Source organism: Scyliorhinus torazame, chromosome 17 (assembly GCF_047496885.1).
Source record: "Scyliorhinus torazame isolate Kashiwa2021f chromosome 17, sScyTor2.1, whole genome shotgun sequence".
In the NCBI taxonomy this organism is placed as follows: domain Eukaryota; kingdom Metazoa; phylum Chordata; class Chondrichthyes; order Carcharhiniformes; family Scyliorhinidae; genus Scyliorhinus; species Scyliorhinus torazame.
In genome coordinates, this window is record NC_092723.1 from 64,202,244 (window position 1) to 64,273,829 (window position 71,586).

The following is a 71,586-nucleotide window of genomic DNA, read 5'->3' on the forward strand; positions in this document are numbered from 1 at the left end:
GTGTTCTCCATGGTGCAGGATGTGTTCCACATGGTGCAGGATGTGTTCTCCATGGTGCAGGATGTGTTCTCCATGGTGCAGGATGTGTTCTCCATGGCGCAGGATACGTACTCCATGGTGCAGGATGTGTTCTCCATGGTGCAGGATGTGTTCTCCATGGTGCAGGATCTGTTCTCCATGGTGCAGGATGTGTTCTCTATGGTGCAGGATGTGTTCTACATGGAGCAGGATGTGTTCTACATGGTGTAGGATGTGTTCTCCATGGTGCAGGATGTGTTCTCCATGGTGCAGGATGTGTTCTCCATGGTGCAGGATGTGTTCTCCATTGTTCAGGATGTGTTCGCCATGGAGAAGGATGTGTTCTCCATGGTGCAGGATGTGTTCTACATGGAGCAGGATGTGTTCTACATGGTGCAGGATGTGTTCTCCATGGTGCAGGATACGTACTCCATGGTGCAGGATGTGTTCTCCATGGTGCAGGATGTGTTCTACATGGTGCAGGATGTGTTCTCCATGGTGCAGGATGTGTTCTCCATGGTGCAGGATACGTACTCCATGGTGCAGGATGTGTTCTCCATGGTGCAGGATGTGTTCTCCATGGTGCAGGATGTGTTCTCCATGGTGCAGGATGTGTTCTCCATGGTGCAGGATGTGTTCTCCATGGTGCAGGATGTGTTCTACATGGTGCAGGATGTGTTCTACATGGTGCAGGATGTGCTCTCCATGGTGCAGGATGTGTTCTCCATGGTGCAGGATGTGTTCTCCATGTGTTAAGTTCTAGTGCGTTGCAATGATTGAGTCAGTGCACTAAAGAACATCTAGTTCGTGACTAATTTAGATTTATTAAATTACAATAACGTGGGTCAAAAACAATATTAATACTGCTAATGAACTGTAAACTGTTAACAGCTAGAATACGAGAGCGAACACAAAACACGACTATCCAAAACGACTCCTCACTCAGACTCCCCGAGGTTGCAGTGCTATGTGGTGTAGTTCTACTGCCACCTGCTGGTTGGAGGTTTAACATATTAACATACAGAATTGCTTATGTATATCGTTACATCCCCTTTTTTAGATTTTAACAAAAATACAATAGACACATTTCAACTAATTATCCTACATATGATATGCGTAGCATAACAATTCAGATTTACAATTGCAGTGTCCACTACAGATTCAGTCCGTCAGGCTTCCTTCGTTGTCTGGTTGACCTTCTAAGCTTTTTTGATCTACCAAATCTTCTTGATATTCTTGTGACTCTGAAGATGCCTCTGGTGGAACTGCATTACTCTGTGCATCTTCAGGTTGTACACTTGATTCTTGGTCAGGTTGTGTTGGTTTGGATAGACAGGGGTTTTCACACACACCTTCTGCTGACAGTGAAGTAACAGGTTGCTGAATTTTTAACAAAGCTCTTCTGCTGTTCTGTGATGACTGTGTAGGATCTCGGACGTATCTTCTGTATCATTTTTGCACACCTTGACCAGCTATCAGGATCCTCCGCCCCTACGATATCATTGTGTTCTAAAGGTCGTAGAGGCCTGGTTGACCTGTCATGGTATCTCTTCTGCTTCCTCTTTTGAGACTGCAGTTGATGTTTTATTTTTGACTTGCTGACAAAATGGCACGATGGTGGGAAGACAAACCCGCCCACGGTCTCTCAGTCAGTACCCAGAGCTCACACGGCTAGATAGCTGGTTCATGATGCAGACCAAGGCCAGCAGCGTGGGTTCAATTCCCCTACGGGTTTAGGTTATTCATGAAGGCCCAACCCTCTCAACCTTGTCCCTCGCCTGGGTTGTGGTGATCCCCAGGTTAAATCAGCACCCAGTCACCTCTCCCCCTCAAAGGGGAAAGCAGCCGATGGTCATCTGGAACTATGACGGCACGGTAGCACACTGTTGCTTCACAGCGCCAGGGTCCCAGGTTTGATTCCGGCTTGCGTCACTGCCTGTGTGGAGTCTGTACGTTCCCCCTGTGTCTTTGTGGGTTTCCTCCGGGTGCTATAGTTTCCTCCCATAAGTCCCGAGAGACGTGCTATTAGGTGAATTGGACATTTTGAATTCTCCCTCCATGGAACCGAATAGGTGCCGGAATGTGGCAACTAGGAGCTTTTCACAATAACCTCATTGCAATGTTAATGTAAACCTACTTATGACAAAGCCGCCTTTGGTTTTCCTTCTTTGCAGTGTCTGTTTGGGAATTCCCAGGTTCTTACCCCCTCACACAAACGCAATGATTAGACTGTCTATGTTTTGGAAAAAGGCCTTGGGGTTGAAGATCGGAATTGATCTAAACAGGAAGAAGAACCTTGGCAGTACGTTCATCTTGATCGTCTGCACTCACCCCGCCAGGGAGAGTGGGAGTGAGCCCCTCTTTGGAAGGTCTCTTCTTACTTCCTCCACCAGGCTGGTCAGGTTCCACTTGTGGGTCTGTATCCAGTCTCTGGCTATCTGGATCCCCAGGAAGTGGAATCTGTTCTGGGCTGTTTTGAATGGGAGCCCCTCCTGCTCTCTCCCTCCCCCGTTTGGGTTCACTGGGAATGCCTCGCTTTTGCCCAGGTTAAGTTTGTAGCCTGAGAAGGTTCCAAACTCTTTCAGTATTTGCAGTATTGCCTTCAGTCCCTCCGATGACTTTGAGACATAGAAGAGCAGGTCATCTGCATAGAGTGAGACTCTGTGCTCTCTGTCTTCTCTCCAGATTCCCTTCCAGCTTTTCGCGTCCCGCAGGGCTATTGCCAGGGGTTCGATCGCTGGCGCGAACAAGACTGGAGACAGGGGGCAGCCCTGTCTTGTTCCTCTCTGCAGCTGGAAGTATTCAGAGCTGGTGGTGTTAGTTAAGACGCTCACTTTGGGTGCGTTGTACAGGAGCCTCACCCAGGCAGTGAATCCCGCTCCTCGCCCAAACCGCTCCAGTACCTCGAGGAGGTATTTTCATTCGACTCTGTCGAAGGCCTTTTCTGCGTCCAGGGAGACGACCACCTCTGGTAATCTCTCCCTGGAGGGGGTCATTATTATGTTCAGCAGCCGGCTGATGTTCGCTGTGAGCTGCCTACCCTTGACAAAGCCCGTTTGGTCCTCTGCGACCACCTCTGGTACACAGCCCTCCAGCCTTTTGGCCAGGACCGTTGCGAGTATTTTCGCATCCACGTTCAGCAGTGAAATGGGTCTGTATGATCCACATTCCATCAGGTCTTTATCTTTTTTGGGTATCAGTGAAATTGTGGCCTGCGCTAGCGCGGGGGGCAGGGTGCGGGGCAGGGTGTACCATGCCAGTGAGTCCGCAAACATGTCCCTTAAGTGTGGGGCCAGGACTGGTGAAAGTTTTTTGTAGACGTCCGCCGGGCAGTGTCTTCCCCACCTGCATGGCGCTGATGCTCTCCATGATTTCACCCAGCTCTATTGGTGCTTCCAGCTCCCCCAGTCTGTCTTCTCCCACAACTGGTAGTTCCAGTCCGTCTAGGAACTGTTTCATCCCCGCGCCCCCGTTGGGGGGCTCGGAGGCGTACAGTCCCTGGTAGGTCTCAAATGCCCGATTGACCTACTTTGGTTCTGCTACCAGTCTGCCTCTTGTGGTATTATGGGTATTACGGTACCTGATAGGCTAAAGCACCATTGGTGGAAACTGTATTCTTTCCATTGGTTGGAATGTATGATCCTCCCCGTGTGTGCGTGGGTTTCCTCCGGGTGCTCCGGTTTCCTCCCACAGTCCAAAGATGTGCAGGTTAGGTGGGTTGGCCATGATAAATTGCCCTTAGTGTCCAAAATTGCCCTTAGTGTTGGGTGGGGTTACTGGGTTATGGGGATAAGGTGGCGTTGTTGACCTTGGGTAGGGTGCTCTTTCCAAGAGCCGGTGCAGACTCGATGGGCTGGATAGCCTCCTTCTGCACTGTAAATTCTATGATAGCACCACCCTGCTAGGTGGGGTATAAGAGCTCGTGCCGCCCAGCAGCCTTCATTCTGTACCTGAGCTGCTGGGGGAAACATCTAGCTTATTAAAGCCTTCAGTTGGACTACAACCTCGCTTTAGTGGTCATTGGTCATGCATCAATTTAATAAGCTAGTTTTTTAAGAAGAAAGGATGGAGCTCCGAATCAAGCCGGAGTGTCTGCAACTCAGCCCCCACGCGGCGAACTCAGCGGCAATCTTTTTTTTTTTTTTAATATTTTATTGAAAATTTTTCGTCAACCAACACAGTATTCATTGTGCATCCTTTACACAATATTATAACAACACAAATAACAATGACCTATTTTATAAACAAAAAATGAATAAATAATAAATAATAAAAATGAAAACTAACCCTAATTGGCAACTGCCTTATCACAAGTAACACTCTCCAAAAATATAATTTAACAGTCCAATATATAATTATCTGTAGCAACGACCTATACATATTATACAGTATATATTAACAACCCTGAGAGTCCTTCTGGTTCCTCCTCCCCCCCCCCGACCCCCCCCCCACCCCCCCCCACCCCTCCCCTCCACCCCCCCCCCCCCCCCCCCGCCCCCCCGATCCTGGGCTGCTGCTGCTGCCTTCTTTTTTCCCATTCCATCTATCTTTCTGCGAGGTATTCGACGAACGGTTGCCACCGCCTGGTGAACCCTTGAGCCGACCCCCTTAGGACGAACTTAATCCGCTCTAGCTTTATAAACCCTGCCATGTCATTTATCCAGGTCTCCACCCCCGGGGGCTTGGCTTCTTTCCACATTAGCAATATCCTACGCCGGGCTACTAGGGACGCAAAGGCCAAAACATTGGCCTCTCTCGCCTCCTGCACTCCCGGCTCTTGTGCAACCCCAAATATAGCCAACCCCCAGCTTGGTTCGACCCGGACCCCGACTACTTTTGAAAGCACTTTGTCACCCCCATCCAAAACCCCTGTAGTGCCGGGCATGACCAAAACATATGGGTATGATTCGCTGGGCTTCTCGAGCACCTCGCACACCTATCCTCCACCCCAAAAAATTTACTAAGCCGTGCTCCAGTCATATGCGCCCTGTGTAATACCTTAAACTGAATCAGGCTTAGCCTGGCACACGAGGACGACGAGTTTACCCTGCTTAGGGCATCTGCCCACAGCCCCTCCTCGATCTCCTCCCCCAGCTCTTCTTCCCATTTCCCTTTTAGTTCATCTACCATAGTCTCCCCTTCGTCCCTCATTTCCCTATATATATCTGACACCTTACCATCCCCCACCCATGTCTTTGAGATCACTCTGTCCTGCACCTCTTGTGTCGGGAGCTGTGGGAATTCCCTCACCTGTTGCCTCGCAAAAGCCCTCAGTTGCATATACCTGAATGCATTCCCTTGGGGCAACCCATATTTCTCGGTCAGCGCTCCCAGACTCGCGAACTTCCCATCCACAAACAGATCTTTCAGTTGCGTTATTCCTGCTCTTTGCCACATTCCATATCCCCCATCCATTCCCCCCGGGGCAAACCTATGGTTGTTTCTTATCGGGGACCCCCCCAAGGCTCCAGTCTTTCCCCTATGCCGTCTCCACTGTCCCCAAATCTTCAGTGTAGCCACCACCACCGGGCTTGTGGTGTAGTTCCTCGGTGAGAACGGCAATGGGGCTGTCACCATAGCCTGTAGGCTAGTCCCCCTACAGGACGCCCTCTCTAATCTCTTCCACGCTGCTCCCTCCTCCTCTCCCATCCACTTTCTCACCATTGAAATATTAGCGGCCCAATAATACTCACTTAGGCTCGGTAGTGCCAGCCCCCCCCTATCCCTGCTACGCTGTAAGAATCCCTTCCTCACTCTCGGGGTCTTCCCGGCCCACACAAAACCCATGATGCTCTTTTCGATCCTTTTAAAAAAAGCCTTCGTGATCACCACCGGGAGGCACTGAAACACAAAGAGGAATCTCGGGAGGACCACCATCTTAACCGCCTGCACCTTCCCTGCCAGTGACAGGGATACCATATCCCATCTCTTGAAATCCTCCTCCATTTGTTCCACCAACCGCGTTAAATTTAGCCTGTGCAATGTGCCCCAATTCTTGGCTATCTGGATCCCCAGGTAACGAAAGTCCCTTGTTACCTTCCTCAACGGTAGGTCCTCTATTTCTCTACTCTGCTCCCCTGGATGCACCACAAACAACTCACTTTTCCCCATGTTCAATTTATACCCTGAAAAATCCCCAAACTCCCCAAGTATCCGCATTATTTCTGGCATCCCCTCCGCCGGGTCTGCCACATATAGTAACAAATCGTCCGCATACAAAGATACCCGGTGTTCTTCTCCTCCTCTAAGTACTCCCCTCCACTTCTTGGAACCCCTCAACGCTATCGCCAGGGGCTCAATCGCCAGTGCAAACAATAATGGGGACAGAGGGCATCCCTGCCTTGTCCCTCGAAGGAGCCGGAATTATGCAGATCCCCGTCCATTCGTGACCATGCTCGCCATTGGGGCCCTATACAACAGCTGCACCCATCTAACATACCCCTCTCCAAAACCAAATCTCCTCAACACCTCCCACAAATAATCCCACTCCACTCTATCAAATGCTTTCTCGGCATCCATCGCCAATACTATCTCCGTTTCCCCCTCTGGTGGGGGCATCATCATTACCCCTAACAGCCTCCGTATATTCGTGTTCAGCTGTCTCCCCTTCACAAACCCAGTTTGGTCCTCGTGGACCACCCACGGGACACATTCCTCTATTCTCATTGCCATTACCTTGGCCAGGATCTTGGCATCTACATTTAGGAGGGAAATAGGTCTATACGACCCGCATTGTAGCGGGTCCTTTTCCTTCTTTAAGAGAAGCGATATCGTTGCTTCAGACATAGTTGGGGGCAGTTGTCCCCTTTCCTTTGCCTCATTAAAGGTCCTCGTCAATACCGGGGCGAGCAAGTCCACATATTTTCTATAGAATTCGACTGGGAATCCATCCGGTCCCGGGGCCTTTCCCGCCTGCATGCTCCTAATTCCTTTCACCACTTCTTCCACCTCGATCTGTGCTCCCAGTCCCACCCTTTCCTGCTCTTCCACCTTGGGAAATTCCAGCCGATCCAAAAAGCCCATCATTCTCTCCCTCCCATCCGGGGGTTGAGCTTCATATAATTTTTTATAAAATGTCTTGAACACTCCATTCACTCTCTCCGCTCCCCGCTCCATCTCTCCTTCCTCATCCCTCACTCCCCCTATTTCCCTCGCTGCTCCCCTTTTCCTCAATTGGTGTGCCAGCAACCTGCTCGCCTTCTCCCCATATTCGTACTGTACACCCTGTGCCTTCCTCCATTGTGCCTCTGCAGTGCCGTAGACAGCAAGTCAAATTCTACATGTAGCCTTTGCCTTTCCCTGTACAGTCCCTCCTCCGGTGCTTCCGCATATTGTCTGTCCACCCTCAAAAGTTCTTGCAGCAACCGCTCCCGTTCCTTACTCTCCTGCTTCCCTTTATGTACCCTTATTGATATCAGCTCCCCTCTAACCACCGCCTTCAGCGCCTCCCAGACCACTCCCACCTGGACCTCCCCATTATCATTGAGTTCCAAGTACTTTTCAATGCACCCCCTCACCCTTAGACACACACCCTCATCTGCCATTAGTCCCATGTCCATTCTCCAGGGTGGGCGCCCTCCTGTTTGCTCCCCTATCTCCAAGTCTACCCAGTGTGGAGCGTGATCCGAAATGGCTATAGCCGTATACTCCGTTCCCCTCACCTTCGGGATCAACGCCCTTCCCAGCACAAAAAAGTCTATTCGCGAGTAGACTTTATGGACATAGGAGAAAAACGAAAACTCCTTACTCCTAGGTCTGCTAAATCTCCACGGGTCTACACCTCCCATCTGCTCCATAAAATCTTTAAGTACCTTGGCTGCTGCAGGCCTCCTTCCAGTCCTGGACTTCGACCTATCCAGCCCTGGTTCCAACACCGTATTAAAATCTCCCCCCATTATCAGCTTTCCCATCTCTAGGTCCGGAATGCGTCCTAGCATCCGCCTCATAAAATTGGCATCATCCCAGTTCGGGGCATATACGTTTACCAAAACCACCGTCTCCCCCTGTAGTTTGCCACTCACCATCACGTATCTGCCCCCGTTATCCGCCACTATAGTCTTTGCCTCGAACATTACCCGCTTCCCCACTAATATAGCCACCCCCCTGTTTTTCGCATCTAGCCCCGAATGGAACACCTGCCCCACCCATCCTTTGCGTAGCCTAACCTGGTCTATCAGTTTCAGGTGCGTTTCCTGTAACATAACCACATCTGCCTTAAGTTTCTTAAGGTGTGCGAGTACCCGTGCCCTCTTTATCGGCCCGTTCAGCCCTCTCACGTTCCACGTGATCAGCCGGGTTGGGGGGCTTCCTACCTTGTCGATTAGCCATCCCCTTTTTCCAGCTCCTCACCCGGTTCCCACGCAGCTGTATCTCCCCCAGGCGGTGCCCCCCCGCCCATCCCCTCCCATACCAGCTCCCCCCTCTCCCCAGCAGCAGCAACCCAGTAATTCCCCCCTCCCACCCCCCCCCCCCCCGCTAGATCCCCCGCTAGCGTAATTACTCCCCCCATGTTGCTCCCAGAAGTCAGCAAACTCTGGCCGACCTCGGCTTCCCCCCGTGACCTCGGCTCGCACCGTGCGACGCCCCCTCCTTCCTGCTTCTCTATTCCCGCCATGATTATCATAGCGCAGGAACCAAGCCCGCGCTTCTCCCTTGGCCCCACCCCCAATGGCCAACGCCCCATCTCCTCCACCTCCCCTCCTCTCCCCAACACCACCTGTGGAAGAGAGAAAAGTTACCACATCGCAGGATTAGTACATAAAGCTCCTCTTTCCCCCCTTTTTAACCCCCCTCTTCGCCCCCCACATTCGCCCCACCACTTTGTTCAAACTTTCTTTTTAATAACCCGCTCATTCCAGTTTTTCTTCCACAATAAAAGTCCACGCTTCATCCGCCGTCTCAAAGTAGTGGTGCCTTCCTCGATATGTGACCCACAGTCTTGCCGGTTGCAGCATTCCAAATTTTATCTTCTTTTTATGAAGCACCGCCTTGGCCCGATTAAAGCTCGCCCTCCTTCTCGCCACCTCCGCACTCCAGTCTTGATAAACGCGGATCACCGCGTTCTCCCATTTACTGCTCCGAGTTTTCTTTGCCCATCTAAGGACCATTTCTTTATCCTTAAAACGGAGGAATCTCACCACTATGGCTCTGGGAATTTCTCCTGCTCTCGGTCCTCGCGCCATCACTCGGTATGCTCCCTCCACCTCCAACGGACCCGCCGGGGCCTCCGCTCCCATTAACGAGTGCAGCATCGGGCTCACATATGCCCCGACGTCCGTTCCCTCCACACCTTCAGGAAGACCAAGAATCCTCAGGTTGTTCCTCCTTGCATTGTTCTCCAGTGCCTCCAACCTTTCCACACATCGTTTCTGATGTGCCTCATGCATCTCCGTCTTCACCACCAGGCCCTGTATGTCGTCCTCATTCTCGGCTGCCTTTGCCTTCACGACCCGAAGCTCCCGCTCCTGGGTCTTTTGTTCCTCCTTTAGCCCTTCGATCGCCTGTAGTATCGGGGCCAACAGCTCTTTCTTCATTTCCTTTTTGAGCTCTTCCACACAGCATTTCAAGAACTCTTGTTGTTCAGGGCCCCATGTTAAACTGCCACCTTCCGATGCCATCTTGGTTTTTGCTTGCCTTCCTTGCCGCTGTTCTAAAGGATCCACTGCAATCCGGCCACTTTCTCCTCCTTTTTTCATCCGTATCCAGGGGGGATTCCCTTCTGGTTTACCGCACAGTGTTTTTAGCCGTCAAAATTGCCGTTGGGGCTCCTATCAAGAGCCCAAAAGTCCGTTTCACCGGGAGATGCCGAAACGTGCGACTCAGCTGGTCATCGCCGCACCCGGAAGTCCTCAGCGGCAATCTTTAAGCACTGGCTGGCGTGCTTTAAAGGATATCTCAGGTCGGCCGAAAACGCACCCACGGGAGAGCAGAAACTGCACGTCCTGCACTCAAGGGTGAGCCCGGAGACGTACACCCTCATCGAGGAAGCGGAAGACTTCGATGCAGCAATAGAGCTGCTAAAAGGACACTATATTCGCCCAGTAAACCAGACCTACGCCCGGCACCTGCTTGCAACAAGCCGACAAACCCCTGGGGAATCGCTGGAGGAATTCTACCGTGCACTCCTGGTGTTGGGAAGAAGCTGCAGCTGCCCGCAGGTTTCGGCGAGCGAACACACGGAACTCTCAGTCCGGGAAGCTTTCGTGGCAGGTATGCTATCTTCACAAATCCGCCAGTGTCTGTTAGAAATGGACACCCTGGGTCTCAGGGAGGCACGGACCCTTGCAGGCTCCCTGGACGTGGCCTCCAGGAACGCCCACGCTTACGTTCCCGCGGCAGCCCCCTGGGCAGCGTGGAAACCCTCCCCGGCCGACCCCGAGACTTCCCTCATTCGCCCACAGGCCTGCACTGCAAGGTGGCCTGGCAACCATGAGGGGCCCCGCTGCTACTTTTGCGGGCAGGCCAAACACCCCCGTCAGCGCTGCCCGGCCCGTGCATCACCTGCAAGGGATGCGGCAAAAAGGGCCATTTTGTGGGGGTATGCCAGGCCATTGCGGTCTCCGGCGGCAAATGCGGACCGCAACCACAAACTTCTCCACGGGCCCCGTGCGGCTAGCGGTCGCCGCCATCTTCATATTCCAGGGCCACGTGCGGACCACGGGCGCCGCCATCTTGTTCCGCGGACGCCACTTTGGAGGGATGGGTGCCGCCATTTTGTGCACCCTCAGCCATGTGTGACCAATGGGAGCCACCATCTTGGATGAACCACCAGGACCCCAGCTTGGCTGACCACGCACTGCCCGAAGAGAACTCTCAACTGCTGCGATTAGCCTCGGTGACTCTGGATCAGTCTCGGCCTCGAACACTCTCAACTGCTACGACGACCGTATTCATCAACGGGCACGAGACATCCTGCCTAATCGACTCTGGGAGCACGGAGAGCTTCATACACCCTGACACAGTAAGGCGCTGTTCTGTCCTCATCCACCCCATGAATCAAAAAATCTCCCTGGCTTCCGGTTCCCACTCAGTAGAGACAAAGGGGTTTTGTGTCGCAAACCTCACAGTCCAGGGAAGGGAGTTCAAAAATTTCCGTCTCTACGTCCTTCCCCACCTCTGCGCGGCTACACTCCTGGGTTTAGACTTCCAGTGTAACCTTCAAAGTCTGACCTTCAAATCTGGCGGCCCTATACCCCCCCTTCCTGTCTGCGGCCTCGCGACCCTTAAAGTCGACCCGCCTTCCCTGTTTGCAAACCTCACCCCGGATTGCAAACCCGTCGCCACCAGGAGCAGACGCTACAGTGCCCAGAACCGGATCTCTATTAGGTCAGAGGTACATAGTCTACTGAGGCAAGGGGTAATTGAAGCCAGTAACAGCCCCTGGAGAGCTCAAGTAGTGGTGGTAAAGACCGGGGAGAAGCATAGGATGGTCATCAACTACAGTCAAACCATCAACAGGTTTACGCAGCTGGACGCATACCCTCTCCCCCGCATATCCGATCTGGTAAACAGAATTGCGCATTATAAGGTCTTCTCCGCGGTGGATCTCAAGTCCGCCTACCACCAGCTCCCCATCCGTACTAGTGACTGCAAATACACTGCCTTCGAGGCAGATGGGCGGCTCTATCACTTCTTAAAGGTTCCCTTCGGTGTCACCAACACTGAAGACTTCGGTGTCACCTTTGGTCTTCCAGCTCGAGATGGACCGAATGGTTGACCGGTACGGTTTACGGGAAACATTCCCGTATCTCGATAATGTCACCATCTGCGGCCATGACCAGCAGGACCACGACACCAACCTCCGAAAATGTCTCCAGACCGCTAACATTCTTAATCTTACATACAACAAGGATAAATGCGTGTTTAGCACCGACCGCCTAGCCATCCTCGGCTACGTAGTGCGAAATGGAGTTCTAGGCCCCGACCCTGAACGCATGCGCCCCCTTATGGAGTTCCCCCTCCCTCACTGCTCCAAGGCCCTGAAACGTTGCCTCGGGTTTTTTAGCTACGACGCCAAGTGGTCCCCAACTACGCGGACAAGGCCATTCCCCTGATCCAATCCACAGCTTTTCCCCAGTCGCTAGAGGCCTGCCTGGCCTACAGCCGCATCAAAGCAGACATTGCAAAGGCCACGATGCATGCCATCGACGAGTCCCTCCCCTTCCAGGTTGAGAGCGATGCGTCCGATGTAGCTCTGGCCGCCACCCTCACCCTCAACCAAGCGGGCAGACCCGTGGCCTTCTTCTCCCGTACCCTCCATGCTTCCGAAATCCGCCACTCCTCAGTCGAAAAGGAGGCCCAGGCCATAGTAGAAGCTCAGTGGAGGCATTACCTGGCCGGCAGGAGATTCACTCTCCTCATGGACCAACGGTCGGTGGCTTTCATGTCTGATACAGCGGGGCAAGATAAAAAACGACAAGTTTTTGCGGTGGGTGATCGATCTCTCCACCTCCAACTACGAGATCTTGTATCGTCCCGGGAAGTTAAACAAGCCTCCTGACGCCTTGTCCCACCGCACATGTGCCACCGCACAAATGGACTGCCTCCGAGCCCTCCACGAGGACCTCTGCCACCCGGGAGTCACTCGCTTTTTCCATTTTATCAAGACCCGCAACCTGCCCTACTCCATCGAGGAGGTCAGGACAGCCACCAGGGACTGCCAAATCTGCGCGGAGTGCAAACCGCACTACTACCGACCAGAGAAAGCGCACCTGATAAAGGCTTCCTGTCCCTTTGAACGCCTCAGCATGGACTTCAAAGGCCCCCCTCCCTTCCACCGACCGCAACACGTACTTCTTAAACGTGATTGACGAGTACTCCTGGTTCCCATTCGCCATCCCCTGCCCCAACATGACCGCAACCACCGTCATCAAGGCCCTCCATAGCATCTTTGCACTGTTCGGGTTCCCCGTATACATACACAGTGATAGGGGGTCCTCCTTTATGAACGACGAACTGCGTCAATTTCTGCTCAGCAAGGGCATCGCCTCGAGCAGGACGACCAGTTACAACCCCCGAGGTAACGGACAGGTAGAGAGGGAAAACGGAACGGTCTGGAAGACCGTCCTACTGGCCCTACGGTCCAGGATCCTCCCAGTCTCCCGCTGGCAAGAAGTCCTCCCGGATGCCCTCCACTCCATCCGGTCACTGCTTTGTATGACCACCAGACATCCCACGAACGTCTCCTTGTCTTCCCTAGGAAGTCCTCCTCTGGGACCTCGCTCCCGACCTGGCTGGCAGCACCCGGACCCATCCTGCTCCGAAAACACGTGCAGGCGCATAAGTTGGACCCATTGGTCAAGAGGTTTCATCTGCTCCATGCTAACCCCCAGTACGCCTATGTGGCGTACCCCAACGGCCGGCAAGATACTGTCTCCCTACGGGACCTGGCGCCCGCTGGAACCCGACGCACATCCCAGCCACAGTTCCAACCTCCCCTCCACTGCAGCACCTTACAGGAGGATCGGTCCTTCCGCCGGCCCTGTCTCAGCCCCACCACACACCAACACCCCCCACAGGTGCTCCCTTCCCAGGTCAACCGTTTTCCCCACCAGCGCCGTCTAGGGGTGCTGAAGCTGCCATGGAGATCGAAGCTACGCTCCCGGAGTCACAGACGCCCGAGCCTCCACCGGAGTCACCACCGAAGCTCCGATGATCACAGAGGACGACCAGGGCCCCCGATCGACTGACTGCCTCATTTTAATTGTAAACTATAAATATAAACCATCAAATGTACATAGCTATCAGAATTGTAAATAGTTACTAAACACTGTACGGAGGAATTACGGTACCTCCAGAACTAATTATACCACATTGTCATGTTTTGTAGTTTCAGGCCACCACCCCCGCCGGACTCTTTTTTAACAGGGGTGAATGTGGTATTTTAGGTATTACGGTACCTGATAGGCTAAAGCACCATTGGTGGAAACTGTATGCTTTCTTTGGTTAGAATGTATGATAGCTCCGCCCTGCTAGGTGGGGTATAAGAACCCGTGCCACCCCAGCAGCCTTCATTCTGTACCTGAGCTGCTGGGGGAAACATCTAGCTTATTAAAGCCTTCAGTTGGACTACAACCTTGCTTCAGTGGTCATTAATCGTGCATCACCTATGCTATCCTTTACCTGCACTATTTCCCTTGTGGTTGCCTGCTTTCTCAGCTGGTGAGCCAATAGGCGGCCAGCCTTGTCTCCGTGTTTGTAGAAGGTCCCCCGTGTGTGGTGGAGTCGGTACACTGCTTTCCTCGTGGATAGCAGGTTAAAGTCCATTTGCGTTTTTTTTCTCTCCGCCAGCAGCCCTACGGTCGGGGCCTCAAAGTATTTTTTGTCGACTTCCAGGATGGAGTCCACCAGTTGTTGCCTGGCCACCCTCTCTTCCCTATCTCTGCTTGCCTTGTAGGCAATGATCTCTCCTCTAATCACGACCTTCAGTGCCTCCCAGAACGTGGAGGGTGAGACCTCCTCGTTTTGGTTGTTACTCACGTAGTCGCCTATGGCCCGCAATGTTTTTTGACAGAAGGCCTTGTCGGCCAGGCTGTCCATGTCCAGCCTCCACTTGAGGCGCTGGGCCCGGACTGTCTCCAACCTCACATTCATATAGTGTGGAACGTGGTCAGAGATAACGATCGCGGAGTATTCTGTTCCCGTGATCCCTGGAAGCACCGATTCCCCCACTGCAAAGAAGTCGATACGGGTGTATACCTTGTGTACTTGTGAGAAGTATGAAAATTCCTTCTCTCCCGAGTGCAGGAACCTCCATGGGCCACCACCTCCATCTGCTCCATAAATGCTCCTAGTTCCCTAGCCATGCCAGTCTTTCTCCCTGCTCTGGAGTTTGATCGGTCGGTCAGTGGGTCCTGTACACAGTTGAAGTCGCCCCCCATGATCAGTCGGTGTGTGTCAAGGTCGGGGATTTCTGCCATGGTCTTCTTTATTAATTCTGTGTCGTCCCAGTTGGGAGCGTACACATTTACCAGTATGACAGGTGCCCCTTCCAGTACACCGCTGACCATGACATACCGTCCCCCTGGGTACGTAACTGTCTTGGTTTCCGTAAACCTCGTCCTCTTGCTAATTAATATTGCTACCCCCCTAGCCCTCGTCCCGTAGCATGAGTGGTATGTCTGTCCCACCCAGCCCTTTCTTACCAGCCGTCGGTCCTTCTCCCTCAGGTGTGTCTCTTGTAGGTAGATTATGTTTGCTTTTAGGCTTCTTAGGTGGGTGAAGACTCTGGATCTTTTCACCGGGCCATTGAGTCCCCTTACATTCCAGGTAACAATCCTGGTGGAGGGTTTTCGACCCCCCTGTCCTGCGGGATCACTCATACTTACCTGGTGAACACGTCCCTGCACTCTGGGGTTTCCCTTCGTTAGGGGGCCGTCCAAAATGGCCATGGTCGCCGCTCTCACCATGAGGTTGGGCCCCAGGACTCCGGGGTTTCCTTTTGTCCAGGGGGCACTCAACATGGGTGCCAGCTATGTGTATGCCACGTGGCTGCGCCCCTGGACTACAGGGTCTCCCTTCGCCTTGAAGCCCTTCCGAGTGGCTGTTTGTGGTGCCATCTTGGTTCCTCGCCATGCTCCATGCCCGCCGAGGCCTGTGTTCGTGCTGCTTATTTACCTCACCCTTCTCTTTGCTTCTCTTGTGTTCTGCGCTCTCCCCCGACTCTTCCCCCCCCATAGTCCCTGTCCCTCTGACCCCCCCCCCTGTGTTCTTCTCCCCCTTCTGCCCTGACCCCCACTCTCTTTGTGCCAGGTGCTCCCTCTCCCCTGAGAGGCACGCCGCAGCCCTCCTTTCTTCCTGCCCTCCCGTGCTGGCCCTCCTCGCTAGTACGGTGGCCCCCCTCCCAATCTTTAGACACTTGACCATAATGCAAATCCTTTGTTGAGTTGTCGGACCAGTTATCTTACAGGAATTAGAGTACATCTAAAAGCAAAGGCTTTCCAATGTATTATTGAAATGGATAGAACATTAATGGTTTCAATTTCTTATGTGCTCTTGTAGCCATTCTTTCTGCTGGGGCCGGGGGAGGTGCAGTGTAAGGGGAAGCGGGATACTATCTAAATTAGAGAGCCAACAGGTACAGAAATATTAACAATGGAAGTAATTTGTGTAGTAGAATTCTTCTATACTGTGCTTGCGGTAAGAAAAGCATTGGCAGACTCGCTGGAATATATTCAAACGTTTATTTGTCCTCTTTTCACTAGCTGCCTGCTGCTACTGGAGTACATGATTGTACAGCAGAGTCAGTATGAACTCAAACAACACATTGAAATACTGAGTGTTTTGAAACACAAGCTAACAGAGTCAGACATACATTTCAGCAAAATGAATACAGGGTCATTCACACAATCAGTGAATCATAGAATCCATACAGTGTAGAAGGAGACCATTCGGCCCATCGAATCTGCGCCGACCATTCAAAAGAGCACTCTACCCCACCCTATCCTTGTAACCCCACCTAACTTGCACATCCCTAGACACGAAGGGGCAATTTAACATGGCCAATCCACCTCACCTGCACATCTTTGGACTGTGGGAGGAAACCGGAACACCCGGAAGAAACCCACGCAGACACGGGGAGAACATACAAATACCACACAGACAGTGACACAAGGCCGGAATTGAACCTGGGTCCCTGGCACTGTGAGACAGCAGTGCTAACCACTGGACCACTGCGTCGGCTCCTTCTGCACTGTCAAGATTCTATGAAGCTGTTTCAATGATCCAAAAACTTCCTTCACTAACTTCTCATCTGATTAACTTTCATCTCCGCAAACTCTATGGGTTCACATTCAATCTGAAGATAAATGAAAATCAACTGACTTTATGATGGTGTTTCTGAATGTTGCATTTCTAAGAGCTGAATATATTCAACTGCCAGAGTGAACTGTGCTTCAGATACAAAAAGGTAAATATGAATGTGGAACGTCATTATTGCTGGAGGAGATAGACTGCAAATTTCTGAAGAATCCAATTGTGTTTACCAGCTCAATAAACATCTCTGATAACTATGCTGATGGAGCTGCTGCCTTTTGCATTCATTGTGGCTCCAATAACGACATTCCCACCACGAACAGATAGTTCTCCCGTTCCTGAGTTCAATGTTAGTTTAGCAAAGAATTCTGACGGTGCAAGTTCGTAATACATCTTGTAGTACAGATTTTCATCTGTTGCTTCAGGTACAACAGGGGCATATAAGGCACAGATCATGGAGTACAAGTTGTAATCGTAGGGATTGGAGAACAGCAGCGAGAATTGGTCACGGCCGAATGTGTAGGTGAGCACCCCAACACTGCCGCGAGCTGTTCCTGCAGTCCTAACAAACAGAGCCTCTCCTCTCCGCCCAGGGTTGATCAAGGGTGTAGGTAAAGTGAATACATAACCGCTGAAAATATAAGTCCTATAAAAAAATACATGTAAACTATTAAAGAAAGATTTATCCAATGTTCCCTGAAATCATACCCTTGGATTTCTAGTCCACCGAGGATTCATCTCTAAAGAAAGCCTGACTAGAACATCAACAGTACATTGAAAATAACCAAAACTACCAATAAAAATTGTGTTATTCCTTGTGTCTGAATAAAGCTCGTAGTCTTACAGTTGAAGTAGATGCTTTATTTGTATGAGTGTGTTCTCTCTTCAGCGCTTATACTATGTTATATCTGAGCTGTCTGTCTGTGTCCTGCTCACCAGCTGCCGTTCCTGTGGAGAGTGCCCTGACTTCCTGTCTGTCTGTATTTATACATCTCCCGTGCTCCCTCTAGTGATTGCTTAGTTGTAGTGCATCTACATTGACCCCTGATATATATATACACAGATATGCAGATCACTACATCCCCCTTTTTTCTTTTACATATTCTCTGTACAGTGTTAAAGAAAATTGTACAAAACAGTTAGATTAATTATGATAAGTATATCTGTACAAGTGGTGATGATATTGGTTATTATACAAAGCCAATTAATATTTATGAGTCCAATCTTAATTTAAAAATTTATGAGTCCAAACTTTATGAATTTGTTCGGTTGAGTTTTTTTTTCTGTTCTTGACATGGTGATATTGATATTGTAACTTCTTTGGGAATGTCATCAGCGTTCTTGTGTTTTGAGTAACCAACAAGTCATCACGAGGTGTTTGAATGGTCGAACCACTGATGTTGACTGACGTGGACTTTTTTCTGTGCTTGTGGTATCGATTTAGTGTGTCATCTGCCTTGAAAGCTGGTGTGCTTGTTTGTTCTGGAGAAAATGTGAATTTGTGAGATTCTATGTCATGCCATGGTATGTTTGTACTCTTGTCATTGTTTTTGAGTGTAATGTTGCATTGTCCTTCATGTGCAGAGTTGTACCATGTTGTACAGGTCATTGTTTTTGTTTCTGTCTTTGTTGTTTTTGTTGTTGTTCTTATTGTTGTTTTGTCATGCTTGTTGTTGTTGTTCTTGTTGTTTTTGTTATGCTTGTTGTTGTTGTTTTTGTTCTTGTTGTGCTTCTTGTTGTTTTTGTTGTTGCTGTTGTTGTTCTTGTTTCTGTTGTGCTTCTTGTGGTTTTAATTGTTCTTGTTGCACTCAATGACTGCTCCATGTGGATAATTTGAGTCATTCTCCAAGTTATTGGTGTCAGTGTCCTCTGTGATATCTGCTGTTTCATTGAGCGTTTCTTCTTGAGGATTGTGAGAATGATCTGATGATGCATTGGTCTTGGTGACATCAGTCATTTGTGGTGGATTTGATTCCTCTTCTTTGCTTCCTTGGTGCTCCTCTTCTGGAGTCAAAATCTTCATTTTCTTGTGGGTAGTTTAGAGTGGATGAGGTTTCAATTGACGTGGTCTCACTGGACTCATGAGTAGCTCTACTCTGATTGTTGAGTGCTTCTGTACAGACAAGCTGAGATCTGTCAGTCTTGCTGTGATCCTGCACATCCTGTATGTCGATTGTGATCACATTGTCACGGTTTTCGCATACAGTGGGTCGACTTACATTGACTTCTTGTAGATTGTGAGCTTGTTAGACTTTCATAGTCTGCTTCTGGTTGCTCAGATACGGTGGGTAGGCCTTCATGGTCTTGTTCATGCATGGCGTTTGCTATGGAGTCTTTAATTTCTTCCATTTTGGAATCTGTCAATGAGCTCTCTGTGGAGGCTTGCGTCGCACTCTTTGTGGAGTTGTGCAGTGTTCTCTCTGTGGAGTCGACCTGTGCTCTCTCAATGGAGTCGGTCAGTACTCGCTGTGTGGCGTTGTGTTCTTCTTGGGTATTTGACAGGTTGCTGTCATCCAATGTATCAATGGTCTGCAATTGCATCATGGTATTGGATTCATCTACCATGAGTACAGTCGTGTTGAGCTTTGCAACCGTGTTGCTGATGCTATGATCAGCATATCCGAATAACTCAGCCATGTCTGAGTAGTATTTTTAGATAAACAAATCATCTCTTTTTGTTTCAGAGTTGTTATCGTTCTCTTCATGTTCAATGAACAAATCATCTTCTTTGGTTTCGGATTTGTCATTGTGCTCTTCACTTTAGGTGGTGCAAACTGCTTGTTCCAGGGTGCTGCGAATGTTATTTTCAACTGCTGGTAGAAGTTCAGGCATTGTTCTGCCTTTTGAGGTTAAATTTGTTGGTTTTGTGTCTTTAAACGTCTTGTTTGTGATTTTCGGGCATTTCCCCTTTAAGTGGGCGTGGCCTGAGTCATTTGATGTCGTGACGCTCATGACATAAAGCATAGGAATCGATTGAGCATGCGCAAATCGATTTTCCTTTACTGTGCGCTTTTTTGTAAACTGCGCAAATGATCTGCGGCAAAAACGTCTTTTTTCAATGTGGCGTATGCGCAGAACGGTCATCGCGCAAAAGGCTGATTTCAACTGTGCATGCGTGGCTGCGGTTTCCTGCGCATGCGCAGAACCTGATTTGCGTTGTTTGTTCCCCGGGCTGTTTAAAATGTGCTCAGACGCCATTTTTACTGCTTTAGACCCATGGAAAAGAACTTTAACTGCGTTTTTTCTAGGTAAGCACTTAAAGTTATCTTCTTCTTGCAATCTGCACTTTTCAATCACGATTTCCAGCGTTAAACCTTTCTGTTCTGGTAATGATTGGTTGAGTTTCGCATCACTCATTCCCTGTGCAATTTGGTCTCCAAGCATTGTATGTCTTAAAGCAACATTGTTACTGGTGTTACAGTAATCTTCAAATGTTTTCAGTATTATTTCTAATTTGGTGTTGTCTTCACCTTTCAAGTATTTAAAGCCGTTATATATTTCTCTAGCTTCATTTCCTGCGAGGGGCAGTGCTATTTTCATATCTTCTGATGCTGCTTTCAAATCATTAGCTATGATATATATTTCGAACATTTGTTTAAAACTTTTCCATCTATGACTTAAATTACCAGTTGTGTTCAGCTGTGGTGGAGTTCCAACGAGTTTCATTGAATCAGCAAAGTCTTCCCACGTCGAATGTCCGGTACGAATTTTCTTGTCATTTCGATGTTTCTGTGTCTGCATCTTGTGCAATCTTATAGTAAGCGTTCTGAAGTCTCCTGGTACTATGTGTTATTCCTTGTGTCTGAATAAAGCTCGTAGTCTTACAGTTGAAGTAGATGCTTTATTTGTATGAGTTTGTTCTCTCTTCAGGACTTATACTATGTTACATCTGAGCTGCCTGTCGGTGTCCTGCTCACCAGCAGTTCCTGTGAAGTGTGCCCTGACTTCCTGTCTGTCTGTATTTATACATCTCCCATGCTCCCTCTAGTGATTGCTTAGTTGTAGTGCATCTACATTGACCCCTGATATATATATACACAGATCACTACAAAACTACCTACCATCCGTGAGAAAGGCGTGCGAGTTCAAAATCCAAAGAGAACCGAAAAACGCGATTGGGATTTGTGATTTTTACCCCCCACCCACTCCCCTCCCCCAGACTGCAAGGGAAGAATGGGATTCTCAGGAATGGCTTGCATCCCTGCCTCATTAAGGAATGAAGAACTTCTCACTTGGGGAAGCACAACTGAACTGGGAAGCCCACACTCAGGCAGCACTCTGAGGGTCAAGGGGTTAAGCTCTATTGAATTCTATTACACTTGCCTTGGAGATTTGTCTGTAAGGAATTAGTGTGTAGGGCTCTGAGATGGGAGAATGAGGGTCCCCTATGCATTTGTACTTGTCATGCTAATTGCAGGCTTCACTCTAATAATCTATGCTTTGTCTGCCATAAGAGGCAGTCATCTGCCTGAGATGTGAGTTCACCTTTCATTGAACTCCAATGCACATATAAGAGTTAACATTGCACAGGAAACACTGATGTGAACTCCATTGCAAGGCTTCACGGGGACGTCTGTCATCAATCACTCCATTACAGGTCATGATGAGTGGCAACTTTAAGGTGCCCCATTAGAATGCAGACACGGGTCCCACGCATCCACTGTCATCCAACGCAAGGATTGGGGAGAGGAGATGCGGTTGGGGAAATGGCAGGAGCAATGTGCCAGTGAGACTCCCTAGAGTCCGGTATGGTAATATGCCAGTGTTAGAGGTGTTCCGACACCCTAGGTTAGTGCGCAGTCAATTCCAGCCCCACAGACCCCAGAGTCCCAACACAAGTGAAGCAAACAATAATTTGAATATAGTTTATGAGATCTTTGGCCCTTGACTACTCTAATGACTTACAGACACCAGATTTGTAAGTGAAACACAACAGCTGTATATTTATAACAAAAATAGAGATAAGACTGCAATATTAATTATAGAATGATGGTCAGCTAATCTGCTACTTCCCCCTTTCAATAATAATCTTTTATTGTCACAAGTATGAAGTTAATGTGAAAAGCCCCCAGTCGCCACATTCCAGCGCCTGTTCAGGTGCACAGAGGGAGAATTCAGAATTCTCAGCTGGTACAGGAATTGAACACGCGCTGCTGGCCTTGTTCTGCATTACAAACTAGCCCACTGAGGTAAACTAGCCCTGGTAAACCTTTTACCATCTCACCCTCTACCCAAACACACACAAGACGGATACACGCACAGGAAGGAAAAGGGATAAAAGGAAAGGGATTGAGGGAGCTCCGGTGGTGGCCATAAGCTGAGCGGTCACATGAAAGGTGGCTCACGTCTAAGAACGTCGATTAAGGCCTTTTAACCCCTACAAATGGGCATCAAAAGTGTTGAAATTCCGCCAAACTAACCCCCCACCCCATCGATCGCACTGCAGACCAGGATGGGAAAGAATCAGCCGCCCAACCGAAAAGCCAGCAAAGACGAGGGGAGCAAACTCAGCCTCGGAACAAGGAAACACACGTGGAGGCACAGGACCAGCCAGGGTTGACCCTGCAGAGATCACAGCGCAGACTCCAGCACGATTGACCAAATGATGTGCTTCATCACCTCCAAAAAACATAGGAAGGAAATGAAAAATGACCTCTTGGCGGCCGTCAAGGTGGCAGTCAAGACTGTGAAGGCCCCCGTGAGGGAGGCAATGGACAAAAAGGAGCAGAGGCTAGAGGCCCAGAAGACGAGGTGAAGGCACCTCGAAAAAGCCGCTACGGACCAAGGGGACCGACTTGTGGCACGCGAGGCTGAGGTGGCAGGACTGGTCAGACACAGAAGGGGTTGAAAGACAAGGCCGGCGGCCAAGAAAACCGATCATGTCAACAAAACTTAAGAATTGTGGGGCTGCCGGAGAAAAGGGAGAAACCCCACAGAATACATTGCAGTAATGCCTCGGGAAACTGGCCGGCAAGAAGTGCTTCACCAGCCCCCCTGGGGTAGACCACGCCCACAGACCGCTTCAGCAGTGACCATGGGCTGGGGAAACACCATGGGCAATAATTGTGAAACTCCACAGGTATCAGGATAAAGAACGGATCCTGAGATGGGTGAAGAGCGCAAAAGACTGCAAGTGGGAAGAACATTCCACTCGCTTGTATCAGGACATTGGTGCAGACCTGGCCAAGCGTGGGTGGAATTCAACGGGGCCAAACCCACGCTGTACAAAAGTGGGGTGTGGTTTGGCATGCTCTATCCCGCCAAACTGTGGATCACGTGCCAGGGCAAAGAACTATACTGTGACATCACAGAGGAGGCCAACAGGTTTGTCCAGAAAAACGGACTGGAAAAACAATAGAGGGAAATCGCCTGAACACGGGCTGCAAGAAGTTGAGAAGGACAGGAGCGACCACTTGCAGGGATGTGGAATGGGGGTGAAGGGGTAGAGAGATGGACGGGGTTAAATTGGGGATGGGTAGGAGAGCCACTACGCTGGTGAATAGGCTGGTGTAAGGAGGTACAGAGAACAACAAGGCCACGGAACACCTCCTGGGAGGGAGGGATCGCCTGGCAGGAGGGGGGGAAAAACTGAATTTCAGGGGAAACAAAGGGCAAGAAGGGGGAATCAGGGGGGTGGTAGGGATGGGGGCAAAACCAAGGGGGGAGGAGGGCACTAGGAGGGGGAAGCACAAGGGTAGGTAGGTACAGGGGGAGAAGCAGAAGGGGTAGGGGGAGTGGGGAAGGTAGAGTGATCATTGCAAAAGGTCGCAAGTGGAGACGGCAAAAAAGAGGAAGTATTCGGCGGCCATCTTGATTGGCCGTGTGCAAGGGTATGCCTAGATGAACAGGGCCAGGCCCACAAGGTGAGTATGGTTGATCCCACAGGATGGAGAGGGTAGACCCCTCCCAGCTTGATAGTAACATGGAATGTGAGAGGCAGCAACGGGCCAGTGAAAATATCTATAGTCTTCGCCCATCTTATGAGTCTGAGTGAGGCTGTAGATTTCCTACAAGAGACACACCTAAGAGAGAGGGATCGAATGCGGGTAAGGAAGGGCTGGATGGGACAAACATTTCATGCATGTTTCGAAGGTAGGGCAAGGGGTATGGCTACACTAGTAAACAGGACAGTTTCATTCACGGCGATGAGCACTGTGATGGAACCGGGGGGGGACGATTTGTCATGGCCAGCGGGACCCTGGAGGGGGCCCGGGTAGTCTTGGTAAATATATACGCCCCAAACTAGGACGACACCGAGTTCGTCAAAAAAACAATAGCTGAAATCCCTGACCTAAACACCCACTAGCTCAACATGGCGGGGGGGGGGGGGGGGGGGGGGGGGGGTGACCTTAACTGTGTACAATACCTGAAAATGGGCAGATTCAACTCCAGGACAGGAACCATGTTGTGTGTGGACAAGGAATTAAATGCCTTCATGGAGCAGGTGAGGTGAGGGAGGGAGTGGGGGGCGGAAGACCTGTGGAGATTCAATCACCTGAGAGAAATAATTCTCCTTCTTCTCCCACGTGCACAAGGCCTACTCACGTCGACATCTTTGTCGTAGGGAAAGAGGTGCTTCCAGGCGTAACAAAGGCGGAATACTCCGCGATTGTAATCTCTGATCACGTGCCACACTACATTGATGTGAGGTTGGAGAAGGGCTGGGCCCAATGCCCCCCATAGAGGGGGGATGCAACTCTTCTCACCGATAAGGAATTCTGTACAACAGTATTCCAAACCATCGACGTAACCTGCAACCAGAATGGGGAGGTCTCACCCTCCACGTTCTGGGAGGCACTGAAGGCTGTGGTCAGGGGAGAAATCATAGCTTATGGGACCTTAGGGAGAGGAAAGAAAGGGCAGCCAAGTAGCAGCTGTTTGGTGGTACTCGACGGCCCTAACCGTGGAACTGCTGGCAGAGAGGAAAAAGCTGTATATGGAATTTGATCTGCTCTCCACGAGGAACGCAGTCCACAAACTCCGCCAGTCAAGGGGAGGCTTTCACAAACATGGACACAGGGCCAGCCGCATGCTGACACAGCAGCTAAGAAAGCAAGCTGCCGCAAAAGAAATGGCGCAAGTTAGGGACCAAAATGGTAGGATGGTGGAAGAACCAAATTAAGTAAACAAGGCCTTTGCAAACTGTTAACGAGGGCTATACACCTCTGAACCCCCGGAGGGGGACTTGCTGATGGAACAGTTCCTCACCAGAATGGATATGCCGGTGGGGGAGGACAGGAAACAAGGGCTGGAAGCACGGCTGGGGCTGGGTGAAAATGTGGAATGCATTAATTCCTTGTAGTTAGGGAAAGTGCCGGGACTGGACGGGTTCCCAGTAGACATTTACAAGGAATTTGCAATAGCGCTGGCCCTGCACTTGTGGGAGATGTGAAACGGGTCACTCTCGAAGGAGGCCTTGTCACCAATGCTGGCCCAAACCTGGATCTCACTGATCCCCAAAAAAGACAAAAACCGAACAGTGTGGATCGTACCAAACCATCTCTCTCTTAAACACTGATGCAAAGATTCTGATGATAGCACTGGCGAGGCGCCTGGAGAGCTGCCTGCCAGAAGTAATCGCAGAAGATCAGATCGGGTTTGTTAAGGGCAGACAGCTAACAGCGAACATGAGACACCTTCTGAAAATAATAATGACCCCATCCAGGGAGAAGGCACCAGAGATGATCATCTCCCTGGACGCTGAGAATGCCTTTGATTCAGTTGAATGGAGGTACCTCTTGGCGGTGCTTGAACAGTTTGGGTTTGGAGCAGGGTTCACCGCGTGGATGAAACTTCTGCACAGCTCACCCATGGCGAGCGTGCGGAAAACACCACCAGCTCCGAATACTTTCTACTGCATAGGGGAATGGTGCAGAGGTGCCCGCTGTACTCACTCCCATTCGATACTCACTCCTGTTCGCAATGGCAATCGAGCCACTGACCATTGCTCTTAGATCAACAGAGTGGTGGATGGGCAGTCGCAGACAGGGAGCACAGTGTTCCGCTCTATGCAGTTGACCTGCTCCTCTACTTATCAAACCGCGTAGCCAGCATGCGAAAGATAACAGAACTCCTTAGGGAGTTTGGTACCTTCTCGGGTTACAAACCCGACCTGGGGAAGAGCGAAGTCTTCCTGATGAAACCCCGAGAGGGAAGAGCGCATCAGGAAGAGGTACCATTTAAAGTGACCCAAGCTTAGGGCGGCACGGTAGCGCAGTGGTTAGCACTGCTGCTTCACAGCGCCAAGGACCCAAGTTTGATCCTGGCCCCGGGTCTCTGGTGGTGTGGAGTCTGCGTGGGTCTCACCCCCACAGCCCAAAATATATGCAGGGTAGGTGAGTTTGCCATGTTAAATTGCCCCTTAATTAAAAATAAATTTTTAAAAATAAAGTTACCAAACCAAGTTCAGGTACCTGGGGATACAAGTAGCCCACAACTGGACAAGGCTCGACAAGTGGAACCTCTCCAGCCTGGTGGAGGAGGTGAAGAGGGACCTGCAGAGATTGGATTCACTCCCTCCTTCGCTAGCGGGAAGTGTAAAAACAGTCAAAATAAACGTGCCGCCTAGGTTCCTCTTCGTATTCAGATCACTTCTAATCTTCATCCCCAAATCCTTCTTCACCTGGATTGACAAACTAATAAAAGCCTTTGTCTGGGTGGGGGGTGGGGGGGGGGGGATCCCTAGGATACGGAAAATCATCTTACAGCAAGGATGACATGTGGGAGGCCTGGTCCTCCCAAACCCTCCTAGTCAATCACTGGCCGGCAAATGCAGAGAGGATGACTGAGGGAACCGGAGACTGACTGGGTCCAATTGGAGGAAGACTCTTGCACAGGGACGTCTCTCCGAGTGCTGACTACCTGACCACTCCCGGCCCTCCCCCCCACACACACACACACACTCCAGGAGCCTGGTGGTAACAGCCACACTAAAAACCTGGAACCAGTTCAGGCTCCACTTTTAGCTTGTGGTATGTCTATAAAGGTCCCCATCTGCAACATCCATAGACGAACATCAGCGCAGATAGACGCCACGTTTGGGACGTAGAGGGAGGTTAGAGAGGCTTTGAGTGTAAAGGACATGTATGTGGACGGTACACTGGCGACCCTGGAGGCGCACTCAGAAGCTCCAACTCCCAAAAGCAAACGAGCTCAGATACCTGCAGTTGCGCAACTTTTTCCACCAGGAGTCAAAAACATTCCCCCAGCTACCCGAACACACACACTTTTGAACACAATGGTAGGGCTGGACTGAGTAGAGGAAGACAAGTGTGACAACATTTATGGACGACTTATGGAAAAGGTCAGGACCCCACTGGACGAGACCAGATGGAAATGTGGGGAGGCGATAGGCATGGAGATAGGGGAGGACTCTGAATTGAGGTGCTGTACAGGATCAACTCCACCTCCTCTTGCGCCAGGCTAAGCTAGTGCAGCTGAAGGTGGTGCATAGAGCACACCTTGCTGTGACACACATGAGCAGGTTCTTCCCCGGAAGTGCAGGATAAGTGTGAGTGGTGTCAGGGGGCCCAGCCAACCATACCCACATGTTCTGGTCCTGCCTCAGACTCAGGGGCGGCCTTTTTTGAGATCATGTCCATGGTTGTGGGGATCGAGAATGGAGCCGTGCCCATCTGTGATGTCCTTCGGGGAGTCAGAGCATCCATAGCTCTGGAAAGGGAAGGGAGTGAGTGCCCTGGCCTTCGCCTCACTGATCGACAGCAGACTTTTGCTGGGCTGGAAGTCAGCGGCACCACCCAGGGCCTCAGGGTGGCTCACAGACCTGGCTGAGTTCCTGAAACTAGAAAAAATAAGACTCTCTAACAGGGGTCAGAGGAAATATTCCACAACACATGGGAGAAGTTCACAAACCTCTTTTGAGGATCCGTTCACAACCAGCAACTAACTAGTGGGTGGGGAGGCAGATAGAAAGGGAGAGGACGGATAGCATGAGGTGGAGGGAGGGCATGGAGGGGAGGGCAAGGAGCACTGATGGGAGGAAAGAGAGCTGTAGATGAGAGATGGGGAGGAAGGCCATTAGCCGGAGGGAACTCGGACCCCTCCAACCCATGGAAAATCAGGAAGACGGACCATCCTAATGCCTTCGAGAACTCTGGGGTGACATGACTCCCTCCCCCCAGATCAAAACAAATGTAAATATGGATAAAGTTTAAAATTCTAGCATAGATTGTAAACACAAATGTAAATCGGAAATTGGTCATAAGAAAAGTGACGTTGTACAGAGATTTATGATGTGGCTGTTGCTTAGTTTCTTCATTTGTGAGTTTTGCCAGCAGCTCTGTTTCAGCAAGCGCCAGTCTGGATTTCCTTAAGATATTCTTTGTCTCCCTTCAAACTCAGTTCTCAGCCTGGGTTTTACTCTTGGGTTCCAGCCTTACGAAAATGTCCTCCAGCTTTACGGAGGAGAAAACAAGAGTCTCCAACTGGGTGTTTGAGAGCGGTTTACCCATTCAGGGAGAAAGTCTAAAGAGCCTCCTTCAGCTCTTAAGTTCAAAATGAAACTAAAACTGAGGATGAAACATTCCATAGAAAAAACTGTCCGATCAGCATGATCCATTGATAAGGCCCAGCAATTCGAAATAGTCCATTGGCCGACAGCCAAATCCATCAAGTTGTATCAGCACTGATGTCAGACCAAACAGCACATCCTGTTGGAGTTTCCTGTTTTCAACTTAAAGGTGAAGTTTGTCTTAAAGGAATAGGTGAATTTTGTCCATGTACAAAAACAGAAATAGCAGAACAGAAATTAAAAGGGAAATCATGGAACAGACAGGGATTAACGGGAGGATCCTTACAGAGGGGAGGGTGTGAGACTTAGTGGAGAGGCACTCATTAAGGGGGAAGTGCAAGGGTGGATGTCCACGGGGAGTAGAGGGGCAGGGTTTCTTCAGGAGCCCTTACTGTTCACTTTGGTGTTCTCTTTTCAGTGGATGATTCTGGAGAATCCTGGGCCTGTCGAGTTGGCGCTTCTACTACTTGTGATAGAGCAACAGCAGAGACAGAGACATGCTGCTGCACATGGCCAGGACCAGCATCCTGCTGAGGAGGAGGTTGCATCCATAGCTGTAGAGGGAGCAGCATCACAGAGGACACAGCCCCGTTTGAGACTGTACCAGCAAAGGGTATTCCAACGCCGGACTTCCTATCTACAGATATCGGAGCCAGAATGCCGGAGAACGCCATGCCTTAACTGGGGGAAGGTGGACCACCTTTGCCATGTCCTGCAAAAGCTGGCACCACATGAAATGGGAGGACACCCACTGCCCGTGGTCCTTAAAGTCACCGCCACTCTGAGCGGCTCCTTTCAGGCAGCATTGATGATCTATGTGGCATCTCTTACTCAGCCACACATAAATGCATTAGGAAGGTAACGGATGCCGTTTATGTGAGCTCCCACATGTAAATCAACTTGGACCGGCACCAGGAGAGCCAAGGCACTAGGGCCATGGGCTTCACCCACTTGCTTGGCATGCCCCAGGTGCACAGTGTAACAGGCTGCACCCCACGTGGCCCTGTGGTCTCCCCGACGGCATGCGCCGTCATTTACGAACCGCAAGGGATTCCACTTCGCCAACGTCCAGATTGTCTGTGATCACATGACGGGCATAGCGCATGTGTGTGCCCGTTTCTCAGGAGCGACCATGATAGTTGCATCTTGGTATGATCACAGATCCCGGCGTGTTTGAGGGAGAGCAGCGCCACGGGGGATGGCTCCTCGGGGACAAGGTGTACCCAATAAGGAGGTGGCTGATGATGCCAATGCATCAAAATGAAGCAGTGACTGACTACACTGAGGCTCATGCTTCAACGTGCATGCTGGTAGAGCAGGTGATTGGACACCTGACGATGAGATTCCGATGCCTGGGCCGGTCGGGGGATGACCTTGAATACAGCCCCCAGAGGGTGTTCCACATCATAGTGGCCTGCAGCACTCTTCACAACTTGGCACTGCAGAGGGGAGACCACCTGGTCCCGGGGGATATGGAGGAGCACCACATCTCCTTGGATGAGGAGAAGGTCGAGGAGGGCAGCGATCTGTGGAGGAGGAAGGACCTGGGCCTGCTTGGGCTGTTGGGCTAGTGACACCCTCATAGTCTCTCAGTTTGGGGATGAGCAGCACCGGGGATGAGGAAATCTCCTTCCATGGGGACAGGTATCTCAGCGTGAGTGTGGTGCCGGTGGTAGGTCTCCATGATGGGCAGGACGCTAAAAACCATTGGCCAGACTCGACAGGAGAACGATGATGACTTGCATTGAGGACAGAGCGATGCTCCTCTATTCCTCAATGATATGTCTGTTTCCTGCCTGACAGAGAGTTGAACATGTCCTGCCAATGAATGGGCTTATTATGGTGTTTAGAGACATGGGATGAGCTCTCATTTTCAACAACCCCTTTGAGGATAGGGATTCTGTTTTGTTCCTCCAACTAACCTCTCTGCACTTTGTCAACCCATGGCCTCCTCATCACTGGACTAGAGTGACTGCAATGAGAGGCCTGAGTGTTGATGACGGGGTGGGGGTGCCAGCAGTGGCGCATCTTTACTGAGCCATCAGTGTGGAAGGTGGAAGAGACAAAGCGTTGCCACTCTCACACTGCACAGGGACGAAGAGCCAAGTGGATGAGGAGTTTTGCGGAGAATGGTGCCATAATGACAGGGAGGAGGAACTGCTGGTGAATAAATATTTACATGTGCCCTTTTAGAGTGGTGACTTATTTTATTAATGCCTCTGCTCACCCATGTCCACTAGGTGTCATGATATGCATTAACAAGTGTATGTGTAAATATGTATAGCCTCTGACCAGTAGGTGTCAGGCAAGTAGTAGCAGATGACACTAGCCTAGGGGGAGTCTTGTGGAGAAACCATTGTGGTCAGTCCTGTTTTTATTAGTTCCAGTATTATAGCATTAGTTTTCTACCCACAGTTTATTATACTATAATAAAATTAACTGGTCTTGAACTAGATGTTCTTTAGTACGCCGAACATTACTCTAGGTGCCTATCATTTCTTACTCTTCCTCACCCTCCTACTATGTCTAGGTGTTTCTCCTGGATCCACAGGCGGCCTGCTGACCTCCACGCCCTGTTGCCTGTGATTAATTTGGCGGGTGTCCCTTGGAGGGCCTGGAACTTGAGGCTCCGGGCCTAGTTCGGGAACACGGGTGTTGCAATGCTATCCTCCTCGCTGTTCAGGGCTGGAGGTGTGTCGCTCGCAGGGAGAGGGAGGTCAGATCGGCTGGACACCCTCGGGGTCCCCTGGGTAAATGGCCCTGGGATCCTCTTCCCTTCAGGTGCCCGGAGACATCTGCGCTCCTTCATGGGATAGAGAGGTAGCTGGAGGGAGAACCAGAAATCGCCATCCTCGAAGACAGACACTCGTGGATTCCCACTAATGCTGCACCATGCAGTTGAAGCCCTGCACCATGGAACTCATGCCCTCAGCCATGGAGGTCACGAGCTGAGCCATGGAGCAGAGCTCTCCTGTCATGGATTGCATGTCCACTGCAGGAGCCACTCTCGCAGTGTTGGCTTTGTTGTGTCAGACTGACAGCGCCATCTCCTTGGCTCAGAAAATGATTGCACTCCTCCAGTTGGCAAGGGTGGATTTGTCATCCTTTCCTGATTCTTCCGACTCTGCTTTGGAGTTCCAGCATCTCTGGGATGACCGGACACAGGGAATGTCATAGACCTTGGGCTCAGCAGAGTCCTGGACTCCCGCATTCCTATCTCCTTTGATATCTGATTCTGGTGACCCTCTTCCTTATGTGTGTGAGTGTAGACAGTGAGTGTCGGCAGGGTATTCTAAACTGACTCGGCACATCCGGTCCCATCACAGTCACACTCCAGCGCAACCCCGCCACTAAGATGGGAATGACTTTAATTACAAAATCTCGGTTGGATATTGGAGAAGTTGATTCCCCAACTGGGTCTTCCAAACATGCAGTGGTGTCTTTCAGGAAGATTGGTCGGAAAATCGCAGGCGCCTCACATTTTCCTGGAATACATGGTCGCACCTTTGAATACTTACGCAGGCGTGGCAAAGAATTTGTTTTCCGTGTTGTTAGTGATTTCAACAAAAACACTTCTGTTAAATTCATCTGATAGTGCAGCCATTCTGTAAGATCAGGCAATAAGAGATTCATTCAACAGGACAAATTTGCAAATGCAAACACAGCTTTCGCAGTTAATAAGTAGTAAAGTTTCACTGACATTCTTAAGTTCCTATGGAAAGTTTACATGCTTAATCATAGAACTTACAGTACAGAAGCAGGCCATTCGGCCCATCGAGTCTCCACTGGCTCTTGGAAAGAGCACCCTACCCAAGCCCACACCCAGTGTGTTGTTTTTTGAAACGATAAAGTATATTTACTGTGGCATTTCTTAAAGGATGGTGAAAAGGTGAAAAATGAAACCATCTTGAAGTTGATGAGGTTTTTTTTCTTGGGGGGAGGTGTCATGAGAATGTCGCTTTCAGAAATGTTTGGCTGCTCATGTTACTGCAGTGATGTCAGAGTGTGGGTGGAGCTGAGCTCTGGTTCTGCTTTTTAGTTTCACTTTGAGAAAAGCTTGTGTTTGTCTGTCTTTTTAGTTTTGTTTTTCAGTGTGTTGCAGCTGAAGTCAGACAAAGCAGCTGTACTGTTGATCTCCCTGCCATGAAGGACTATCTCATATTCATTTGATGAATTCAGAAATTGGGGGCTCGAGGGGGATAAAAGTGTATCTATTGGATTGGCTTAGTGAACTTAAAGACATTGAGGGGTGAGCATGTTGTGGGTGCTTTTCAGGTGTGGTATTTTAGTTTAAGTGGGGAGTGTGTTGTGGACAATGGCTCTTTCAGAGGCTCTGAAGTTATTTGGGGTGGAGACAGTCACACGCAGTACCTTACAGACAGAGACAAAAAGCAGATTGATAGATTTGGCAAAAACATTGCAGTTAATATTACCTGACAAAATGCGAAAAGATGAGGTCATTATGGCGGTGGCTAAGCATTTAAAGTTGCCTGAGATACAGTCTGACTCATTCGAAATGGCAAAGATCCAGTTGCAGATTAAGCAACTTGAACATGAAAAAAAATTAAAGCAGCTTGAATATGCAATGAGAGAAAAAAAAGAGAGAGGGAGATCAGATCGGGGGGAAAAAAAGGAGAGAGAAGAAAGAAACAAAGAAAGGATAGCCCTAGCAGAACAAAAAGAGATAGAGAGGAAAGGGAAAAAGAGAGTTTGAACTTCAGAAAATGGCTAAGAAACATGACAGTCAGTTAAAATTGGCAGATGTAAAGGGAAACGTACAGTTGGATGATAGTGATGAGGATAGTGAGAAAGAGCGTCAAAGTCGCAGGCTTGGCGGGGATCTATTTAAATATGTCCAAGCATTGCCAAGGTTTGACGAGAAGGAAGTGGAAGCCTTTTTCATTTCATTTGAGAAGGTAGCTAAACAAATGAAATGGCCACAGGACATGTGGGTATCACTGATTCAAACAAAGCTGACAGATAGACCTAGTGAAGTGTTCGCATCACTACCGGAGGAGGTATCTGAGACGTATGAGGAGGTGAAAAAATCTATCTTGGGTGCATATGAACTACTGCCTGAAGCCTACAAAGGTTTAGAAATTTAAGGAAAGAAGTTGGTCAAACATACATGGAGTTTGAAAGGCTCAAACAGAGTAATTTTGACAGGTGGATAAGGGCTTTGAAAATAGACCAAACGTATGAAGCTCTCAGAGAAATTATACTTTTGGAGGAGTTTAAAAATTCAATTCCTGATGTAGTGAGAACTTGTGTGGAAGAGCAGAGGGTTAAAACTGTGAGATTAGCAGCAGAAATGGCAGATGATTGTGAATTAGTTCATAAATCAAAGCTTGGTTTCTGACATCAGTTTCAGCCTGTGAGGGATAGAAACTGGGGACATGAGAAATACTCAAGTGGTAAAAGTAAAGGTGATCTGATGGGAGATAATACGGAGAGTGTACCTCAGATTTTTTAAAACATCCAGGAGGGTGGAAAAGAAATGAAAATTTTCAGATGTTTTCACTGTAATAAACTAGGCCATGTAAAGTCACAGTGTTGGTGGTTGAAGAAAAGCACTGGGAAGGCTGATGTGGTAAAACAGGATAAGACAGTGGGGTTTGTTAAAGTGGTAAAGGAAAACCCAAGTGAAGCGAAGGAGGTGCAAAAGATTGTACAGCCTGATCAAGAGGTGATTGATAAGAAGGTGCCAGATCTCTTTAAAGAATTTACTTGTGTGGGTAAAGTTTACTCATGTGTATCAGGAGGAGCAGGTAAATAAGTCACAATTTTAAGAGATACAGGAGCTAGTCAATCTTTAATGGTAAGAGATGAGGAGTTATGTAGTTTGGGAAGAATGTTGCCAGAAAAGGTGGTAATATGTGGAATTCAGGGTGAGAGAAGTAGTGTTCCATTATATAAGGTAAGGTTGGAAAGTCCAGTAAACAGTGGTGAAGTGGTGGTAGGAGTAATAGAGAAACTATCTTGTTCAGGAATACAGTTTATCTTGGGTAATGATATAGCTGGATCGCATGTGGGAGTGATGACTACTGTGGTTGATAAGCTAGTGGAAAATCAGACAACTGAAGTGTTGAAGGACGAATATCCTGGGATTTTCCGGATTGTGTAGTAACAAGGTTGCAAAGTCACAGGTTAAGACAAGAGGAGAAATCAAAGAGCAAAGATGAAGTGGAAGTGCAATTATCAGAAACGATTTTTGATCAGATGGTTGAAAAAGAACAACAACAGGTGGAGGATGAGGCGGATATTTTTAGTTCAGGAAAATTGGCAGAGTTACAACAAAAAGAGAGAAATAAACAGATGCATCAGAAAGCATACACGGAAGAGGAATCTGAGTGTATACCAGAGTGTTATTACCGTAAAAGTAATGTCTAGATGAGAAAATGGAGACCTTTACAAATGCAGGCGGATGAAAAGTAGGCAGAAGTTCATCAAGTAGTATTGCCGGTACGGTATAGAAAGGAGGTGTTGCGAGTTGCACATGAGGTACCAGTGGAAGGTCATTTGGGAATAAGGAAAACTCAAGCTAAAATCCAAACACATTTTTATTGGCCTGGACTACATAAAGGTGTAGTTGCATTTTGTCAATCATGTCACACATGTCAAGTGATAGGGAAGCCTCAAGCAGTGATAAAACCAGCGCCCTTAATACCCATTCCAGCATTTGAGGAACCTTTTACGAGGGTCCTAATTGATTGCGTAGGACCGCTTCCGAAAACAAAAAGTGGGAATCAATATCTTTTGACTACAATGGATGTGTCTACTAGCTTTCCAGAGGCCATTCCAGTACATAATATTAAAGCTAAAAAGATTGTGGAGGAATTACTTAAATTCTTTACGAGATATGGACTACCCACAGAAATACAATCGGATCAAGGATCAAACTTTACCCCAAGGTTATTCAAAGAAGTAATGGATAGCTTAGGAATAAAACAATTTAAGTCAACTGCGTGCCATCCAGAATCGAAGGGAGCATTAGAAAGGTGGCATCAGACATTAAAGACAATGTTGAGGGTGTATTGTCAAGATTATCCAAAGGATTGGGATAAAGGAATTCCATTCGTACTGTTTGCAATTAGGGATGCACCAATGAGTCAACCAAATTTAGTCCTTTTGAACTAATTTTTGGTCATGAGGTAAGAGGACCACTTAAATTGATTAAGGAAAAATTGGTGAGTGAGAAATCGGAAATTACATTATTGGATTACGTGTCAAATTTTAGGGAACGATTAAATAGAGCAGGTGAATTGGCGAGACAACATTTAAAAATTACCAAGATGTGATGAAACGGGTAGCGGACAAGAAATCCAAAGTTCGTAGTTTTGCCTGTGAAGATACGTTTTAGTATTGTTACCAGTGGTAGGTGAACCTTTAAAAGCAAGGTTTGTGGACCTTATCAAATTGAAAGGAAATTAAGTGAGGTGAATTATGTGGTAAAAACACCAGATAGAAGGAAGACTCACCGAGTGTGTCATGTGAATATGCTTAAAAGTTACTTTGAAAGAGAAGGAGAGAAAAAGGAGGAGGCTTTAATGATTCTAACTCAAAGTGACGAACCAAATCCAGATAACTGTGAATTTGACATACCTCAAATTAAATTGGAAAACGAGGATGTTCTTAAAAATTGGGATAAATTGTTGAGTTACCTTCAGAGGAAAAACAAACTGACTTGAAAGAGTTATTGATATCACGTGGGCAAGTTTGTGAAGATAAATTGGGAAGTACTAAAATGGCTATACATGATGTAGATGTGGGAAATGCTGTTCCAATCAAACAACATCTATACAGACTTGACCCTTTAAAATTGGCACAGGTTAACAAAGAGATTGAAAGTATGCTTAAAAATGGCATAATTGAAGTGGGTTGCAGCCAATAGAGCTCACCCATAGTGATGGTACCAAAACCAGACGGTACCCAATGGTTGTGTGTGGACTATAGACAGGTTAATGCAGTTACAAGAACGGACTCGTATCCTATTTGGAGGATTGCATTGAGACAGTGGGACAATCAGTTTTTATTTCCAAACTGGATTTACTTCAAGGTTACTGGCAGGTACCTTTATCCGAAAGGGCAAAGGAGATTTCAGCTTTTGTGACTCCAATGGTCTGTACCAATTCAAAGTAATGCCACTTGGCGTGAACAATGCCCCAGCCACATTTCAACGGTTAACTAACAAAGTTGTTTCAGGATTACCCGATTGGGCGGTATACATCGACGATCTGGTAATTTTCAGCCAGGCATGGAAAGAACATTTAAAACACCTGATGGAGTTCTTTGATTGACTTCAGGAGGCGAGTTTGGTGATAAACCTAGCCAAAAATGAATTTGGAAAAGCCCAAGTCACTTTCCTTGAGGAGTTTCCGATACCCTCGAGACAGAGGGAAATAATGCGATTTCTTGGCATGAGTGGATTTGATCGAACATTTGTGCAAAAGTTTTGTAGCGTGATTGCTCCACTGATGGACTTGCTGAAGAAACGTAAAAAATTTCAGTGGACAGCGGACTTTCAACAGGCCTATGACTGCCTGAAAGCTGTGGTAACCAATGCTCATGTGTTGGAGAATTGCAAGGGACTCTGTGGTCAGATTGAACTAAAGTATCTGACTTTAAAAAGAAATGCTGAGGCATAGAGAAATGGATGGATCGTGCAGAGACCTTCTTGTTCAAAGCGACTGTCAATCATGAAGGATTTCAGTTGGAGGAAGAAGAACAAAAAAAAATGGACTATATTATTATACCTGTTTGCGTGTGTTGTTTTCTGAAATGATAAAGTATATTTACTGTGGCATTTCTTAAAGGATGGTGAAAACGTGAAAAATGAAACCATCTTGAAGTTGATGGGGTTTTTTTCCTTGGGGGGAGGTGTCATGAGAATGTCGCTTTCAGAAATGTTTGGCTGCTCATGTTACTGCAGTGATGTCAGAGTGTGGGTGGAGCTGAGCTCTGGTTCTGCTTTTTTCAGTAGGGAATGTAAACTCTGATGTGCTTCTGTTTAAAGGTTTGTTAAGTCTTCTGGGTGTTAAAAGGACAGCATACAGATTACTTAGTGTTGTATTCTTTGGGGGTATATTTGATTTACTGGTTGCTAAGATGTTCACTGTTTGTTTTAGAAAGGTTAACTTGGGTTCATAGAATAAACATTGTTTTGCTTCAAAAAATACTTTACCATTTCTGCTGTACCACACCTGTAGAGTAGGCCGTGTGCTCCCCATACCACAATCTATTAAAACTTGTGGGTCAGGTGAACTCCATGATACACTTTGGGGTTTTCTAAACCCTGGCCCATAACAATGGGGAGAACATGCAGACTCCGCACAGACAGTGACCCAAGCCGGGAATCAAATCCGGATCCCTGGCGCTGTGAAGCAACAGTGCTAACCACTGTGCGACCGTGCTGCCCAAACACATGGGGCGAGATTCTCTGTTTCCACAGCCGGCCAAAGGGGTTTCCCATTGTGGGCCACCCCACGCCGTCGGAAATGCGCGGTGTGGGTGCACTGCCGGCGGGGCGGAAGACCTCGCTGACGGAGAATCCTGCTGATGGTTTGTGCTTTTGCAGGTCTTGGGTCATTGTTATGGACAATGAGGGCCTTGTGTTCATAGCCAAACAACTTAATTCAATTGAATAAGGGACCTGTAGAATCATAGAATTCCTACAGTTCAGAAGGAGGCCAGTCGGCTTATCGAGTCTGCACCGACCCTCCGAAAGAGCACTCTAACCAGGTACACCGCCCCACCCCATCCTGCCCACTCCTCCCTATCCCCATAACCCCGTAACCTAATCGGCACATCCCAAGACACTAAGGGCAATTTAGCATGGCCAATCCACCTAACCTGCACATCTAATAATTAAATAAATAATCTTTTATTGACACAAGTAGGCTTCAATGAAGTTACTGTGAAAAGCCCCAAAAAGCCCCACATTGCGGCCCCTGTTTGGGTGCACAGAGGGAGAATTCAGAATTCTCAGCCGGAACGGGAATTGAACCCGCGCTGCTGGCCTTGTTCTGCATTACAAGCCAGCTTGGACTGGGGAGGAAACCAGAGCACCCGACGCAAACCCACTCAGACACGGGGAGAAAGTGCAAACTCCCGTGTGTGGTGATGTGCATCAATGTAAATACATGTAGGCTAGCTAGACACTAGAGGGAGCACCAGAGACATCACACACACACACACTCAACCAATAGATCAGTTAGATAGGACACGACCAATGGACATTCACGATACACACAGAGGTGACACGACCACAGGAGGGCATTACACCAACCCATATATAAAGGACACCACACCAATGATCTGCCTCTTTCCAGTGGAGACAGTCAGTGAGTAGAGACACAGGGTTGATTCAATATCACTCCCACCACGTGGATTGCAGCAACTGGTTAATCAGTCTGGGTAGCTATAGTCGGATAGCAGTAGTGTTGAACCCGAGTAATAGAAGTGTAAATAGTTTAATAAACGTGTTGAAGTTATCTCCACGTCTGAACCTTCCTTTGTCAAGTGCACCACAAGGAAGCCGCTTATGCTACACCTAGAGCATAACAAATCATGGTACCAGCAGTGAACTTTTCAATCCATATAGCTAAAACTCAGCGTACAGTGACAACCAGCAACGATACCAAGGCAAGATGTTCGAGATCCGGGTTCCGCAGCAGCTTCAGTGCCACGGCGATCTCCGCGAAAACTGGCGGGCATTACGGCAAAAGTTCAAAATCTTCCTGGTAGCAGCCGACCTACAAGACGTGGCCGGTGCTGAAAAGACAAAGCGTCTGCTCACCATCGCCGGTGCCAGAGCAGAAGAAATCTTTTAAAAATTCAAGTTCTCCAAAGGACAAAACAGGAGCGACTTCCAGGCAGTCCTGGACAAATTCGGCAAATACTGTGAGGGAAAACACACTCCAACCAGCAAGAAAAGGTAAGAGAAGCGCCAGTACTCACCACGAGGCCGAGATCCTGGAGCAGAGAACATTTTGGTCGACGGCCATCTTTCTAAAGGGACTGCACTTGTGCAGTTGCGCAAGAAGCGCACAGATCGGGAAGGTCCGTTTGCGCATGCGCGAGAGGGCGCGCATGCGGAATCACGAAAACGACCCCCAGTACAGGAACAGCGATTTGCGCATGCGCAAACGCTTCCTACGTATGATGTCACATGCGTCATGACGTCAGAGGCCCCGGACCACGCCCATTTAAAGAGTAAACGTCCCAAATCAAAGAAAAATCTTTTAAAGCCGTAAGACAACCTTCTTTCACCTGGAATGACAGCACAATGCCTCAAATTGAACCAGGAAATGAAATGAACTTCCGAAGAACCCTGCAACAAGCAGTTACCTACGCCCAAACCGATGATTCCGACCTTGAATACTTCGATACCGACCTTTACATTTTCTCTGGACCGTGCGAGCCTAATGCCACCTTCGACGCAAACAGTGATGATATGGTCCTAGAAGACTACGACTCGGACGAAGGTTTTTTCATTAGAAATGGCGACCCCCATACTGAATCCGACGCAGACATGGATTCATTCTTCGGATTTGAGGATCTTCAGCCCAGCATATACGACATCCCGACTCGTGAGTGCAGGATTATGCTGCGGCCTGACACCAAGAGACAGAGAGCGGTACAAGCCCACAGAGAGCGGCCCGCTGCCGCACAGAGCGTGGTCCACGCACCGCTCAGGGTTCCCGACTCTACGAAAGAAGACACGCAAGACTCCACACCACAGTCCTTGCATGAACAAGAAGTGACTCCAGTGTCACAAGCCTCCACAGCGAGCTCGTGGACAGACTCCACAATTGCAGAAACGAAAGACTCCAGAGCGCAGTCCTTGCACGAACAAGAAGTGACTCCAGTGTCACAAGCCTCTGCAGCGAGCTCGTGGACAGCCTCCATGATAGAAGCAACGCAAGACTCTGACGCGCAGTCCTTGCAGGAACAAGACCATGAGGGTCTAGCAACCTCCTCTGACCAACTAGCGGCAGACGATGCCATTCTTCCATGCTCAAGTAAACAGCAAGAAGACTATGACAGTCTACCACGCTCCAGTGCACAGCAGGATGACCATGACGGTCTATCATGCTACAGTGAAGAACAAAGCGACGATGACAGTCCAAGCCCAAATGAAGGACAACAGCAAGACAATGATAGTCCACCCACATTGTTTGCACCATCAGATGAAGACTCTGACAATTTGCCCAACCCAAGTGAACAACAAGCAGCTACTGCGGCTCTACCCACGGTATGTGAGACGAGTGACGACAGCATCCCATTTCCCTTGCAAGATGTGCAATGTGACAGACCTCAGCTAGTGTATACAGAGGCACTTGGCGATCACTGTGAGACCACTGGTGACTCCGGTGACACCACGATACTTCCACCCTCATTCGCTCGAACCTCTCCACAAGTCAATGCATTCCTGCATGTTCCGACTCCAGACGTGCAGCTTCAAGAAATCTCAGCTGACTCCAGTGGACCTGCTAAGACCCCGGACGGGGAGCATCAACAAACCAACACTGACTCAGTTAAAACAGACCAGACGCCAGATGGGGAGCAACCAAACGCCGACTCTGATTCACGTAAGCCTGACTTTACTCCAGACAGGGTTTGCCACAACCTCAGTGATGGCACGCTCAGGGTGACAGCAGATGCCACAACGACAGGAGATGGATCACTTAACAATTACACTGGGTCAGTAATAACAAGCAGCGGCTACAGTCCAAAAGGAATACACCAATATTCACCACAGCTATATCCACACATTTTTCCACACCAGCAGTGCAGCCAATGACAGCTCATGATGGACAAACCCAGTATTCAGGCATGCAGCAGTCTATGCAGCATATTCTCAAACAGGCCAGCACTACGGATCGCCCACTAATGGAATCAAGACCGAAGGAGGACTACCGCAAGCGCAATCTGCACTACAGACTGGATGCCTTTGTTACAGCCCAGGATTTGCTGCACTCCAGCCTGGCCAGACAGCATATTCCTATCAGATGCAAAGTTCTAGTTTCACACCATCACCAGGTATTTATGCGAGCAGCAATTCTGTTTCCAATTCGACAAGCTTCAACGCTTCTCAGCAGGATCACCCTTCCTGCACAGCATGTGGCCAGAACCAGCATGTACAGTCTTATCCAACTTCAACATATGGCACATCCATGACCTCGAATGATACTGTTGATGGTACCTCTTCAACATCAACACCTTATCAGCTACAAGATGCCATCCGACAGCACCATCACAAACATTGAAAAAGAAAGGGACTCCAAATCAGACAGCAAAGTGATTTGACCACTTCTTGGTTCCTGTGGCACAGGGACATTGATGGCGTTCATAACCAAGAGAGACATTTGACCATGATGATTTATGGTTTTTGGACTCACACAAATGATTTGGACTTATTGTTGAATCACTGTTCCCGTGACTTGTATATACCTTAACTTATCTACCTGTTTTTTGTTCAATTTTCTTAAAGTGTACAGAAAATATGTAACATATAAAAAAGGGGGATGTGGTGATGTGCATCAATGTAAATACATGTAGGCTAGCTAGACATTAGAGGGAGCACCAGAGACATCACACACACACACACACACTCAACCAATAGATCAGTTAGATAGGCCACGGCCAATGGACATTCCCGATACACACAGAGGTGACACGACCACAGGAGGGCATTACACCAACCCATATATAAGGGACACCACACACATGATCTGCCTCTTTCCAGTGGAGACAGTCAGTGAGTAGAGACACAGGGTTGATTCAATATCACTCCCATCACGTGGATTGCAGCAACTGGTTAGTCAGTCTGGGTAGCTATAGTAGGATTAGCAGTAGTGCTGAACCCGAGTAATAGAAGTGTAAATAGTTTAATAAACGTGTTGAAGCTATCTCCACGTCTGAACCTTCCTTTGTCGAGTGCACCACAAGGAAGCCGCTTATGCTACACCTAGAGCATAACAAATCACCATGGAAATACCTGTAGAAATGTAGCTGTACATGGTTTCTCCACCAATAATGGGAATAGAGTTGGTATTTGAGAAAGACATTTTAAAGAGAGCCAGAAGAGGACAAAACTGCTTTGACAAGGAATCTGCTATTACAGTTGTTCAAGTAGAGTACGGTGGACCGATCGATAAAAGACGGAAGAGAGCTAATTCTGCACCTCAAAAAAATGGTGATGAGCAAATACGATCCAGAAAAGATGAAGCTAAAGTCAAAGACCAAGAGATCACCAACCTGTCAGTGGAATCCTCAGAACCAGCTAGGGCTACAAGGGCTAACAAATCTTGTGAAATTGCAACAATAAAACTAATTTCAATCCAGCCATATGCTAGTGCATCCATATGTCCATCAAAAAGAACTCTCTGAGGAAAGTGTGTTAGTGCAGAAACCTCTGATCCACCTCCTAGAAAAGTCAAAGATGGAAAAGGTGACTGGAAAGGTAACAGCCCTCGGCAGAAGAACTAAAGCAGCTGTGAGCACAAAAAAGCCACTTCTTGTCACACCACAACCAGCGAAGCCAACTGGACCTTCGACCAGATCGCGAAAATAGAAAATCCCACATCCAGTCGTACTCTTATAATCCACCTGCATGTAGATTGTAGAAATTGCATTTTATTTGCCTTTCTGATTTTCCTGCCTTTTTTGTTTGCTTTTGGCACGGGTGAGCTTCTATGTCGCATAATTTCAGTAGATTGCTTGGCAGTCGATGGAAAAAGAATATATTAATGTTGTATTGGAATTTTGGTAGAAGGACCAATGTTTTTGCGATTGTTTTTTAAGTTTAAGATTTTGGGTTTATAGCTTATAGGGATAAAAAAAATAAAGCAATTATCAATTCATGCACATAGTGTTAATTGTGAAGATGTAAACTCGGATGTTTTTTCCTTGCTTTTAAGTATCTGCATCAATGATTGGAATTGTACATGGATATTTTAAAAATGCATTTTTATTCACTCTAAAAAAAGAGAAAGACGTTTTACAAAATCATTCCAGGCACATGGGTGGTGCTGGTGAAGTTTCCATTTATTGCTCATCCCTGGTTAACCTGGAGAAGATGGGACTGTTTTCTTTTTGAACCCTGAAGACCAAATAGACCAAAGGATCTTCATTTGAATAGATGTCACGGTATTTAAATTTTAAATGCATGAGTATTTCTAATTGTGCCAGTAAACAGAAAATGCAAAAGGATAAGCTGTGGGGTTTTCTGTTTGAGAAACCACAAATGCTTATCAGATGTAGAAGTACTGAAGGAGTGCTTGCACTGTCAGAGGTGCTGTCTTTTGGTTGAGATATTAAGACAAAGCTCCATCTGCCGTCTTAGGTGGGCATAAAGAATACCATGACCTGATTCAAAAAAAGGACAGGGCAGTTCTCCCTGGCCCAAAAGATGGCCAGCCCTCCTAGATTGGCCAGGAATCTACTAGAATTGGCATTTATCTCCTGGTACCTATTGAAAGCAATCTGGAAGATTCTATTAGAGTATGCAAAATGTTAATGGATTTAGAGTGAATGAGTGGGCAGGCAGCTAGAACTTTTGTCTGGGTGGGGGGGGCGGGGGGGGTGGGTGATGGCAGCTGGAAATTCGCAGAGCGCCAGCTATTTTTGCACAAAAGAAAAAGAAAAAGCATACAAAGTGGCGATGATTAGTGGGATGCCAGAGGATTGGGAAGCCTTTAAAAGCAAGCAGAGAACAGCTAAAAAAACAATAAGGGGGGAGAAGATGAAACAGAGGTGCAAGCTAGCTAGTAATGTGAAAGAAGATGGGAAGAATTTTTTTCAATATATAAAAGGTAAGAGAGGTAAAAATAGACATTGGATCATTGGAAAATGTGTCTGGAGAAGTAAGAATGGGAAACAAAGAAATGGCAGATGAACTGAATAGTTACTTTGCATCAGTCTTCACGGTGGAAGACACCAGTGGGCTACCAGAGCTCCAGGAGAATCAGGGGGCAGAGGTGAGTGCAGTGACCATCACTAAGGAAAAAGTTCTGGGGAAACTGAAAGGTCTGAAGGTGGATAAATCACCTGGATCGGATGGACTACACCCCAGGGTGCTAAAAGAGATAGCTGAGGAGATTGTGGAGGCATTGGTGGTGATTTTTCAGGAATCTCAGGAGGCAGGAAGGGTCCAGGGGACTGGAAAGTAGCTAATGTAACACCGCTGTTTAAGAAGGGAGGAAGGCAGAAGACAGGAAATTATAGACCGGTTAGCCTGACTTCGGTCATTGGTACGATTTTAGAGTCCATTATTAAAGATGAGATCGTGAAGTACTTGGAAGTACATGATGAAATAGGACTGAGTCAGCACAGCTTTGTCAAAAGGAGGTTATGTCTGACAAATCTGTTAGAGTTCTTTGAGGAGGAAACAAGGAAGTTAGATAAAGGAGAACCAGTGGACCTGATTTATTTAGATTTCAAGAGGTTAAATAAGTTAAGAGCCCATGGTGTTAAGGGTAATATCCTGGCATGGATAGAGGATTGACTGACTGGCAGAAGGCAGAGAATGGGGATAAAGGGGTCTTTTTCAGTATGGCAGCCAGTGACTAGTGGTGTGCCTCAGGGATCTGTGCTGGGACCACTTTTCACAATATACATTAATGATCTGGAAGAAGGAACTGAAGACACTGTTGCTAAGTTTGCAGATGATACAAAGATCTGCAGAGGAGCAAGTAGCATTAAGGTAGCAGGGGGGCTGCAGAAGAATTTGGACAGGCTAAGACAGTGGGTAAAGAAGTTGCAGATGGAATACAATGTGGAAACGTGTGAGGTTATGCACTTTGGAAGGAGGAATGGAGGCATAGACTATTTTCTAAATGGGGAAATGCTTCGGAAAGCAGAAGCACAAGGGGACTTGGGAGTCCTTGTTCACGATTCTCTTAAGGTTAATGTGCAGGTTCAGTCGGCAGTTAGGAAGGCAAATGCAATGTTAGCATTGATGTCGAGAGGGCTAGAATACAAGACTAGGGATGTGCTTCTGAGACTGTATAACTCTGGTCAGACCCCATTTGGAGTATTGTAAGGAAGGATGTGCTGCCCTTGGAAAGGGTCCAAAGGAGGTTCACAAGAATGATCCCTGGAATGAAGAACTTGTCGTATGCAGAACGGTTGAGGACTCTGGGTCTGTACTCGTTGGAGTTTAGAAGGATATGGGGGGGGACCTTATTGAAAGACTGCGTGTTGAGAAGGCGGGGCTCTGTGATGATGCCCACATTGGGTAACTAATGGTAGTTGCCTGAGAGGGACAGTTGAGTATAGGAGACCATAAGACATAGGAGCGGAAGTAAGGCCATTCGGCCCATCGAGTCCACTCCACCATTCAATCATGGCTGATTTCAACTCCATTTACCCGCTCTCTCTCCATAGCCCTTAAGGAGGTGAGGATATCTCCCGGCATATGTCCAGCCAGAGTTGGCATCCTTAAACGCCAATATTTATACCTTGACTAACTTCACTAAGCTCAGCCTATTTGGTCATTATCTCATTGTTGTTTGTGGTCTCTGGCCGTGCTCACATTGGCTGCCATTTTATCGACATTACAACAGTGACCACACTTCAGAAGTATTTAACTGACTCTGAATTGCTTTATGATAATCTTAGGCCATATAGGGAACAAAATAAACACAAGTTAATTCTTTCTTTTAACTGGGAGGGTCAGCTTCCATAGACAGGCACACTCAAAATTATAAAAGGGGCCCTGGATGTGAAACCCGGCATCAAATCACAATATAAAACAAGGTCAAATTAGAAAAATACCTTTCAAGTTTGCCAAGTTTTATAAGGCCACAAAGGAATCCACACCGAGTAGTTCAAAAAAACTCTAGACGGGATTTACAACCACCCCACCCCGTGTTTTTTGGCGGGAGACGCGGACTGTCAGCGGGGTCTACCGGTCCCGCCATTGTCAATGAGGTTTAGGGTTGACAGCACCCATCGTCGCCGGGAAACCCGTGCGCCAGAGTGACCAGCCGGTAAATCCCACCCTTAGTTTATTTACAATAACTATTACAGACATCACAAACCCCAGCTGGGTCTGCCTTGCCTTATATGTGCAACAGCTGTACATTGAGTAGAGGTCCCCCACCCCCTTACCGGGGAAGTTCGTATTTTGCAAGGCTCACGGGCAAGTAATTGTTCCCATCCCGTAACACCAAGACATTATGCTTGTAACATGAATGACAATTTGTCAGGATTTGGACACTTGACTATATTACTGTTCGCCGCCTGTCCTGATAGTCAGAGAGCCTAACCTCCCATTCACTCCCTCATCACAGGCTCCCGTTTCTGGCAGAGAACTGCTCCTTCCTTCTGGATTGAGTTAACTTTGCGAAGCAGCCCTCTCTGGCCAGAGGATGGTGGTGCAGGAAAGCAATAACAAAGCGACATTGTGAAACAGTGATGGAAACTGCACCGTAAACAAGCAGGAATAGACATGACTCGAGAAAAGGGCTACACTGAATGTTTAAAGGAAAAATAGAGGACATTAATAATGAAGAACAGACTCACTTCAGTCTAACAGGTAGATCAAGTTGAAGACTATTAAGTCCAAAGACTACAAAGCTCCAAAATTCTCAAGTCTTCGGATGCTCGCTTTGATGGCTGCTTCCACACTCCTATTGCATTTGCTGAGACTCCCCTATTGCAGATGACACGCCCCCTTGGAATTTCCCTAATATTTTAGAATCAAGCTGACCAATTGAGACAATTTACAGAACATTGCACCAAGTTTACATGCAACAAACTCAGCCTGAACAAAGATTTGGTGTACCAACATTTTATCAAAAGGGCACAAAATTATTAACACATTATAGAGGAATTTCAGGGGAAGTTACCTATGTGTATGAAGGAGCAGGTAAAGTGGCTGGAAGCTCACGTGGAACATGATGCACTATCAATTACGGCGACACGAGAGTAGAGTGTAATCGAGGCTTTATTAAGCAGAGATGTGTAGCCTCCTGCAGTTGCTGCCGAAATGGCTGCAGCTCGGTGAGCACACACATTTATATTCCGCCTACTGGGCGGAGCCAGCAGGCAGGGACCTACCCCCGTATCTGTAGTACAGGAGCCTTACCGTATTACATCTCGTATGTGATATATACAACAGTGGTGACTACCACATTCACCCCCTGTTAAAAAAAGAGTCCAGCGGGGGTGGTGGAAAACTATTTACATGCATTTTAAGGTTAACATTTTGGGAAAGTTCACAAATTCAGCCGATCGGGTGCCATGATCCTCCGTTGTGAGCGCCGCAGTCCCGTTGGTGATGCAGGTGTCGGCTCGGTCGCCGGTGACTCCGGGCACGTGTAGACCTCATCTTCATCCCCATGTGGGACCAAGGGGAGGACGGATCGTCCTGGAGTGGGGGCTGTGGTGAGGTGCGCTAGGGGGAGGAAGGGCAGTGCCAGGGCAGAGGGGAAGGGTGGGGACCAAGCTGGTGCCAGTTCCCTGAGGGAGACTGTGTCTTGGCGGCCCCTACTGCGGGTTTGCATGGAGTAGCTGTACCCTCTCGACCAACGGGTCCGCCTTGTGGAGCCGCACGGGCTTGCGGAGGAGAACGGGTCCTGGAGCTGCCAGCCACGTTGGAGCGAAACCCCGGAGGTGGACTTCCTGGGGAAGGCAAGGAGACGTTCATGGGGGGTTGCATTAGACGCCGTGCAAAGTAGTGATTGCATGAAGTGAAGGGCATCGGGGAGGATCTCCTGCCAGTGGGAGACCGGGAGAATTTTGGACCATAGGGCCAGCTGGATGGCCTTCCAGACCGTCCCATTCTCCCGCTCCACCTGCCCGTTTCCCCTGGGGTTGTAGCTGGTCGTCCTGCTCGAGGCGATGCCCTTGTTGAGTAGGTACTGACGCAGCTCATCACCCAGAAAGGAGGATCCCCAGTCGCTGTGGATGTAGGCGGGGAAACCGAACAGGGCGAAGATGGTGTTGAGTGCTTTGATGACAGTGACAGACGTCATATCGGGGCATGGGACGGCGAAGGGGAATCTGGAGTATTCGTCGACCACGTTAAGGAAGTTCGTGTTTCGGTCGGTGGAGGGGAGGGGCCCTTTGAAATCCACGCTGAGGCATTCAAAGGGGTGAGAGGCCTTCACTAGATGCGCGAGGTCTGGCCGGTAGAAGTGCGGTTTGCACTCAACGCAGACCTGGCAGTCTCTGGTGATAGCCCTGACCTCCTCAATGAAGTAGGGCAGATTACGGGCCTTTATGAAGTGAAGGAACCGGGTGACCCCTGGGTGACAGAGAGCGTTGTGTAGGATCCGGAGTCGGTCCACTTGTGCGCTGGCACATGTACCTCGGGATAGGGCATCGGGGGGCTCGTGAGTTTACCAGGGCAATACAAAATCTCATAATTGTAGGTGGAGAGCTCGATCCTCCACTTCAAGATTTTATCATTTTTGATCTTGCCCCGCTGTGTGTTATTGAACATGAAGGCAACCAACCGTTGGTCAGTGAGGAGAGTGAATCTCCTGCCGGCCAGGTAATGCCCCCAATGCCGCACAGCTTCTACGATGGTTTGGGCCTCCTTCTCGACGGAGGAGTGCCGAATTTCGGAGGCATGGAGGGTGCATGAAAAGAATGCCACGGGCCTGCCTGCCTGGTTGAGGGTGGCGGCCACAGCGACGTCTGACGCATCGCTCTCGACTTGGAAAGGGGTCGGCTCGTCGACCGCATGCATCACGGCCTTGACGATGTCGGCCTTGATACGATTGAAGGCCTGGTGAGCCTCGGCCGTCAGGGGGAAAACGGTGGAGTGAATGAGTGGGCGGGCCTTGTCCGCATAGTTAGGGACCCACTGGGCATAGTATGAGAAGTACCCCAGGCATCGTTTGAGGGCCTTGGGCAGTGGGGGAGGGGAGTTCCATGAGGGGGCACATGCGATCGGGGTCGGGCCCTGGAACTCCGTTCTGAACCACATAGCCGAGGATGGCTAATCGGTTTGTGCTGAACACGCACTTCTCCTTGTTGTAGGTTAGGTTGAGGAGTTTGGCGGTGTGGAGGAATTTGGAAAGGTTAGCGTCGTGGTCCTGCTGGTCATGGCCGCAGATGGTGACGTTATCCAGGTATGGGAGGGTGGCCCGCAGTCCATACCGGTCAACCATTCGGTCCATCTCCCGTTGGAAGACCGAGACCCCATTAGTGACGCCGAAGGGAACCCTAAGGAAGTGGTAAAGGCGGCCGTCCGCTTCAAACGCGGTGTACGGGCGGTCCGCCTTGTGAATGGGGAGCTGGTGGTAGGCAGATTTCAGGTCCACTGTCGAGAAGACCCGGTACTGTGCAATCCGACTGACCATATCAGATATGCGTGGGAGGGGGTACGCGTCGAGCTGCATATACCGATTGATGGTCTGACTGTAGTCAACGACCATATTGTTTTTCTCCCCAGTTTTCACAACTACCACTTGGGCTCTCCAGGGGCTGTTGGTGGCCTCGATAATGCCTTCCCGCAGCAGTCGCTGGACCTCGGACCTGATGAAGGTCCTGTCCTGGGCACTGTACCATCTGCTCCTGGTGGCGATGGGTTTGCAATCCGGGGTGAGGTTTGCAAACAGAGAAGACGGGTCGACCTTAAGGGTCGTGAGACCGCATATAGTAAGGGGTGGTAGGGGCCCGCCGAATCTCAGGGTTAGACTTTGGAGGTTGTACTGGAAGTCCAGGCCGAGTAGCAAGGCAGCGCAGAGGTTGGAGAGGACGTAGAGCCGGAAGTCGCCGAACTCTATGCCCTGGATGGTGAGGGTGGCGGTGCAGTACCCCCGGATCTCCACGGAGTGGGATACGGAGGCCAGGGAGATTCTCTTGTTAATAGAGTGTACCGCGAGGGAGCAGCTCCTTACCGTATCGGGGTGGATAAAGCTCTCTGTGCTCCCAGAGTCAAGAACGCATGATGTCTTGTGCCCATCGACCTTTACCGTCGTCGACGCGGTTGCGAGGTTGTGCGGCCGGGACTGGTCGATCGTGATGGTGGCGTGCTGTAGCTGGTGTTGGAAGACCCCTGGCTGGTCGGCAGGCGATGAGCGGCCCAATGAGGTGCCCGACGAGCAGGGGCCTGAGGCGGGGAAGATGGCAACGTCCACTGGGCGCACGTGGCGGGCAGCATTAAAGATGGCGGCGCCCATGGGCCACATGAGGCCTGATGGGATGAAGATGGCGGCGCCCACGGGCCACACGTGTCCTGAGGCAAGCAAGATGGCGGCGCCCACGGGCCGCACGTGGTCTGAGGCGAGGAAGATGGCGGTGCCCACGGGTCCCACGTGGGGGGTGCAGGAACAATTGGCGTGGTTACAGCAGCGAAATGTCCTTTCTTCCCGCAGGCCTAGCAGAATGCGCTCCGCGCCAGGCAGCGCTGCCGGGGGTGCTTTGTCTGTCCGCAGAAGTAGCACTTGGGTCCCCCGAGGTTGGCTGGCTGCCGCGCGGCGCAGGCTTGGGGTTAGCTGGGGGCGGTCGCTGGTGGAGTCCACGATGGGGTGTTCGCTGGTGGGGTCCACGATGTCCAGGAGGGGGGCGCCATGCGGTCAGGGGCGTACGCTTGTACATTACGGAAGGCGGCCGTTAGTGAGATCGCGGGTTTCTTGGTTGCTGCGAGGTCGAGGGTAGCCCCTTCTAAGAGGCACTGGCGGATGTACGCCGACCCTATGCCCGTAACGAAAGCGTCCCTAATTAGGAGTTCGGAATGTTCAACAGCCGAAACATCCTGGCAATCGCAGTCTCTCGCTAGGGTGTGCAGGGCACACCAGAAATCTTCCAGACTCACCGGGGAGTTGATGCCATGTGGACAGGTCTGCTGAGTGTAGTTCTCTTTCAGTAGCGCCATGTGAACCCCCGCCATGTGTTCGCTCTCTTGGAATCAGCTCTCAACGGGAGAGACCCCTCCACCTGCACCACCAGAAGCAAGTAAGTCCAAGTTCAACGCTCGCTACCAGACGGACGACCATACCTATACTCCTGTTCCATCTTCGAACCCAACAGCCTCAAATCCAAACAACGGCCACTGTTCCTCTGACCTACGCGGGTACCCGAAGTTAAGTATAGGTGTTAGTGATAGATATAGTTTAGCCTGTAGTGTTATTGTGCATGAGTAAACCATACTGTGTGTAAATAAAGTACCATTGACTTTGAACTAACTAACTGGTGTATTGGTTCTTTGATCGATATTCGGTTGAACCTTGTGGCGGTATCAAGAGATACCTGCGACTCTGAAAGCATATTCATAATTAAGATTAAGAAAGGCGACCTTATTAACTGCCATATTTATAGCCACTAAAAGAGAGCAACACACTTTAAAAACTCGGTCTTATTTTCGACTACAAACTAATTGGACTACCATTCCTAAGCAACAGCTAACATGTGTGTAAAATGATCCTCTTCGACGGCCATTGCCTTCACATTCACGGGTATTTGAGGTATGTCACCTGTTCCCAGACCAGACCAGCATGACAATGTAACTCATTCCAATACTCAGTTTTATTGTTAGAAATGTCCAACCCATTACCAACTAGGGCCCGATCGAACCAAATGGGAACAGAGTCACATAGCGAGCGTGTTTAGCTGCGTGTTTCCCGGCAGCATCGAGAAACACCCCGCTATCTAACTCCTATTCAGTTAGATACGGGGCTTCAGCGGGGAACGCGCTCCCGAGGCCTCACTCAGTCCCATTTTCTGCACTAAGGAGCTCCGCTTGCCAGATCTCCTCAGTGCTGCGAGAGATCGGGACACTGAGTGGATCTCTATGTCTCTGGAATATAAATAAGTCTGTAACAAACCACAATACAAGCGCTTGTTTGGTGCGACCACTTGCCCCTCGTCTAGCTTTTGTGCCATGGTGTCCTTGGAGATGGAGCACACAATGTTCACCAGTATGCTTGAGTCCTTACTCAATTGGTGGACACATCAATAATCAGAACAGAATTTTTATGTGCTAACCTCCTGAGTATTTCCAGCCTTTTCTGTTATTATTTTATGAGGAGGAAAATAAACTTGGATTTCATTCTTGCCTTACTGAACATTCTTGAAATTGTAGAAGTTTTTCAAAAGAGGGAGCCGTGGTAAACTGACAATTGAGCCATATCTAGGTTAATACCATGGGAATAGCTGGGTTAGAAACCATTAGTGGCCTAGTGCGAAGAAGGACAATAAAGAAAACTCAAGGTTATTCAGAAATAAATTGGTGGAAGTAGAATCCCTACAATGCAGAAGAAGGAAGAAGGCCATTTGGCCCATTGAGTCTGCTCCAACCCTCCAAAAGAGCTCTCTACTTAGACCCACTCCCCTGCCCTACCCCCCTAACCCCTGTTGCTCGTTTTAGCCTTAGTTAAATTGCTCTTGTTCTATCACCTTTGCTCTTGAGTCGCCAGGTATCTTTCTGATACCGCCACGTGGTTCAAGTCCGAGTAATGATCAATAATCCAACACACCGCTTAGTAAGAGTTAAATCAACGCACATTTATTATATACAGTAATCAATATTTATACATGAATTCTACTTCTAAGCTACTTCCTACAACTACAGGCCAATACTTAACTTTGGAAATGGCCCACCAAGTCAGGGAAACGAATGGCCTTTCGTATGGGTTCTGAGCCTGCGGGATTCAAAGCAGGTACAGGTCGATAGCCAGGAGTGCCTATCTCGTAGCGAGCATTGGAGTAAGACTTACGATTCTAGCGGCTGTTGTAGAAGGTCAGCAGAAGGGTCTCGAAGGGTGCGGAAGGGTGGAGAGAGGTGGAGAAGCGTCGATTTGAACTTGGACTCTATTCTTATAGTCCCCAGGGGCTTGCCGCCTTTCGGGGCGGACCCTGTACCTGGTTGGTTCCAAGTGATTGGACTTCGTCCCAATCACTTGGTTCGATATTCTCCAATGCTGGAGCGATTCCTTGATCGATGGGAGGTTTTTGGGGTGGTTATTCACCTCACTTTGTGTAGGCTCCTGCTGACACCGAAAAGTCTGGGTTGGCTTTGTGTCTAATTTGTTGCACATTGTTCCCGGGGATTGCTAATTTATATTCAGATGGCTGGTTGATGGCTGCAGGTATCGATTCTGTTTGCCTCCCCAGAGGCGAATACACAGTTTTACCTGCAGCTGCCTGTTTGAGTCCTGTTGGCTGATTTTCCCATCAGCCTCTTCCCTTTGCCATTTTAAATTGGGGTTTGGCCATTCTAATCGGGAGTTAGCCATTTTAACTGGCTACATTCCCTCCTTGTGATCCTAATGCGAAGCGTGAAGGATCACATCATTATGTTACTTTCCATTCCCTGACCCGGGGAGGACACCTCCTACATGGCCTCTGTACTGACCATAGCTGTGCACAAAAATTTTTAACTAACAATTCTAAGGGCGCTATGTCAGACAGGGACATGCATTACAAAACAATAAACTTGGAACCTCTAACTTATCCTTAATATACTACACTCACTAAACATTCCATTATCCTACCTTCTTCAATCATACAACAAAATCACAGTATTTCATACAGTCTTTTCTGGCTTGGCAGTCAAGCTCAGGATCATACAATTTTTGCTCATGAAAAAGTTTTTTACATCTCTTTATTTACAAAAACAATAAACGCAAGTGAATGCACTTTATTATTTTATTATAGATCGTGGGGGTCTGGTCGTAACCGAACATAGGGGATCTGATCCTATATACCGGGGTTCGAACACGGTAGGCTCTCCTTCTCCATTTTCGTAGACGCATCGTCTGCACTACACAGCAGAGTATCGCCAACGCTAGTAGTGTTTTGATCACGTAGGACAGGGAGTACCAGGTTATGAACCTGGCACACCAGGATGATGTAGTGTCGCTGGTGACTGGGCTCTGGGTACTGCGGGGCAATGAAACATTAACGGCTGGGGGGGTTTGAAGTCATGGGGTTCGCGGTCACGCGCATCCAAATGTCCAATAATATTATGTTGATCCATATGAAGGAAGTCCTCATGGCTGTTCTCTTTCCTTTTCTTTCTTTATTTTCTCCGGTCCTGGAGCTTCTGGAGTTCTGTAGAAACAAGCATAGTATCTGTAACTATCTTTGTTTAATATCTGGTATGCTAGTGTGTCTGTCCTTTGGTGCCAATTATTCCCTTTATAATTGGTCACTATGTGTGACTCCCTCATTTTTTTTTTTTTAAAACAAATTTTAGGACACGGCACACTTCCCAATAATGAACCAGTGCTGATTTACCATCCAAATGTTCCAGGATGTAAATAGCAGATGGCCGGCAACCTAAAGGTTACCTAAACAAACAAAACTTTTTAAAATGAAAATGGCAAAAAGAGGTGCGTGTGGGCCGTGACGGGTAAGAGATGGATGGAGTCCTCGGGTAGGACGGCTACCAATGCCGTATCTCTCCTACCCGAGCGTAGTTGAGCAGCGGGGGGTTCCCAGGCAGGGCGGGTCTCAAGCCGTTTCTCCACTGCCTGAGCAACCGACAAGAACGGGCAAAAATGTAGTCATCGTGGTGGGGCTGCCGTAGTGGTTCTATCCTTCGAACCAGAAGGGCAGTTACGAGCGGGCGTCTGGTACTCGAACAAGTATCAGCTGAAAAGCTAGTTCCTCTGAACAAGCGTGTGGCAACGGTGGGTCTCTGTGGGCAAGTGCTCAGAGGTTTCAGGTGAATTGGTGTCTGGCCATGGTTAGTCTCTGAAGGCAAGTCCTCAGAGGTTTCTGCCGAATAGGCGTGTGGCAGTGAGAAAAAATTCTCCTGTCGGACATACAACGTTTAACAAACGTACAAACAACATAAAACATTCTTCAGGTTCCATCAGAAAGGACACCACTTTTCCCAAGCGGTTCCTTTTAAAACATCATCTGGACACCTCAGTTCTTGGTTGCGAACAGGGTCGCAAAGGGGTTATCGGTTTGGGTGTCAGACCCAAGGTCGTCCTCGTCTCCCGGGTGCCAAACTCTGGAGTGGATTAGGGCTGAAAGGGCTGCATGGTGTGAGGTGGGGTCGCTCTCGGCGTTGCGGACGAGTCTGTACGAATTGTCGCGGTGCCAATAATTGGTGTCTAGTTGTGTGGGGATAAAATCGGGGTCGTCGGTGTGGTTCGGTGGTCGGTGGTGGGGTTTGTTCAGAAAAGTGATCAGGAAGGGATCACTTGGATCGTAGTCGGAGTCGCTGGGTGTGGGTCCTGGTGCATGGGGATAGTAGGGAGGCGTGCTGTGGCTATTGTCCGAGTCACAGTCGCTGTCTCTGCTGCTGCAGTCTGTGGTCTTTCCGGGGCGAAGTGTATATTTCGGGGGTGGAGTCGAGGTCGAGTCCGTGGCTGGGCTGGACGTGGTGGGGGTTGGTAGGGTTACGTTGGCTGTGGGCGGGGTGTGGTGTGCTGCGTCAAGCATGACGTGGTGTGCGTGGTTCGACTGTGTTCCATAAGCCTTCAGCTGGTTTATATGAAACCAGGCAGTCTTACCATTGGGGTACTTTATTTTGTAAACGGAAGGGCTTACTTTATCCGCAATGGAATACGGACCCGTGTATTTAGGTGACAGGAATATGCTGGGGTTATATACAGAAAGCATCACTTGCTGTCCGATATCGTACTCAGTCGCATGCACTGTCTTGTCGAAACAAGCCTTGCTCTGTTTCTTTCTGGTGCCCAATTTTACTGCGGCTGCTAACTGAGCCATTTTAACATTGTCAACTAATTGCTCCACGGCTTTCTCGTGTGTAAGGGCCATTACTTCGGGGCTGGTCAGGTCTAAACCTAACAAGTATTCTGTGCCTTTCATGGGGCGTCTGGTCATGAGAGTGTGTGGGGTGTAACCTGTGGATGTAGAAATAGTGTTACGCAAAAACATCTGCGCAAAAGGGAGGACTGAGTCCCAAGTGGTGTTGTTCTGCTGGACCATTTTTCTGAGGGTGGTTTTTAGGGTCCGATTCATGCGCTCCACGATACCACTCGACTGTGGGTGGTATGTTATGTGGAATTTTTGGGTGATGCCAAATGTCGTGAGGACGTTCTGCATGACACGTCCTCTAAAATGGGAGCCTTGGTCAGATTCAATGCTGCGGGGGAGTCCCACCTTGTAAAGATGTGGTGGGTTAGAATCTTGGCTGTGGTTTTTGCAGTGTTGTGCGGGCTGGGAATGTTTCCACCCATTTTGTAAATGTGTCTATGACCACAAGTACATATTTATAGCCATTCCTGCAAGGGGGCAATTGACCTATAAAATCAATCTGGAGGTTAGTCCAGGGGCCATTAACGGGTCGGGTGTGGCTGAGTTGGGCCTTTTTGGCATATCTGTCCGGATTATTCTGGGCGCAGATAAGACAACTTTCAATGTAATGGTTTACATCTTCCTTTAAATTTGGCCACCAACAAAGCTGTTTGAGATGGGCTGTAGTGGGATCGATTCCCTGATGTCCATGACCGTCATGGAACAAACAAATCAATTGGTTCCTGTCCTGTTCAGGAACCACGTAAAGGGTGTCCTTTAACACCACACCATCATGTGTGGTCAGTGTATTTCTAAACCTCTCGTAGGATTCTGGATACTTCCCTTTTACAATCTCCGTGCGATTGCTGTCCTGCTTCTGGGCCTCCACTAGATCCTCGATCTTTGGCTGTGTGGCCTGAACTGCACTCACTGGCGCGCTTTCGGGGGTTTCCAAAAGTACCCATGTCTGGAACCTGCTTTAGCCAGTGCGTCAGTTTTTACATTTCCAGGGGGGGAGGAACGATGGTGGCTGCGGACTTTGATGATGCCAAAAGTCCTGTTCTGGGCTTTTTCTAAAATATGGCGGAGCAATGGGGCTGAGGGGAGGGGTTTTCCGTCTGCGGAAACAAATCCTCTTGCTTCCCACAGGGGCAGAAATTCCGTAAGGCTGTTACAGACATAGAGGCTGTCCGAGTATATGTCTGCTGGGCTGGGGACGGAATCTGGGTGCTCAACTATATATGCACTGGCCGCAAGCTCTGCTGCCTGCGCGCCTAAGTGTCCGGGTAGTTTCAACGATATTTCCTCGAGGGCGCGTCCCTGCGCGTCCTCGACATACATACTGCAACCTGTTATGCGCTTCCCATCCAAGACTGTGGAAGATCCATCCACATAAATCTTAATGGGCTCACACGTGTCCATGTGCGGGGGACTCTGAGTTGAATTACCTATCTTTATGGAGGGTGTTTTAGCGATAAAGGGGCCTGTGTTGTGGTGTGGAGAGATAATCTCACATTCATGGGGGGTTCCGGGGTACTGTAAATTGTCGGCTAAGTAGGTGTGTATCTTTGTCCTTTTCACAGTGATGTCCCGTCCCTGCAAGAGAAGGGTCCATCTGGCTGCTCTTATTTGGCTTACTGTACCGTCCTTGAGTCGTCCATCCAGTAAAAGTAGGGTGGGGGTGTGTTCGGTCAGAATTGTGATGGGGTTCAGTTCGGTAATATATGAAAAGTACTGGACTGCCCAGAAAACTGCGAGCAGGTGCCTCTCACAGGCTGAAAATCCCTGCTCCACAGAATCTAAAATTCTGGAGGCATATGCTACGGGCCTTAACTGGTCGTGCCGTTCCTGGAGGAGCACGGCTGAAAGGGTGCGGCCTGTGGTCGCTACCTCTATGGCATAAGGGGAAAGTGGGTCTGGAACTTGTAGTGCGGGGGCTGCTATGAGTGCCTGTTTTAAAGAGTCCACAGCATCCGTATGCTGCGGAAGCCATTCCCAGGGGGCTCCCTTCTTTAGGAGGTCTGAGAGGGGTGCTGCCTTGCTGGCGAAACCGTCAATGTGGTTTCGGCAGTAGCCAACCAGTCCTAAAAATGACCGGAGGGCTGAAACGTTCTGGGGAAGGGGCAATTTAGCAATCGAGTCAATCCTTTTATGCTCGATCTTGCGTTTACCGTGCGTGATAATTGTTCCCAAATATACCACTTTTTCTTCCAAAATCTGGGCCTTTTTGGGGTTGACTTTACAACCAATTGAATGTAATAGTTCCAGGAGTTCGGACAGAAGCTCAATGTGCTCTTCCTTGGTGTCTGTCTGCAGTAGTAGGTCGTCTACATACTGTACCAGACATTCGGGGCGAGAGAATTTTGCTAATCCATTTGCCAACTGTCGGTGGAAAATGGAGGGGGAGTTGTGGAATCCTTGTGGCAGGCATGTCCACGTGTACCGCTGTGCTTTAAAGGTGAAGGCAAATTTGTACTGGCACGCCTTTGCCAATGGAATGGATCAGAATCCATTACTGATGTCCAAAACCGTGAAGTAGCGGGAATTGAGTCCCTGCTTGAGCATGGTCTCGGGACTTGTTGCGACGGTGGGGGCTGCTGTGGGGGTGACTTTGTTGAGTTCCCGCTAATCAATGGTCAGTCGCCATGATCCATCGGGCTTTCTCACTGGCCAAATCGGGGCATTATTAGTGGAGGCTACTGATCTAAGTACGCCCTGCTCTAATAAGCTTTCTATTACCTTGGAGATTTCTCCCTCTGCCTCTTGGGGAAATCCGTACTGTTTTGGGGGTCTAGGGTCAGGTCCTGTTACTTGTACGGAGCCAGTCATCCATCCAGTCGTGCTTGTGGGTCGCGAATGCTGCCCTGTTCTTTTGCAGAACTGCCCTAACCTGCTTGTCCGTGCTAAGCGTGGTCGGGTTGAACCAAAATTCGCCTACGCCGCTAATTTTGATCATATATTCGCCTATGTTGAGCGTTGCGGGGGCTCTTGCGGATTTCGCCATCTTCCAGACACACTGGTTGACTGGATCGAATGATAGGTTGTGGGAATTCATGAAATCAATTCCCAGAATGTGTTCTGCTATGTGGGGCAGGTCAACTAAAACCACGGGATGTTTGGTGGTGATGGTTCCGATTTGAATGGGTACAGGGGCTGTGATGTGTCCCTGCTGTGACTGGCCTGTAAAGCCGCTGAGGGTGATAGTGGCTGTAGTGGGCCATGTGTCCTTTTGAAACAGGGTGGAGGAATTTATGGTGGTGCGGGACCCTCCTGTGTCCCAGAGAAATTCGATAGGCTGTCCCCGAATCTTCGCTGCAACTACTGGTCGTCCTGACCTATCCCAAAGGGTGTCGCAGACCCAACTGGGGGAGCCCGTACACCGTCAGTCCGTTCCGGTCAAGTCCGTCTGATCCGAACGGGCGCTAACGCTATGAATGGGCTGTCTTTTTCTTAATCAGAGTGCCCGTCTGCTGGGCTCTCTGTGGCTTTTTAGGGGCATTGCACTCTTTTGCGAAATGTCCCAACTGTCCGCAGTTGTAACACTCTTGTGACTTGGGTGGGGGGCTGTTCTTTCCCTCATTTACCCATGCGGGGTTCTGGTGTGTTGTTTTTACTGCCTGCATATCTGCGCCGGCCTGCTTTTCCTCGCTATTTTTAACGGTGGGTTTACTTTGAACAGATTGCTCCCAAACGCGGGACAATCTTTTCACTACCCACTTCTCGTTATGGGCCTCCTCTGAGGGATCATAACTCGTACAGGCTTTCTGTCCTGTATCTGTGGCATGGGAGATAAGGGTGCGGGTCCATTTGGCCATGTTGTCTGGGGACAAATGGGCATGGTCTACGTCTCCAAAGACTGCTGCGAAGTGAATCCACAGGCGTCCAGCGAACGCTGTGGGGTGCTCAGATGTCTTCTGCCTACATTTATTGAGGCCATCTACGGGGTCACCCCGGTTACACCCGATCGCATCCAGGATTGCGGTATGCATTTCTGCAAAGGTGCCTCCTCCTACATTCTGTGGATTGGGAAGGGCTGCTGCTACCGACGGATCTAAACTTAAAACCATGAGCTTTACATGGTCTCTCTCGTCCAGGCCGTACATGTTCGCCTGATGTTTAACTGTGGCAAAGAAATGATGGGGGTCTGAGGCGGGGAGGAACGGTGTGATCTTCTCGCACGCGTCCCGTAATTGGGTCACTGTTAAGGGGGTGGAATATAGAAATTCCGCATCGTCCGATGTGGCTGTGCGGTGGGTGGTTACAGGGTTCATTGGAGCTTGAACTATCTGCTGTGTGGGGGGTTGGGGTGCTTTTCTCTTTTGGGGCTTTCCCTGCGCACATGTTCCCTGAACATATCTCTGCGCTGTTTCGTGTAACTCTTCCCAATCAGGGCCGTCTTCCGGGTCTAACTTTTTCCCAAAGGTTTCCTGAAAACCCTTTTGAACAGAAAGCAGCGATTGCAGCTCTGCAATCTGCTTCCGGCACTTTGTGTGATCTATGGTGCTCTGTCTTTGTTCTGTGGTGGCAGCATGGAGTGCTCTTAATGCTGCCTTGAGATCACTACACTGTTTTTGTAATGTCTCTACCTGTTTTTCTGTATCTTCTCTTACCAGGACTGCACGTTGCGTGTCCTGATAGGCCTTTTCATATTGCGACTGGAAACTGCTTAAATGCGCCAGACAAGGCTGGTGAGCCCGTTTGGCGTCAGCCACCTCTCCATCTTTTGCTGCCAATTTCCTCCTTAATTCTAAATTCTCTTTTTCAACTTCGCTTACATCGACTTTACTCATCCAATGTATGCCCTCAACTTCTTTGCGGAGCGTCTTGACAACCTCCTCTGTGCCTTGCAATTGTGCCAAACGGGACACGATTGCCATCGGCTTGCAAGCTTTTCCCAAGCTCTTTTTGTGTATCTCGCTCAGGTTCTCCCACCAAGTATGCCCTATACTTCCGGGACCTGATTCCTCGTTATTGCAGAAATCATTCCACAGGGGCCATCCTTTCCCCTTGAGATATTTCCGGATTTCCTCCTCCCAAATGGGACACTGTCCCACTCTACTGCTGCTGGTCGCTGTGACCGCAAATTCCTCAGGGTTCACGAGGCGCTGCATTGCCTGCATTGCCATCTTTCCTATCCGACTGCTTCTTCTAAATTTGGAACAGGGGGCGAAGGCGGTGTTGTAAATACGGGTATGGCTTTCGCTACTTTCCGAAAATACAAACTTCCGACAGTTTTGACGCAACAAAAATCTATCAGTTTTACCTTATAGCCCTGTTAGTTACGCATGCATACACACACTTCTGAATTATGAGTATTGATCAGAACTGCTTGAACACTTGTGGTTTTCTGTTTCCAATTGGGTTTCTAATTCAAATTTCTTGGGTTCTCCCGGAGTGGTTTTCCACTTCTAGATCGGGTCCCGTCAGGATGTCGCCAAAATGTTGCTCGTTTTAGCCTTAGGTAAATTGCTCTTGTTCTATCACCTTTGCTCTTGAGTCGCCAGGTATCTTTCTGATACCGCCACGTGGTTCAAGTCCGAGTAATGATCAATAATCCAACACACCGCTTAGTAAGAGTTAAATCAACGCACATTTATTATATACAGTAATCAATACTTATACATTAATTCTACTTCTAAGCTACTTCCTACAACTAACAGGCCAATACTTAACTTTGGAAATGGCCCACCAGGTCAGGGAAACGAATGGCCTTTCGTATGGGTTCTGAGCCTGCGGGATTCAAAGCGGGTACAGGTCGATAGCCAGGAGTGCCTATCTCGTAGCGAGCATTGGAGTAAGACTTACGATTCTAGCGGCTGTTGTAGAAGGTCAGCAGAAGGGTCTCGAAGGGTGAGGAAGGGTGGAGAGAGGTAGAGAAGGGTCGATTTGAACTTGGACTCTATTCTTATAGTCCCCAGGGGCTTGCCGTCTTTCAGGGCGGACCCTGTACCTGGTTCCAAGTGATTGGACTTCGTCCCAATCACTTGGTTCGATATTCTCCAATGCTGGAGAGATTCCTTGATCGATGGGCGGTTTTTGGGGTGGTCATTCACCTCTTTGTGTAGGCTCCTGCTGGCTTGTTATGTTGATGGCTGCAGGTATCAATTCTGTCTGGCCTCCCCAGAGGCGAATACACAGTTTTACCTGCAGCTGCCTGTTTGAGTCCTGTTGGCTGATTTTCCCATCAGCCTCTTCCGTTTGCCATTTTAAATCGGGGTTTGGCCATTCTAATCGGGAGTTAGCCATTTTAACTGGCTACACCCCATACATTGATCAAGGCCTAATCTGCACACCTTTTGACACCAAGGGGCAATTTAGCACAGCCAACCCATCTAACCCGCACATCTTCGGATTGTGGTAAGAAATCGGAGCACCCGGAGGAAATCCATGCAGACACAGGGAGAACGTGCAAACTCCACACAGCCAGACATCCAAGGCCGGAATCAAACCCATGTCCCTGGTGCTGTGAGGTAGCAATGCTAACCACTGTGCCACCGGGTATCTGGTAAGTCGGACCAAAAAGGTCACAGTGTCCTTTTTTATGTAAGAAAGGCTTTTATGGGAAAGGCTTTAAGTTCCTTCTCGATTTTTTTGTTTGTTAATTTATGAATGGTTACCCCCACCCCATACCAATTATTTGCTGTTTTAATTGATAAATACCAGAAATTGGGCAAATACAAAAGAGACAGAATAATAAAATGGCGAAGAATTAACAATAACCTTCTAAAATTTTCAAGGAGTTACAAGGTCTGAATTCTTAAGAATAGCAAGAGCCATCAATAATGGTTTGACTCAGGGTGAGAGTGTGGAGCTACTAAATGCCTGAAATAGTTTCTGTTTTATGTCCAAGCAAAATTCCATCCTTGGATTGCGAACACTGCAGGATTGCCCTGGAGTCTGCATGAATGAAGAATTAATTTGCTGGACTCTGCTGCGAACAACTTAGCTGAAAAAACAGGGAGGGTTTTTTAAAACTGCAGTTATTCATGTTTAGTACATTATTGGTTATTAGTTATAAAAATAATGGAATTAAGGAAAAAGGCACCTATGATGAATCCTCCAGGAAAATGTCACACCCATCCTGGCAAACATTCCTCCTTCAGAACTGTCTCTAGCCTCTAGGTTACAATTCTCTTCCCATGTTAGTGGTGCACTGAGGAAAAACTTTTGTCTATTTCCTTAGCTAGTAAATCCTAGAACAGGTTGTTAGTATGTTAGAATCATAGAATTTGCAGTGCAGGAGGCCATTCGGCCCATCACGTCTGCACCAGCCCTTGGAAAGAGCACCCTACACCCCACGCCTTCACCCTCTCCCCTTAACCCAGTAACCCCACCTAACCTTTTTGGACACTAAGGGTAATTTAGCATGGCCAATCCACCTAACCTGCACATCTTTGGACTGTGGAAGGAAACCGGAGCACCCGGAGGAAACCCATGCAGATACGGGGAGAACGTGCAGACTCCACACTGGCAGTGACCCAAGCCCGGAACTGAACCTGGGACCCTGGAGCTGTGAAGCAACTGTGCTACCGTGTTGCCAGGGGCTTATAGCTTGAGGAGGCGCCGCTCCACATCAAGTGTGGCTGACCAGCAGTTTCTTCTCCTTTTACCACCAGCCATTGGCATGTTTAGAAGGATTTGCAGGTTGACAACCCGTTTGACCGCGTTATGTACGCACCTTCCTTGGCCATCAAGTCTTGGGTGGGCCTTTGAACCCAGAGCTTCTGGCTCAGCGGCTGGAGTGCTACCCGCTGCACCACAAGATCTCCAGCCTCTAGGTAACTGGAATATTCAACAAATTGGGATAGATTTCAGCATGTACTCATCTGTATTTATAGTAAATGTAATTGGAAATTTATTGTAAGGGCAGCACGGTGGCACAGTGGTTGGCACTGCAGCCTCACAACACCAGTGACCCGGGTTCAATTTTGGGCTCGGATGACTGTATGGAGTTTGCACGTTCTCCCCATCTTTGGATTTCCTCCGTGTGGTACCCTCAATAATGACGCTTAGAGTGTAAACAGTAAAGAAGGCTTTAATAAACTAAGAACTAGACTAGAGCTGAGACGTGTGCTAACTGCTGCACTGCCCACAAGGCGAGTCCTTATATACGGCTCCCAGATGGGCGGAACTGGAGGCGGAGTTCCCCAGGGTTCCAAGCCCGGTCTTAAAGCGGACATCACCTTACATGATGACAAGGGTACAGTGTAACAGTAACCGTTCATCACACTCCGGATACTCCAGTTTCCTCTCACAGTCCAAAGATGTGCGGATTAAGTGGATTGGTCATGCTAAATTGCCCGTAGTGTCGAACGATTAGTTGGGATTAGTTACAGGATGGGGGAGTGGGGTCTTTCAGAGGTTCGGGGTAGACTCGATGGGCCAAATGCCCTCCTATTACACTGTTGGGGTAGCTTCGATGTAGCTTCAAGGTCCTTTTTAGAATGGTGTAAAGTCACTGGTGGGGCACCTATCTCATTGGCCAGCCCACTGCTAAAAGAAAATGCTCGAAGGAGATGTGGCAACAACACAAATATAATGAAACAAAATACTGTCGGAAAACAGCCAACAGGGCACTTAACGTTTCATAAGAGGAGAGAGTTAATCTCTGGGGGGTTAAATTTCATCTCGAACCAGGAGGGGGCGGTGAAGGCAGTGGATTCACTCTTGGCTGCATCGCGTACTCGTTGATTCTTTTTCTAATGACCAATCGGGGTCGGCTTTACTGACCGGCGGACCAATGGGATTGGAGTATTCGGCGGCGTGTGTTGCTGGGGCTGGGACGGGACAGCAGGTTCCAAACCAGGCTTTGCCCTGCTCTGAGCCCGGGGATAGGGTGTGTGTGGGGCAACCATGCCGTACTATGGCTCCGAGGAGACGGTGAAAGAGCTGAGGCGGAGCCTGTCCAACCCCAATGTCCAGGCCGACCGGCTCCGCTACCGGAATGTGGTGCTGAAGGTGATCCGGTTCATGAGCCAGGGCTTGGATGTCTCGGCGCTCTTCATGGAGATGGTGAAGGCCAGCGCCACCGTTGACATCGTCCAGAAGAAGTTGGTCTATTTGTACATGTGCACCTACGCTGCCCTGAAACCCAACCTGGCCCTTCTGGCCATCAACACTCTGCGGAAGGACTGCACTGACCCCAACCCCATGGTCAGGGGCCTGGCTCTCCGGAGCATGTGCAGCCTTAGGTCTGTTGACATCTTGAGTAATTGGTTTGTCAACCCCCCCCCCCAGGACTGGTCTGGAGCCTCCAGGAATCGAAAATCAATCTCGAGGACTGCTGTCTGGAACCCTGTAGTAAAAACATTTTTAAAAGATTGTTTTGGTGGCACAGTGGTTAGCACTGCTGCCTCCGCGCCAGGGACCCGGGTTCAATTCCGGCCTTGGGTGACTGTGGAATTTGCACGTTCTCCATGTGTCTGCGTGGGTTTTCTCCAGTTGTTCTGGTTTCCTCCCACAGTCCAAAGAAGAACAGGTTAGGTGGATTGGCCATGCTAAAATTGCTGCTTCGTGGCCAAAGGTAGGTGAGGTTATGGAGTTGGGGTTAGGATTAGGCCTTGGTGGGGTGTCTTTCAGGGGTCAGTGCAGAGTCAATTGGCTGAATTGCTGCCTTCTGCACTAGTGATTCTATGATTAATTTCCTTTGAGCATTTCCCTTTTTCAATATTTATAATTGACAGTCAAGTTTAACCCAGTTGAGTAATACATCTTTGCTTTTGAGGTGGCATAGGAAGGCAGTTTGTCACAAGGATGGACATGTTGGCTGGAGTATGGGTGTACGACCTGATGAAACCTCCAGGAATACGTTTAATTAGAGTTAACAACCCTATTTGAGTATTAGCCACTTAACACTCTGGACCCTGAATCCAAAACTTGTGGGTTCAAGTCCCAATCCAAAGCCTAAACCGTGAGGCTGGTACTCTGTTGCAGTCCTCAAGGAGCGCTGTGCAGTCAAAGATGTTGTCTTGTGGATGCGATATTACAGAGAGCTCTATTTGCCCTCTCAGGTGGACATTAAAATCCAATGACACTACTTTTAAGAGGAGCAGGTAAGCTCTCTTCGCTTATTCAATATTTACTCATTTATCAACATCCCCAAAACAGATTAAAGCCACCATTGTCCCAGATGACCATCGGCTGCTTTCCCCTTTCAGGGAGCTGATTAGTGGTGATTTAACCTGAGGATTACCGCACCTCAGTCGAGGGGCAAAGGTTGAGAAGGCCTTCATGAATAACCTCCGCTGGTACAGGAATTTAACCCGTGCTGTTGGCCTCGCACTGTACCGCAAACTAGCTGTCCAGCCAGCTGAGCTAAATCAGCCCCAGCAAAAAGAGATTATCTAACCACTGTCGCGTTACTGTTTGTGGGAACTAGCTGTGCACAAAGCAGCTGCTGTGTTTTCTGTATTGCAAAAGTGGCAGTAGAGTCAGTCATAGAGGTTTACAGCATGAAAACAGGCCCTTTGGCTCAACTTGTCCATGGGGCCCAGTTTTTACCACTAAGCTAGTCCCAATTGCCAGCATTTGGCCCATATCCCTCTATACCCATCTTTCCCATATAACTCTCTCAATGCTTTTTAAAAGACAAGATTGTACCTGCCTCAACAACTGCCTTTGGCAGCCCGTTCCAGACACTCCCAACCCTCTGTGAAAAAACTGCCTCAGGACCCTTTAGTATCTCTCCTCCCTCACCTTAAACCTATGCCCTCTAGTTTTAGACTCACTTACCTTTGGGAAGAAATTAAGTTGACTATCTACCTTATCTATGCCCCTCATTATTTTATAGACCTCTGTAAGATCATCCATAAACATCCCACCAGGGAACAAAGTCCCAGTTTATCCAGCCTCTCCTTATAATTCAAACCATCAAGTCCCGGTAGCATCCTAGTAAATCTTCACTCTTTCTAGTTTAATATCCTTTCTATAATAGGGTGACCATAACTGTACACAGTGTTCCAAGTGTGGCCTTACTAATGTCTTGTTCAACCACTTCAGCAAGATGTCCTAACTCCTGTATTCATGTTCTGACCAATAAAACCAAGCATGCCGAATGCCGCCTTCACCACCCTGTCCACCTGTGACTCCACTTTCAGGGAGCAATGAACCTGTACTCCTTGACCTCTTTGTTCTATAACTCTCCCCAACACCCTACCATTAGGGCGGCACGGTAGCACAGTGATTAGCACTGCTGCCTACAGTTTTGAGGACCCGGGTTCGATCCTGGCCCCGAGTCACTGTCTATATGGAGTTTGCACACACTTCCCGTCTCTGTGTGGGTTTCACCCCCACAACCAAAGATTTGCAGGTTAGATGGATTGGCCATGCTAAATTGTCCCTTAATTGGGAAAAAATAATTGGGTACCCTAAATTTTTTTTTTTTTTAAAAACACCCTACCATTAACTGAGTGGGTCCAGCCCTGGTTCGATCTACCAAAATGCATCACCTCCCATTTATCTGAATTAAACTCTCTGCCATTCATCAGCCCACTGACCCAATTGATCAAGATCCTAACCACCTTCACTGCCTACCCTGCCACCAGTCTTAGTGTCATCTGCAAACTTACTAACCATGCCTCCAAAATTCTCATCCAATCATTAATATAAATAACAGTGGACTCAGCACTGATCCCTGAGGCACACCGCTGGTCACAGGCCTCCAGTTTGAAAAACAACCCTCTGCAACCACAAAGTCTTCTGTCGTCCAGCCAGTTTTATATCCAATTATCTCCCATGAGATTTAACCTTGTGCAACAACCTACCATGAGGTACCTTGTCAAAGGTCCATGTAGACCACGTTGACTGCACTGCCCTCATCTACCTTCTTGGTTAGCCCTTCAAAAAACTCATTCAAATTTGTGAGACATAATTGTCCACTCACAAAGCCAGGCTGACTGTCCCTAATCAGTCCTTGCATCGCTAAATGCCTGTAGATCCTGTCTCTCAGAATACCTTCTAACAACCTACGCACCACAGACGCTAAGCTCACCGGTCTGTAGTTCCCAGGCTTTTCCTTGCGGTCCTTCTTAAAACAAAAGGCACAACATTTGCTACCCTCCAATCTTCAGGCACCTCACCTGTGGCTGTCAACGATTCAGATATCTCTGCTAGAAGACCCCCAATTTCCTCCCTAGCCTCCCACAACGTCCTGGGATACATTTCATCAGGTCCCAGGTATTTATCTACCTTGATGCGCTTTAAGACTTCCAGCAAAGTAGCTCATTAACTTCAAAATGGTTATGGATTACACAATGGTTAGCACTGCTGCTTCACAGCATCAGCACCCTGGATTCAATTCTGGCCTTGGTGACTGTGTGTGGAGTTTGCACTTTCTCCCCATATCTGCATGGGTTTCTTCCGGGTGCTCCAGTTTCTGACCACGGTGAGAAGATGTATAGGTTAGGTGGATTGGACATGCTAAATTGTCTCTAGTGTCCAGCGATGTGCTGGTTAGGTGAGGTTACAGGGAGAGGGCAGGGGAGTGGACCTAGGTAGGGTGCTCTTTCGGAAGGTTGGTGCAGACTTGAAGGGCCGAATGGCCTACTTCTGCACTGTAGGAATTCTGTGGTTTTATGGATTCCAGGTCCTGAGATTGTGAGAGGTGCTCTGGAACTGAATTTTAATTGTAGTGTGTGTGTGTGTTGCACATTAAATAGGGAATGATTTTCCTTGTCTACTAGTGAGATTGCAGACATGTTCTTTACCCATGCTGTTCCAGTTGCTATGAAATCTCCAAAAATGGAATGTATTTAAAATTAATTCCAGGTAGATCAATCATGATCGAATTGAATGTCAGCACAACTTTGGGCCTGAATGGCCTCCTCCTGTTCAGGATCGTTGAGAGTCTGAGTGAGTGATCTCTGTGTTTTGTTTAGAATGCCTGGTATAAGCGAATACATTCAACAACCAGTACTGAACGGATTGAGAGATAAAGCTTCCTATGTCAGGCGAGCAGCAGTCCTGGGATGTGCTAAAATGCAAACTTTTCAAGGAGATACAGAAGTTGGTAAATACAAAAACTTTTTGTTAAGTTTATTAACTGTTCCTTTTTATTAATGTATTTTACAGTGTTCATTGGGAAGATGCAGTATGCTCGATTATTTTAAACTGGAATGAATCGATTTTGTAATTACATGGGGGCAGCTCAGATTGGCTGTACACTGCAAGTGGGCGGCATGGTAGCACAGTGGGTAGCACTGTTGCTTCACAGCTCCAGGGTCCCAGGTTCGGTTCCTGGTTTGGGTCACTGTCTGTGTGGAGTCTGCATGTTCTCCCTGTGTCTGCGTCGGTTTCCTCCAGGTGCTCCGGTTTTCTCCCACAACTCCCGAAAGACGTGCTGTTTGATAATTTGGACATTCTGAATTCTCCCTCTGTGTACCCAAACTGCGGAATGTGGCGACTAGAGGATTTTCTCAGTAATTTCGTTGCAGTGTTAATGTAAGCCTACTTGTGACAAGAAAGATTATTATTATTCCTTTTGGTGAAATCAGGAGGTGTAACATGAACTGGTGATCCAAAAGTAGCTCTTCAGTCATTCTGACCAGAAGGGTTTTGAGCATGATTCCCTGATGTGAGTAAAGTTAATCAGTAGCCAACATAGCAACTGGAGAATATAAAACCTGGGGTAGGCCATTCAACTCCTTGAGTTTATTTTGCTATTCAGTGATATCATGGCTGATTGGCCATTGTGGCTAGTTCCCTACCTGCCTTGGTTTGTAACTCTTAATACCTTTGCCTAACACCAAAATTTCATTTTGAAATTGTTCAATTGACCTAACATCAACAGGTTGCCTCCAATTCCATGGGATCTTATTGGTGTTGACAGTCCGTTATATGGAACCTTATCAAATGCCTTCTGGAAGTTTATATAAGTAACATCCATTGCCACTCCCTTATCTATCTTTAGAGTCATAGAGTTTTTACAGCATCGTGTCCACATCGGCCATCAAGCACCTATCTACTAATCCCATTTTCCAGCAATTGGCCTTTAGCCTTGCATGCTATGGCATTTGAAGTGCTCATCTAAATGCTTTTTAAATGTTGTGAAGGTTCTTGCCTCTACCACCTTACAAGCTGTAAGTTCCAGATCCCAACCCCCCCCCCCCCCCACCATATTGTGGGTGAAAAGTTTTTTCCTCGCATCCCATCTAAACCTCCTGGATCATTACCTTACCTATGACTTCTGGTTATTGATCCCTCCACTAAAGGGAAAGGTTCCTTTCTATCTACCTTATCTATAGCCCTCATAATTCTGTGCACCTCAATCATCCTTCTCTGCTTTAAGGAAAACAACCCCAGCCTAACCAGCCTCTCTTCGTAGCTGAAACACTCCAGCCCAGGCAACAGCCTGATTAATCTCTGCACCCTGTTTAGTGCAATCACATTCTTCCTATAGTGTGGCGACCAGAATTGCACACAGCACTCTAGCTGTGGCCCAACAAGTGTTTTATACATCTTTGTTACATCCTCAAAAAGTCAGCTAAGTTTGTTAGACATGTCATCCCTTTTACAACTCCATCCTTGCTCTCAAATCAGCTCATATTTTTTGAAATGTTCAATAACGCTATCTGAAAAACAGAATCTATCAACTTCCCCACAACTACCATCAGACTAATAGCCCTGAAATTTCCTAGTTTATCTCTGTCCTTAAACAGTGGGTTGACATTGGCACTTTTCCAATCCTGGGGAAAATGTCTTAAGAGTTTTCGAAGATCATAACTAACACATCATCAATATTCATCAGGTGAATAGAACAGAATTCCTGCAATGCTGAAGGAGACCATTTGGCCCATGGAGTGTGCACGGACCCTTGGCAAGATCACCCCGCATGGGCCCACTCCCCCGCCATATCTCCATGACTGCAACTAACCTTTGGACACTATGGGGCAATTTTGCATGGCCAATACACCTAACCTGTATATCTATGGACGATGGGAGGAAATCAGAGCACCCGAATGAAACTCATGCAGACACGCAGAGAACATGCAATCTCCACACAGACAGACACCCAAGGTCGGATTTGTACCCGGCTCCCTGACGTAAGGCAGCGGGGCGACCCAATGTGCTGCCCTGTTGATGTGCCCAGCTCTAATCTCATTAGCTCCTCCATTGTTTTTCCTTGCGTGTATTGAATCTAATTAGTGCCTCCCTTTGTTTTTCTAATTTCATGAGTGTGTATTGCACTTAGTCACCTAACTTCTCTTAATATATGAAAAACCTTCTGCAAGTTGGCAGCTTTTGTCACTTACTTTGCATTACACATCTTCCCAATCCACAGCATCTCTACTGTTCTTTACTTTCGCACAGTTTAGTTTTATATTTTCACTTCCCAGGGTTATTTCATTACATGTGTAGAATTCTTGCCCTGTAAGGGATATGTACAGGTCTTGTGTCTGACCAAGTATTTTTTGAATACCTCCCATAGTTGTAACTGTGAGGAACTTGTGATCATACAATTTGACACTGAGGAGCATAAGGAGCTATTAATGCTTTGGCAATAGCCTGGTCACACAGCTAGGTTTGAAAATGTCTTAAAGGAGGAAAACAAGGTGGGGAGGCAAAGGGATTTAGGGAGGGAATTTCAGAGTTTAGTGCGTTAAGCAACTGAAGACACA

At 48.5% G+C, this 71,586-nt stretch overlaps 2 protein-coding genes across 7 annotated transcripts in view; one reads left to right on the plus strand and one right to left on the minus strand.

The window, feature by feature from the left end:
* Nucleotides 1-16,185: 16,185 nt before the first annotated feature.
* Nucleotides 16,186-46,953, minus strand: LOC140393914 (uncharacterized). 2 transcript variants are annotated; one of them, XM_072480542.1, is made up of 4 exons: nucleotides 46,829-46,945; nucleotides 42,560-42,728; nucleotides 31,819-31,905; nucleotides 16,186-17,416 (listed from the first exon to the last, which is right to left on the minus strand). In XM_072480542.1, the coding sequence occupies exons 2-4, from the start codon at nucleotides 42,664-42,666 to the stop codon at nucleotides 17,005-17,007; spliced, it is 606 nt and encodes a 201-aa protein (XP_072336643.1). In that variant the 5' UTR covers nucleotides 42,667-42,728; nucleotides 46,829-46,945; the 3' UTR covers nucleotides 16,186-17,004. The 2 variants fall into 2 exon arrangements, with proteins under 2 accessions (XP_072336643.1, XP_072336644.1); XM_072480543.1 differs by lacking the exon at nucleotides 42,560-42,728 and having other exon boundaries at nucleotides 46,829-46,953.
* A 17,781-nt stretch (nucleotides 46,954-64,734) lies between these two features.
* ap4b1 (adaptor related protein complex 4 subunit beta 1) overlaps nucleotides 64,735-71,586 on the plus strand; it is a 17,863-nt gene continuing 11,011 nt past the window's right edge. The window contains exons 1-2 of one of the 5 annotated variants that reach the window (XM_072480545.1): nucleotides 64,735-65,163; nucleotides 68,848-68,978. In XM_072480545.1, coding sequence (XP_072336646.1) covers nucleotides 64,826-65,163; nucleotides 68,848-68,978 — 469 coding nt within the window. In that variant the 5' untranslated portion in view covers nucleotides 64,735-64,825. Of the gene's footprint in view, nucleotides 65,164-65,193; nucleotides 65,496-65,534; nucleotides 66,025-68,847; nucleotides 68,979-71,586 lie in introns of those variants that run through there. The other 4 variants (XM_072480544.1, XM_072480546.1, XM_072480547.1 and 1 more) reach the window with 4 other exon arrangements.

Coding starts and splice junctions, on each gene's coding strand:
- LOC140393914 (XM_072480542.1), bottom strand. CDS start 42,666: ATGGATGCACTAGCATATGGCTGGATTGAAATTAGTTTTATTGTTGCA. Junction 31,906..42,559: donor TCTGAGGATTCCACTGACAG/GTTGGTGATCTC, acceptor CTGATCTTACAG/AATGGCTGCACTATCAGATG. Junction 17,417..31,818: donor AAATTCTTTGCCACGCCTGC/GTAAGTATTCAA, acceptor ATTTTTTTATAG/GACTTATATTTTCAGCGGTT.